Raw genomic sequence first — 63,803 nt, 5'->3', positions numbered from 1 at the left:
TGCGGAGATTATGAGCACAAAATTCTGATCCATTGTCGGAGCGTATTATTTTGACCATGGTATTAAACTGATTACGTACCATGAGAAGAAATCGAGTTAAGTATTGGAACGTTTCAGACTTGGTGGTCATTAAATAAACCCAGACGTTTCTGCTATAATCATCCACAATTGTTAAAAAATATCTTGCACCGATTAGAGAGGTAGTTTGATATGGACCCCAGATATCGCAGTGAATAAGATCAAAGCATGCAGTAGTTTTATTAATGCTAATAGGGAATACAGTACGAGTTTGTTGTGCGCGTAGGCAAATGTCACAAACTGAAGGAGAATGACCCCTATTTTTATTCACTGTAACAAAAGGAAGAAGGCTTAAAAACTGAAATGAAGGGTGACCCAATCGACGGTGCCAAACATCTGCATTCTGTTGAGTGTGAGCCGCACATGCAGTAGAGATGGATTTGTTGTTGGATGAGTCATGCACATAAACACCAGCTTGCAATCTACCCAGTCCAGTCTTGATCCTCGTTATGGGGTCCTGCAATTCACAACCATTGTGAGTAAAAGAAATGATGCAATTTGTATCAGCAAGTAATTGAGCAACTGATATGAGGTTGCATTGTAATTTGGGAACATATAACACATTCTGAAGAGAAATATGAGATGTCAACTTGAGACTGCCACTGTGATTGGAAACAAGTTGATCACCATCAGGTAAACCTATTGTAGTGGGTGGAATAGATGTAACATTGGAGATTAAATGGAGGTTCCCTGTCATGTGTTGAGAAGCGCCACTATCCACCAACCAGGTAGAAGGCAGAGTGTGATTACCAGAAAAGGATGTAGTGTTAGCAGACGGTGTAGTGGAGGAAACAACCATGTTGGCAATTTGCTGTAGAAGCTCAGGACTCAGGTTGGGAATCGAGTTTTGGTTGGACACTACAAGTGTTGCAGCTGCTGTTTGTGATGCAGAAAAATTGAATGGGTTGGGACGCTTGTCATTAGCATTGATATTGACAGCGGAAGAATCTGAATCAGAATCAGCCATTGGGAAAGTGGATCGATACCTTCAAACTGATACCATATAGAAAACTAAGAGGATTTGAATATGTTGTTATATTTAATGAAATGGCTGATAGCCAATATATACACAAGTCGGTTATACAGAATCAAGGAGGATCAACTAGAATAAAGTATACTGTTCAACAAACTATACATGGAATAATAACAAACTATTCTTGCTAAAAACTAGGACTTAGTTGCTAAAGGATAAAATCAAATGTGATCTTCTCCTAACAAAAAGGGCACATTTAAGACAATATTGTTCCTGGTTGAGCGCTTGCCACACATCATTGCCCAATCAACACTGCTTTACACGCGGAGATTCTTAGATTTCTTACCCAGAAAAATTGAAGTGAGTCCTAGACAGTGGGGAAAAAGTGAGACAGAGAAAGGGAGGAAAATATATGGTCATGATGAAAAATCTAATAATAGGAAAAAAACTTTTTTTTTCTTAGTAACGTTTGTTATGGAGATATTACCGTACATAGCTCACAACAGAGCAAAAATGAATTATTATGATAAAAAGAATTTGCGATGTTATGAAAAACTTTTTATCACAACCAATGCATTTTTTGAAAAAAATATATATGAAAAATGTATAGGTTGGACGAAGAGTTTACGTGTTTAAAAGTAGAAAAAACATTTTTCGTGTTTCACGAGACGTGTTTTCTCATGTTCTAATTTTTTAATTTGCGTGTATATCTTTTTTTTAATAAGTGTAAGATTCACCACTAGTTGAATTGCAACATGAAAAAATATTTCTCATGCAACACGAGAATAAGTGTTTAACCCTAAGGTGGTGTTTGGTTGGAAGCTTTTCAGCGGATATCTATCTTTCTCAAGTATGGCTTTTAGAAACACCATGTTTGTTTCAACGTTTTTCACCAAAAACTAATCTATCCAATTTGTCTGGATTTATGAGAAACATAGATATCCGCACTGTTTAGAAATCCAATTTGAAAGTGGGATTTTTCAGAAAACCGATTATCTGGCTTTTAATGCACTGTTTCCTAATTTTCCCAGTAAAGTTTTTTTCCACCAAACAACTTTTTTTTACATTTTTCTACCTATCTCATTTTATCTATCTTTGTAAAGAACCTTAGGATACACCACCCCAAAAGCTAGCTCAAGGGGCGAGAGTGTCCAAGGCCTTATAAAGGCCATATTAGTTTTCCATCTAATCAATGTGGAACTATATATCTCAACACGCCCCCTCACGCAAGAGCCCTTTAGGCTAGAAGCGTGGAAATTGCACAGGCCCATTTTTGGTTTACCTTTTTGTGCTTTTTACTTTTAATTCCACTTTAAAGTGGGGGACGGTGAGGCTCTGATACCATGTTAAGAACCTTGAGGTAAACCAATTTAAAGTGGTTTTATAAGGCCTTGGACACTCTCATTTCTCTATCTATCTCATTTCTCTACTATTCCAAAAAAAATTCCTGAACCAAACGCCGCCTAAGGATGTTTGGTAGAGGGTTTATTTTAAGATACTTAGAAAAGTGAGGTGGGTTTCCAAGAAAATCATGTTTAGAAGCACATTTCAAAAAATTTACCCATAAAAGTGATTTTTTCGGGATTCCGTTTTGTATATAAATTGTGATTGAAAATATCATCGAAGAATATTATGCGACGGATAATATTATGGAAATCCCACACGTTGGGAAAATATTCACCAATTTTTCTGGCAAAAGTAGCCTTAACTTTGCTTTGCTTTGTGAAAACAGATATGGTGCTACTCGAATAGCGCCTCACTCAGCCCCATCGTCACCAACGGCGGACGCACCTTACTGCAAGTGTCTGCACTTGTAGATATAAAGTTGGAAAAAAAAAAAATTTCATATTAGATGGGTGTTTCAAGTCAAGTAAAAAAAATATAAAAAATAGAAAGATTAAAGAAAAAAGATAAAAATATGTTTAACCCAACCAATCCTATAATTAAAAGCTTAAAGTTTAAATCCTAGCTCATTGTTTTGTCACTCTCTTCTTCTTCTTTTTTATAATCTTATTAGCTCCAGATTTTAATAAATATCAACATTCCTTAAATTCTATTTTCATCAAGTGGAGGAGAACCTCACGAGATTTTTTACGTTTTTTTTGTGAAACAAAAGTAGCCAACTTTGAATTAAATAGACATCTACAAAAGTTGGTTTTTGATTGATTAACTCTTATAATTATACTATATTTTATAAATGTCTTCTTTTGGTGTTTATTTTTTTTTAATTATTATTATCTATTATTTCCTTAAAACTTTGGTTAATTCACCAAAATTTTATTTGTAAATGGAATCAAAAATTGAATCATAATTATGATCTTTAAAATAAAAAATAAAAAAATTGTACAGAGATAAAGAAAATATCCTGAGTCCGCCGGTGATCATCACCATACCGTAATCTGCCTTCAACAAGTCGCCGTAGCCGCATGCACCGCCCACCGAGTCACTGGGATCCGCCACAGCGTAGTAAGTGGCATGCGCAGATCATCATCCGAAGACGGAGGATGATGAAGAAGAAGATGGAGGTTGAGAAGTATAGGAGGAGTAGTGAGGTGAATATTGAAGAGAGTATGAAGAGAATGCTTAGTATTAACATAGTTAGTGACATTTCTCAACGAAGAAGAAGAAGAGCATCAACAAGAAGAAACAACTAAAGAAAGCAAATGTTTTATCATTTATTACGAAAAGAAAACGATGGATGATTTATGGTTATGCGCAACCGACAGTGATTATATTCATGTCTGATCTGATCATTAATTTGGAATGGGACCAATTTTCTTTTTGCAACTGGTTTGATTTTTAATTTTGAAAACAGTAGCTTGTTTGAAGAAAACCCAACGAACAGAAATGGTGTTTGAAGAAAAGAGTGAAGGTCGGGTTATTTTTGAAAAAATTATCCAATATTTTCGGTGATATTTGACCATCAATGAAACATATACTCAGTAAACTTGATTAGACAATTCCGGTAATATTTTAGTCTACCAAATAATTTTTTTAGTAACATTCCCGATAAATTTACTTTCTCACTCTATTACTGGAAATCATAATTCTCAAAAAAAATAAAAAAATATTATCATCTACCAAATGCCCCTTAAAAGTATAAGTAGGTGCTCTCTTTTTCAGTTATATGTTACGATCTTTTAGTTTTTATTATTTGTTATTGTTGTTAATTAGTTACTATACTAGTATTTGAATTTGTTTGAATAAGTCTTGGCAGTTTCTAAAGCCTACCAAAGTGGGTAGAGGAAGTTTTAAGTGAGTCCTATTTTTACGCTATTTGGTTTTCATGTGTAATTGTCTATTTAATTAGAGCTTTGCATAAAATATAATGATTGAAATTATTAGTTTGACACGGTATGCAAGAGGTCAGACTTCTTCTATAAAATCATTATTATTATTTTTCCTTTTACTCTAATATCTTTTTTTTGTTTCGCCATACTTGTAAGAAAACCCAAGAGATAACCTTACCATTTTATTTGTTCAGCACTTTCATAATTTAAATTTGGGCCATTAAAGCCCATTTCCATATAGCCCTTTATTTTTGTTTTGAGAGCCATTGAATATCTGACATACAATTCTCTTAAGCCCAACTCAAGCGAGAATGTTAGATTAGAGAATTGATAGTAGATGCGCTAGAAATAGAATATCGATTGTAACATTATGAGATGCATATATGGTTCGGTTTGGCATAAAAATCAAATTGAAGTAATCTACGCACATCCTTCGATACGAGCTTTTTCACCTTTTTGTCCCTTATTAATTAATTAATAATCATTTTGCTCCTGATTCGAAATTATTTATCAATCTGCCCCTCTTAAATCGACTACCTTGCATTTTTAATCGACTAAATGGCCAAAACAGACAAAAAATGGATGTTGGGAGATTTAGTCGACTAAATCTCCCTATTTAGTCGACTAAATCTTCATATTTGACAAAAAAAAAAGGTTAAGTCGGTATGATTTCAATCGATTAAATAGGGAGATTTAGTCGATTCAATCTCCCAACAACCATTTAGTCGATTAAACATGCAAAGTAGTCGATTAAAGAGGGGCAGATTGATAGATAGTTTCGAATCAGGAATAAAATAGTTATTAATTAATTAATGAAAGGCAAAATGGTCAAATAGCCCCTAAATATGTATACGGCTAAAAGTCAAATGAAATATATCAACCGATATTAACTTGATTTGCATAAGGATAATATCTACTATATCAATGCATACATACATAACACATTACTAAGTACATGCCTTAATGCTATATTAGATATCTTGTTTGGATTTAAAAAACTTTAAAAAAGCAAAAATAAAGAAAAGTTATATTTATAACGTATTTTCGTTTAATCGTTAATTTTTGTCAATTAATAATTATTATTTATTATAAATTAATAATTAATTAATAAATCTAATTTAAAATAATAATAATCATTAATTAATAAAAATTAACGGTTAAAATATACTTATAAGAGATTATAAATAAAAAATAAATTATACTTATCATCATCCTCGTGAAAATATAATCCAACGAACGAGTGACAAATACCTTGTCCCTTTCTAGTTTTCATACACATTTTCTCGAGCCCTTTTTCTCCCAGGGGAAGCGTTGGAATCGAGTTTTTAATTATTTAAAGTTATAACATAATTACTTATTTATCTTCAAAAGGCGATTATTAAAAATAATCTTTTTAACAAATAGAATGATCTTATTATTATCATTTTAAATTTATTAAAAGAATCCTAAACAATTCTTTTTTATCTCTCAAGTTTATTTATTTTTTAATTATCATAGTTATTTTATAAGTGAATAAAATTGTAAGAATTTATTTAATAAACACAAATGAAATGAAATAAGTCAAATAACTATCCCTCATGAGAATCCAGAAGCGTTCACCTCAGTTGCTTCATCTCTTTCTCCCACAAGGTGGTCAATGGAGCAGAACAAGAATCAGAACCAAACACAAACTAGCTTAGGCCATTCTCCCTTCACTGAACCAATCCATTGTATAGTAAAACTGGGTATGACTCTCTTTCTCTTTCTCTGTGGTTTTGGTTTTGAACTCTTGTTGATTATTTGCATCATTTATTTATTTTTTATTTTTTCAAAGTTTGTTGCTTTACAATGCTGCTAGCCTCTAGCACCTCCAAGTATGAATTTTGTCATGTATATAAGCATCTGGGTCATTTTGTTTTTGTGGCTCTCTTGAGGAAAATACCCCCAGAAGACTGTGTTCTGTGAAAAAGTTTAACTATGAGGATTTTCAATCTGTGAAAAAAGTTGAATGCTTTTGATGGGATATTCAGGAGGAGCTGCAATTACTTGCAAAAATGAATTAGAGATGATAAATGAGGAGATTCTTCAGAAGGTTTCAGAACAGCTGAGGCAAGCAATGATTTCATCTTCTGAGAAGCCTCCTGGGATGGATTGGAGCAAGAGACCTGGAGATTCTGAAACTTTTTGTAACCCGGAAGAATTTGGAGATCATTCTGTCATGGAATGTAGCCGTTTCATTGTTGTTCATGGAGCAGGTTCCTTGGTTTGGGTTGCTTTTTGTTTTTTTCTTGAAGTATTTGATTAATAAAAATTTTAGTCTATTAATATCATATATACAGAGGAATAAGTGTTGGAGATAATATATGCATAATGTAAGCTGGAGATATTTTTTAAAGAACAAACACCCATTTTGGTCTATATATATGCAACATCATTACATTGGTCTTCCATTTATTAACAACATCAATTCAGTCCTTCAATGATAATTAATGCCATCAGTTTGGTCCTTCAAGGAACAATTTGATGTTCTTTTTAAGGATCAATTTGATGGCAAAAATGTGACATGGAAGGACTACTTTGATGTTACATATGTCTTTTGGAGAATCATTTTGATGTATTTATAAATGGAATACTAATTTGATATCACATGTGCCTTTAGAGGATCATAATGGACATATACTCCTTTTAAATGAATGTCACCCATTCCAGACATCTCCAAGTGTCTGTAATCTATTGTATGTTATCCAAAATAAATTATTTAAATAAAAACTGTTATAGATATAATATTCTCCATTGCCTCGGTGGATGGAGTTAACAATATGTGATTTTTAAAAACTAGATGTTAAATCTTAATGATAACCAACTAGTTCATATTAGGCTCTGTGGTGCTCTCAGGTTCTTTTGGCCATTTCCAAGCTAGCAAATCTGCTGTCCACAAAGGACAACTGAATAAGCCTCTTGTCAAGGGTGGCTTTGTTGCTACCCGAATATCTGTAAGTAATCATTGGCAACTTTATAAGACCTCTCTATAGTTGTAATTGTGGAGTTTGTACAGATTAATGTGACATTTTGACTGTTAAACCAGTGCAGCTGACACCTAGGAGCTAACTGCTTCTCCAAACACAAATTGATGCTAATCAAGCTTATTCCTGAATTTCATGATGAAACAAATTCCGTTGTTTCTAAATTCACTCAATATGCTGATGTTATATCTTTTTTCTTGGGGAGAAATTTTCTTGTCTATTTGTAACCATAATGCTTTCTGAAATGCTTCCCTGTCAAAGTCACTAGTCAAATGCGTAGTCTTGTTCTATTTGTTATATAAGTCTACCAACATTTGTTAAAAAATGAAGCACTGCTCCTCAAAGTTTACCAATCCTGAAAAAGAAGCTTCTGAATCTAATTTGTGCACAGCAGATGTAGTTATTAACTTTGACGGCAAGGACAACGACTGGGATGTCATAAATATAACATCGATTGGTGTCATCTGAAATCTATTGTATTATGAATATGTTTTGGGGATCTATCATTGCAAAATTCTCAAAGTTTAGATTGTACATAGCAGTTATATTTCCTGACTTTAGAGGAGATTTATCAAGAATTTGAGTGGAATATCACAAAAAATGATGATTAGTTGGTGTATTCTTGCTAATTAGTAATTACGATGTTGTGCTTTAAGGGAAAATTTGGGGGCTCTATCAGTGCCATATTTTTATATATTAGAAGTTTGCCAAGTGGTATCATTAGACTGTTCTGATAATGTTAGTTATTTTTACTTTCACTTATATGAGTTTGATTGAGATTCTTATATTCCTTAAATAATATTATGCAGAGCCTCTTTGTTTTTTTTTAAAAAAAAAGATGAAAATTTGCTTTTATACAAATTAGTAAATTACTTTCAGAATGAGGATCTCCTTCATGATTATCATTCCATTTATTTCCATTTTCAGGTAACCTCTCTCAATCTTGAAGTTGTCAGAGCACTAGCTAGAGGTGGTTTCATAGTTATTGCTGTCTATATATGCACAATGATTTCTTTTGTATCAAAGCATTGGGTATTCATCTTTTGTTTCAGGCTTTTCTGCTTTTATTTTAAGTTCTTGATCTAGTTGGTCATTGGTAACACTGAATGTTATCATGGCAACAACATGTTATACTTCTAAGCTTTTTCAGTCATATCGAGATTTGGCTCACATGGTTGTTATCTATTTCCATGGTCCTCTTTTCATGTTTGATCACTATTTTGATTTTTACTAATGTGTCATTCTTGGCTTTATTATTTTGGGGTGGCTCTTTATTGGCTAAGATGACACTCTCCTTACCTTGCTACTTAATGGAATATGGAAGTACAAGCATTCATTTTTTTTTTCTATAGTTGTTAATCTGTGCTATTTAAAAAAAACACCCTTAAGATGAAAAGAAATAAATTTATGAAAGTAAAAAATCAATTTTTTGAAAATTGTGTATGTCTGTGGAACTCTTTTTGGCTATTACATTAATAAAACACCAATAATCCACTAAAACTGAAGATTTTTGCGACTTATCCCTTTTAATCTTTTGAATGAGCTTTTTATCTGTAATTGAAAAGTTTTGTTTAAGCTATGTTCTGCATTGATAATAATTATACTTCCATTAAAACTTAATACTTGCTGCTATCTGTGTCACCCCTTTTTTTGGCTTCTGTTCTTTTAAGTAATCCATTTTAAAAAGATATTTCTTTCTTTGTGCAGAGGGTATTCCTTCAATTGGAATGTCACCTTTCTCATGTGGATGGTTCACCAGTGAGAGACATGTTAGTAAACTCTCTGAATATCTGTCAGATCATATCCGTCATCACAATGAATTTCAGACTTGTTTTGTCTTCCTTTTCAGATAAAGTTACTCTTCTAAGTTCATATTCACTATGTGCAGATATCTTCAGCAGATTTATCTTCGGTTGCTAAGGCCATTGATTCTGGTTTTACACCTGTAAGATTGAATTCCTTAATTTATATCACTATTTTGAAGCTTTTAAATGTTTTTTCTACCACTCTTTTAACCTTTCGTCCTTGTTACGTAAGAATGGTTTTTTATTATTTCTATATCTTTCTGATAGTACTTAAAATGTTAAACGAGCTGAAAATTAGTGAAAGCCTGGTTTATCAAGGATTAAGAGTTCTTCATGGGTGATACATGTAGAGAAAAAGTTGACTAGAATGTTGGATCTGCCACACTATACGTTATAGTCCCATACACAGCCAATTGGGGTACAGGGTTGTTACATCTGAATTGACGTAGTTCCCAACTATACCCTCTTAGACTGAGTACCATTTTTATTTTATTTTTTGCAATGACTAAAGCAAATGCATTGTCATGTACAACTGTAATGAAATAGAAGAAAAAATTTTCTTTCCATCTACATAAAATCTTAATATAAAGTTAGTGTTATAAAATACGCACTTCTATATTTTTTTGGTCTGAACTTTACTATGAAGGTTCCAATTTCTGTAATTGTTTTTCTCTTATTTATTTTTTACTTTGAATAATGTGGGGCTCATTGCAAAATGTCTAGGTTCTGCATGGGGATGCAATACTCGATGAAATTCTGGTAGAGACTCAGTATGCTTAGTTTTATTGTTCATTAATAATGGAAATGACATTTTTTAAGTTAGTGTGTTTTCAGGGATGCACTATTTTGAGTGGAGATGTCATCATAAGTCACCTGGCAACATACTCAAAGCCTAAATATGTCGTTTTCTTGGTATCCTCCATATGTCATGTATACCCATTTTTTATTCTTGAATTGCCTACAAATATAAAGCTCTTTCTGAGCATACTAAATGCCTGTTTGAATCTTCTTATTTTTAGCTTCTCTTCTCCTTATAAGCAGAAGCTAGGTCAAACAGGTTTTGAGAAAAACTCTTATAATGAAAAACTCTCTATTTTATAATAAAGAAAAAAGCCAAAAGCCAAAAGCTTTTAGGAATAGCTTTTTTTAAGCTCTTATCAGCTTTTCTTGAATTGTGTGCTTTTTTTAAGATGAAGAGCCATAGAGATAGAGAGAGTGCTTTTTTTGAAATATGTGCTTTTAAGTAATTTTTAAACAAATTTTTTTATGTAATCACCAAACAGCTTTTACTTTTTTTTAGCTTTAACTTTGAAGTAACTTCTAGTTTAAAAAAGAGATGATCCAAACAGGCTCTAAAATAAATGGTCTTCCAGTGAGTATATAGTTCCCTTTAAGGGATATCATTGATATATTGATAATAACAACCCCAACATCTCAATTTTCTTTTCTGGCCACATGTTTAATATTCCCAATTGCTGAGCTGTTTGGCTAAGGTCTGTTTGTTTTAACTTCCTCTCAATGCAAATCCCTCCTGTTTTGAGAGAGAGAAATTCTTGCTGCAAATAAAAGTGCCTTGAAACTCATGCAGAATGGCGTTTGTAAAGTTAACATTCACTTAGTTGCTAAAGCATTGTATTGGTATGCAAGATAGGTTTACAAAACCACAATTTTGAATTGTCTAGGACCAAAGTACTTGGATCAGCTTATCACAATTTATAAATCTGAGATTTTAGAAGACATTACATGAATGTTTTCCATTAAGCATAGACAAAAGACTGATGTATATGGGGTATATGATCGCCCACCAACAGAACCTGATGCAATACTCTTAAAGGAGATTGGTGAGCACTTGTTGTAAACTTAATCTTCCATATGGCCTATTCTCTTCATGGTTGGTTGTTACATAGCAACTTTTTCAACTATGACAGCTGTTGCTGAAGATGGAAGCTGGTCAGTTGTAAAACCAAAGTTGCAGAACTCAAGTAAGCAGAGTTAGTAAATCATTATTCAGTTTGCTTTCTATTCTATTTTTGGTTACATTTTTTGCAGTGGGATATGCTTTGGAAATATTAGTCCAGTAACTGTTCTATGAGAACTTTTTAAACACTCATAATAGCTTAGCTATTCTGCCTGTTTTTTTCGGGGCTTACAGAGAGATGAAATGACCAAGACAACATTGTTCTGAGTTCAGTATCTGTGCATGTCCAGATTTTTAAAGAGTTTTTATTGGAATGGAGTCTGAATCTAGTATCAATTAGTAGTATCAAAGAATTGAAGATATTTCATTTCACTCATAAACGATAAGTTACCACAATAGGCTGAGTTGGGGCACAAACTTACCTTATATTTTGCCATTTCTCTGACACCATAAATAAACAATTCTGAGAATTTTAGAAGTTTTTATATTGGCATATATTGTTAACTTACTAATATAACGTGCATGCTTCCATTGAATATATGGTTTGAATTTTTCTGGCATGTGTTTTGTATAGTTGATCTAACTCTGGCGGCCCATGATACAACTGGTGGAATGAAAACAAAGATCTCAGAAGCTGCAATTATAGCAAAACTTGGAATTGATGTCTACATTGTAAAAGTAATATTTGTTTGTTATATTTCTTCTGTTTGTGATATATCTTAGAGCTCCTAATGCTGAAACCTCTAGCTTCATTTCAGGCAGCAACAAGCCACTCATTACGTGCCTTAAATGGAGATCTGAGAAGCAGCATCCCTGATGACTGGCTTGGAACAGTCGTTCGATCTTTGAGATAAATCTGCCATAACAAAGTCTTTTGCATAGCTCCCATTCATCCACAGCAAGTAATAATTTTTGGACTCCTCGTGAATGTGAGAGTTAGTTGTACTAACAATTACAGTCATGTGTCTTCCAAAAACAACTCACAAATCCAGTGTCATGTTTTTTTTTATTTTATCGAAGTTATGTTTGGCTACTTTGATATTTTAGTGCTTCCCAGTTTCACTTCTAGAAGTTGTAACTTGTAAGGATGTTTTGTAATTTTCCTTTGGAGCTACTTTTACTTGGGGGTTTTGGTTTAGAAATTAGTTGAAAGAACTTTCTAAAACCCGAAAGGATTCTCCTATGAGAAATAAATAAATAAATAATTCAACTCTACATTTCTCATATCTGCGTTTAAACAAACTGCCTTGGATTGATTCTTATTACCAATATATAATGAATGTGGGAGTTGTGAACTTCTCTGGCTTTGGGGTGAGCAACACTAACTGATAATGTACTTGAACATGAGTTCTAGGGGCTGAAATTCAGGGTTCAAGACTTGCTCGTTGGGCAGGCATTGAGGGCTTGTCGTCCACATATGCTTCTTTTTTAACCAAATACGGGGTGGAGGAAGGAAAATAATGAAACATGCTACACATAACACAATCTAGATCATTCAAAAAATTATATAAATAAAAGAGCATTATTATTCATGGTGGAAACCCAATCCACTCAAATAGTTATTGCCTTCAAGTGCTCAATAAATGAACGCAAAAGAACAACTATAAGACGTGGTTGACACTTCGCCCTTTAATTTATGCCTCACCTGTGTTTTGAAGGAACTAGCATATGATCTTGTCAATTACAAGATAATAGAATTTCAGAAAAACTGAGTACAGAATTCAGTGATCAGATTTTTCTTTTTCCCTGAACAAAGGCATAAATTTCAAATGCAATCAAGAAACATCAAAATGAAGAAAACTATATTAGAAAGATTAAAAGGTGATAAGCGTATAAATAGTCACAAAGGCCAGTGGCTAATATAACTTCTTCACACCATGTAACAGTTGATGGTTTTAGCATTGATCTACCACAACAAAGATATAGGTAATAGAATCTTAAATAAAGTCATCCAATAGTCTCCACCACATCTTGTAAGAAGGGTACAAACTTAGGCTGATTTAGTACACAAATCCACACATAAGAGTGGGGAAAAAATACTAAATATATATATCATTTCAATTCAAACTTTCGCTTTCTTGCTTCAACTGACATGGCTCTATTACTTGGGGCCAATGTCCTTAAGGGCACAAATCTGCTCCTCACCCATGGCAGACATAACAGACACGACCAGATCTTTACCCTCACCAAATCCATCCTTGATCTGCATGACAGAAATCATAATCAGTGCAAGATGGTGCAGATTATAAAAGTTTTAACAGATGATCAACATCATGCCAGTTTCATTACTTTTGTTAAATTGGACATAACAAAGCCACAAGAAAAACGATGTCACCATCGAATATTCATATCCACCACAATGTCATGAAACTATTCAACATTAGAAGCAAAACAATCCCAGAATATGAAGAGAAGGTAACAAACAAACTAACCTGCGAAAGCAGATTATCATCAGTTGGAAGCCTAAGGTCATCCTTAGTACCACCATTATCAGTCAGCAGACTCACCTAATATATTCCATTTAAAATATCACATTAGTCACCTTTAAGTAAAGACGAAGACTGACACTACCCTATGATCAAGGGATAGTGTAACACACATTATTAACTAACTATCAAACTACATTAACCATTTATTTATACATCATTAACTACAAACTCAAAAAACCATGTATCCAACTGCTTTAATCATTTACAGAAAATAATGATAACCGTTTATTCATTCAAAATAACCATACTTTAGATCACATCACTTTTCATAGGTGTAGCTTAAAATCACCCTTAACAAAAAAATAAAATAAAGAAAGAGTGAGGGAGGCAAATGTAATTGTAATCTTACAAATCCATCCTCTGAGATATCAATGAGCTGGTAATCAACGCGATTGACATGAGGGACCTGTTGTAACCACAACAACATAAAAATACTATAAACATGGATGGCCTTATTAATTAAAGAAAAATCCAAATCCAAATACAAAAGACACTTTCATACATCACAGTTATGGGAAGATGGAACAATATCTTCAAGCTTTTTGCCGGTGAAGATGTCAATACCAACAAAGTGACACTTTGCGTGTCCATGCTTTCCAGTTTTAGAAGTTGAAACCTCCACAACCTGTCCAACAAAAAAAAAGCTTCATCTTAGTTTTGCAGAAACAACAAACACTTACACCAACCATAACATCACCCCAAAAAAAATTGGAGAAGCATTTAAAGGGATAGGTTTGACATAAAAATTAATATTGATCAAAGAAAACCTAATGGGGTTTGATTCATCATATCTATTTATCAATTCCTCCGATTTGATTAAAAAAATAAAAAATAAAGAATAATTCATCACAATCCGGAGCAAAACCCATCAAAAAAATCCAAAATTTGAAGGAATTAAATTGTTAATAAAAAAAGAAAAAGAAAAAGAGAAAAGAAACCTTGCAGGGCCTGTTCTTGATGACAATGTAACCATTTTTGCGGATGGTTCCAGCTTGCTGTGGATAAGTCTTGGATGCACCGGCATCAGCCTTCGACTCAAAGTGATGTTCTTCGTCAGACATAGCTCTTCACAAACTCACACACTGTAATGTTCGATATTCCTCGTTTTCTTCAACAAACACACGTTTCACTCACACCTTATAACAACATTTATTTTTCTTTTTATTTTTATTTTCCTCTGATGATAATGATTCAAGTTTTTTTAAAATTCAGTTTTATCTTCGATTGTACTTATCTCTTTAAATTCTGTTTTAAAATTTTTTAAAAAAAAACTTGAATTTGAATTTTCAGTTAATTTTAAACTGATTAAATAATCTGACAAGATATCTTATATAATAATGTAAAAAAAAATTTGTAAATAATATAATTAAAATTTTAATACTAATATTGAGTTTCAAAAATTGTTTCAATTTGATGCACTAAATTTTATTATTTGAAATAATAATGGATTGAGACATTATTAAAATATTTGAACTTTATAAATAACGACGGATGAAGTCAAACTTTATACGTAAACATACCTTGAGTTAGAGGTGTTTATCAACCGATCCAAACCGATTCAAATCGCAGTAACCGAACCGAAAAATCGATAACCGAATAAATCGAAAATTGAAAAACCGAAAATCGATCCAATATATTAATTTTTCTCTACCTACTTGGTCTTTTTCCAATCATAGCCCATAAATTTCTAAACTCAAGACCCATTAATTAAACCCAAGAAAATCTAGTCACATCTCATCAAATGTTTATTGATGCTTTTGTATTTAAAAAAAAATTACAAAGCCAATATATACAAAAGATGTTATTTGTACAATAATCATGAAACAAATTTTAGGATTTTCAAAAAATCGAAAACCGATCCAATCCAAATCGAAAAAAATTGAATTGGATCGGATCGAATTTGAAAAAAAATTCAAACCGAATGGATGAATACATGATCAAACTGAAGGGATCGAATCGGATGATTTTTACTTCCAAAACCGATCCAATCCAAACCGCGAACAATACCCACCTTCCGTGAGCTCAAGTGCTCAATATGTTAACATAAGAAATTTAATAATAAAACAATAATCAACCAATAATAATGCTAAAACAAATTCAAAACTTGAATTTGATAAGAAGAAAAAATGCAAATTAAGATAATACTATTGAAAGAATTTCTAAAAATTACCCAAAGTAATTAAAAAATAATCATTATTTAATTATATTTAAAAATTAAAAACAAATCTAAAGCATGAAATGGTAAACACTTATTCTATTATTATATTGATTAACAGTATGTTTCTGCCAATTAGTACTTTTTGTTTTTTATTAAAATAAATATTTGAATTGATTTATTATTATATAGTAAGAAATTAAATATTTCATACAAATAACTGTAGTTAAATTAAAAATTATCACTATAAAGTGAAAAAAACTCAAAGCCATTTGAAAATAATTACTATATTCATCATTCTTTTTCCATGTCCGTATTAAATTAGTGATGCAAATAAATTCTTGGTCTTAAATTCAATAAATTTTTCATAAATTAATTTTCTTAAAAATTGATTGTACACATATGGTTGTGATTGATGCACACTCGTCTGTTTTTTTTTTAATGTTTAAATGTGTGTATAATTTCGGTAGCATATTAAAGGATTATACCATGTTATGTGATACAAGGTTATCACATTGTATGATGATTTATATGATATATAAAATTCTAAAGAGAATCATATGATAATAATAATAATAAATAAATAAATATAAGCCTTTATGTTCATGTATTTATATAAAACTGTTTCTTTAGTAAAATACACCCTTCCTCTTCATTGCTCCAAATTGGAAAGAAAAAAAGATGGAGTTAAACACGTCTCCTCCTTGCTTTGAAAATTTTAATTTGAACTTGCGTTTTAAGAACGCTACAACCACACCCCACCACGTGGGGCTGCAGGAAACGGGACCCGCATTTCATCTCTCTTCTCTCTGCACACCTCTCTCTCTCTCTTCTGTTTCTTTGCTTAAAAGAAAGAAAAAATGAAAAAGAAAAACCTTGTTACAGAGTTTGAATGAAAATATCAGAATACACATGCTATCATGCATAAATAACTGCACTCTAAATTTTGAAACACATTTACCTACATAGTTTTCTTGAATAAAAACGAATAATTACGACAAGATATTATGAGGCTTATAAATTTATGTGTACACTTTAATGTAATCAAAATTCTCACAAGATAATACTTAAACTTTTGTTTATTATCAATATAAATCCGTTTATTATCATTATGTAATACATTTGTGATAATAACTACGTTATGAGGTCTTTTTTTTCTTCATAATGCTACACTTTCACACAATCACACATTACTTGAAATACACAATTTTTATTTTTTAATTATAACTAATTTCAACTTAAATCAACGCAAGATTCTAGTCCCACTACCTCACTGTACTGAAATTGTAAAGTACTGTGCCAAATATTGTACACCTAGCGTGATTCTTTTTTAGTATTTTTTAAATTTTAATTTTTTAAAAAATTGTTATCCAAACATTTAAAAAATTTCAAAATGACTTTTCTTTTAAAAAAAAACAACTTTTTTAAAAACAAAAGTTCATTCAAATGAGTATTTAATTTAAGGTTTTATTAGTCTCCTTTCACGTAAGATAATTATCTTATGTTATAGAGAGAAAATGGATAAATTTCTCCATTATACAAAAAAAAAGATGAAATACAAAAATCGAAATGAGAGAACATGAGATAAATTATCCTACGTAAAAAGAGAATAATATTTTCTCTTAATTTATACTAATAAAATTAGGAAAATGTACTTCTCATTTTATGTGAGAAGATATTTTTTGTAACAACCAATTAACACTATGTCTTGTGGGTAAGATATAGTTATAAATTTAAAATAGCGTTAATTGATTGCTGTAAAAAAAATGTCTTGAGAAGTTTGAGACCCGTAAAATTATATATATAACACAGTAAATTAAAACTAATTTATACTTAAGAATAGGTTGAAAAAGTTTAACTTTTGCATGCGATGTTCATAAAAAAATTTCATACGTGCATTAAGATTAATTTATCATTTAATAATATGATCGATCTTGATGTGGTAAAGGGATAATAAATACATACATTCACACATGGAAACGTTTCTTTTCAGGTAATATAATTACATAAATGAGTGTGAACAGGCATGGAAAAGTATAAGGAGTATCTTCCCTCAGCTTCAATATGAGCTACTGTCACTTTCTCCCATATTAGATGCCGATTCTCTGCAAACACGATATATAATCATTCTCTTTTTTTCTTACAAACAGTACATGATCATTTATGACATGAATCAGTATTGCAAGAATGTTCAAGTCAAATTTCCCGAATAAAACTAAATAAATATACATCAATGTTATTTATACGCCTAAAATATAAGATTTTATTTGTAGATGAAACATTTTCCGTAAAAGTTAACTATCCCTTTAGCATTGGGTGAACTGTAGTGCACAATAATGTTAATATCATGTCATGCTCGTTCCATAAAGGGAGAATTTCCATGCTTGTTAGAAAAAATAATGAAAACCAGGCATAAACCACTACCACAGCGAAAAAAGAAAAAGAAAAAAACAGCGAGGTTGAGACAAGAATAGCAGAACACAAAAAATTCCTTTTCCAATGGAACGAATAAATAGCAAAGATTAACCACTTGTGTGTCTCTTACCTTCATTGACAAGCATAGCATAAACGCTTAACTTTTCCTACCAGCAGAAATTGATCCAATATCAATGTTGTCCACTTTATGGATGAATACATGAGGAGGCTCTTCTCTGTCCGTAGTAAGGATGCAATAATCAAATGAATAAAATAAAGGTTGAACTCAAAAGCAGAATAATTCCATGTATAGTTCCAGCTAGCAATGTCTAGTTTAGTTTATTGCCTAACTGTTATATGAAGTAATTAGGTCATTTAATATGCAACAAGGAATTGCAGCTAGTAAGGCCTTTCCTGGTCCTAGTGTAATAAGATGAAGGGTTCATATAATTTAAATGAAAATTAAAAAGAACAAAGTTATATTTGAAAATCATTAAGAAGTATGTGCTATGTACTAAATAATTAAGTGACCATAACCGATTTAAACCCTGTTTCTAAAAACATGAGGGCCAAGGGAAGCTATATATCATGAGTAAAAGAAAGGAATAGAAACTTCATGGTTCATGAAAAAAGAAAAATGATAATCCATTCTCATATTCTTGAATATCCTGCATATATAGAAATTTCCACAAAATCGAGCAGGAGATGGGTAGATAATTCAGGTGATACAAAGAGCATGATTCACATTTCACACTAATAGCTCTTTGGCGTTCTCTTTTAATAAAATATTAAATCCAGCAGTTCAAACTTTCAAGTCCTTAATTATATATTGAGTATTGGCCACCTAAGATATGATCTAGGGGAATCTACACATCATAAAAATGTACAAGAAATAATACGAAATTCACTCCTTAATGATTAGGAAGAAAGAAATCGAGAATTGCAATGCCAATAATAATATTGATAAGGGGATACCAGTCACATTTGATACAGAAGAAATGAGTGGAGAACAAATAAGCTAAGAATTACTCACATTTCCTTTGCTTCTTGGTAAGTATAGCTTGATGTTACGGCCAGAAGCTGTCCTAAATGGTTGTATGATAAGGATGCAATACTATTTGAGTATCTGGGCAACTGAAATTGAGAAAAGATGATAGTAAAGAAAAGTAGAAAACTGCAAAACTGATTACAAACATCATAACAATTACGCACAAGTACGAACAAATACCTCAACAAGTCTTTTCCTACTTCCAGCATCCCATATGGTAACATAGCCTTCATTGTCACCGGTGACAAAAGCACCAGACACACTAAACAGAGATTATATTAATCAAGTTCTATAATTTATAATGGCAACTTACAGATAAGAAGGCACATACAGTGGACTGAATGCAATGTCATTCACCGATGCCAAATGATGCCGTCCATCCTTTGATTTTGGATGACACCTGAATGTATATCTGTCAGATTTTGATATAGCAATTGGTTAGAACCTGTGGCTGTCATTAACAAGAATCTGCAAACTTTTCCATCATAACACATTGGGATCCAAATTAAACAATAAATACGTAGATAGATAAATTAGGACATCTATAAGGCAGGTATCTAATTCTAAGGAGATTTTGCAATCGGCCAAGAATTCATGGTGAATGGTAGCTAAAATTGAAAAAATAGAAAATGAAATTGCAAATGTTAGTTTCATTAGTGTTGCACTAACAATTAGACAGTGAATACCACATGTACACTAATGCCCTCGTAATAGGAACCAAGCACCAAAGATTTTCCTGTTGTTGCTTTTATATGTGTTCACAGACTGTCAACTCCAACTAGTTTGGGAAAAAGGTGATATTATTGTTGTTGTTGATTGTAAAGAACCTTGGGATACACCACCCCAAAAGCTAGCTCAAAGGGTGGGAGTGTCCAAGGCCTTATAAAGGCCACATTAGTTGCACATACAACCAATGTGGGACTATATATCTCAACACGCCCCCTCACACAAGAGCCCATTGGGCTTGAAGAGTGGACAATGCAACAGGCCCAGCCTACCTGTGCTAAGAAACGCCACAAGAGAAAGTAGGGGGCGGCGAGGCTCTGATACCATGTAAAGAACCTTGGGATACACCACCCCAAAAGCTAGCTCCAAGGGTGGGAGTGTCCAAGGCCTTATAAAGGCCACATTAGTTGCACATATAACCAATGTGGGACTATATATCTCAACAAACCTTGGGATACACCACCCCAAAAGCTAGCTCAAAGAGTGGGAGTGCCCAAGGCCTTATAAACTCCACATTAGTTGCACATACAACCAATGTGAGACTATATATCTCAACACGCCCCCTCACACGAGAGCCCATTGGGCTTGAAGAGTGGACAATGCAACAGGCCCAGCCTACCTGTGCTAAGAAACGCCACAAGAGAAAGTGGAGGGCGGCAAGGCTCTGATACCATGTAAAGGACTTTGGGATACACCACTCCAAAAGCTAGCTCAAAGGGTGGGAGTGTCCAAGGCCTTATAAACTCCACATTAGTTGCACATACAACTAATGTGGGACTATATATCTCAACATATCCCAAGGTTCTTTACATGGTATCAGAGCCTCACCGTCCCCCGCTTTAAAGTGGAATTAAAATAAAAAAAAAGCACAAAAGGTAAACCAAAAATGGGCCTGTGCAATTTCCACCCTTCTAGCCTAAAAGGCTCTTGCGTGAGGGGGCGTGTTGAGATATATAGTCCTACATTGATTGGATGGGCAACTAATATAGCTTTTATAAGGCCTTGGGCACTCCCACCTTTTGAGCTAGCTTTTGGGGTGGTGTATCCCAAGGTTCTTTACATGGTATCAGAGCCTCACCGTCCCCCGCTTTAAAGTGGAATTAAAAAAAAAAAAAGCACAAAAGGTAAACCAAAAATGGGCCTGTGCAATTTCCACCCTTCTAGCCTAAAAGGCTCTTGCGTGAGGGGGCGTGTTGAGATATATAGTCCCACATTGATTGGATGGGCAACTAATATAGCCTTTATAAGGCCTTGGGCACTCCCACCCTTTGAGCTAGCTTTTGGGGTGGTGTATTCCAAGGTTCTTTACATTGATGATGTGTTCAACAGCCATAACATAAATCTATATGTTATGCACTAGAAAATCATCAACACCAAACCCAAAATCAGCCAGCAAATACATCATATGGCTGTTAAATAAAATCATACATATTTAAATAACTCCAGTTTCACATTCATTGTTAAATTTATCCTAACACAAATGGAATTCCAACAAAGCTATAAAAGTAAAATGAAGGAAAGTAGTACTTGTGGAAGTCAGATTATAAAAATAAAACACCAGGAATGAATCACATCCTTAAAAAATTAGTCTTTTAGCAAGCGAGCGAGCCCTTTTGGGTTACAAAAAAGCATATATGAAATGTTCTTCTAAAACTGACCCTATGTCATTTGAATTGGATGAATAGGAAATCTGCAATGCTACTCGTCCATCAACTGATCCAACTGCAAATCCTGCAAGAACTCAGATTTAAAAATTGCCTGAAGCCCTGAACTCAGATTTCCTATTGTCTAGGAACAGATCATAATTTTAAATCTCATATCTACAAATGGTATAACTAGAAAAACAACACTCAGAAAATATTATCAAGGTGGATCAGAAAGAACAAAGGCAATGCTATTTGTATAGCTTTTAGGAGGTGTACCTAAGTTGACAAAATAAACTAAGTTGGACTTCAAAGTTCATACCTTTTGCATAAGGAATTGAACTGACACACCATAATTGTGCATTGCATGGCTCCTTTGACTGAACTGGTTTGTCAAAGTTACGCAAATCATAAACATGCACAAATGCTCCAATGCCTGCAATAAAATTAAACCCAGAGACGGACATGGAATCCACCTCTGCACCAAGATTTCTCAAGCATGAACAAGCCTTCTCCAAACGGGTGTCCCACAACAATAACTTCTTGTCAAATCCAGATGAGATCAACTGACCTGCAATAACCAGGCCAAGAATAACATGAACTTTTTTTGGAATAATACATCATGGCCATGATAGATCTTTTGTTTGCCCAAAACCAGCATCTCAACATTTTTATTTGTATGAACTTTTAAGAATATTAGAGTGAAACATGATAAGTACTAAGGATATGTACTTTACAATTACAATTGAAAATAAGTCAGCATTACTACAATTAGACCACACTTATGATATGGCAAGTGGAAACATTTTTTTAAAGGGAAAAAAAAACTAGTGCTTTTGAAATACAATTTTACTTTTTATTTCATCTCACACCAGCATAACATCATCTTGGGTTCCCCATCAAGAATTTATTGATCTCTATGTTTAAATATTTCTCTTGAGAAATAGTCAAAACAGGGGAGTTCACAACTAGTAACATCTAACATGCATTAAGTTAACCATTCATGCATGCCTCAACACATATGAAAACAGAAGAAATCATGTAGACGAACAATTCTCTTGTGTGGGTAAAAATGGTGGGAAGGGTGAGGGGAGGATTGCAAATTAGTTGCTAATATGCCATTCAATATCATATCAACAAATGAAAAACGAAAAGTAATAAAAAGATAACAATTATAATAGAAACAAATCGAAAGAGGAACTAAGGTTAGGTCAGTAACTTACATGTTTCATTGGAATATCCAATGCATGTTGCTATATCATCGTGACTACCCACGGTATCAATAATTCCTGAATCCAAATCATACCTATAAAGTTTAGCTAAAGAGGAGTCAAAAACACACCTATAATAATAATAAGGGTCACGATTATTTTACACTAGGGTAAGTTACACTAATGATTTATTAGATATTTAATCCATTAGATGCAAACAAATCAATAGCCAAGATTTGGTATAAAACTTTCTATTCTTACATCTAAAAACAACTTTTTTTACCCAGGGAATCCCCTAACCGACAGCCAAAGACTAATACCCTCGAGGCACCAAAGTGGGTTTTGCCTCTATCTACAAAGTTTTTCTCATACACACGACCAGAAATCAAACACCTGTTAGCATGCTTAAGGTCATGATCATTTTACACCGATAAAAGTTACGCTCTCAGTTTTGTTCATTGATTCTAATAATAATATTAAAAATAATAATAATAAAGACATATCATATGCAAAACTTAGGAAAGTCATATATGGATAACTTAAGAAATGAAAGCATAAAAGCTGTTAACTTAAGAAAGAAAATAAATAAATAAATAAATGAATAAAATAAAACCTTCGGATGAATCCATCAGAAGCAGCGGTGAAAGCAACGGAGTCGTGCTGGAAGCAACAATCGAGAAGAGGTGATTGTGAAGGAGCTTCTAGTCTGAGCAAGGAGGCGTCAACGTCGTATAGCCGAAGACTCTGCCTCAGAAATTCATTCACTCACGTTGCTTATAGAAAATTAAAGGTAAAAATGAGGGGGGAAAGGTAGTTGAAACGAAACTCACATTGTCCCAAGAAGAAATTAGGAGGTTGTTAGAGTGGGGCGCGAATCGGGTTCTCGTAATGGCGTCCCTAATCGGAGTCTCCAGCTGCAATTCCCACCAATCTTCGTTCATTTTTAGGTCAAAGCAAGCGAGTTGCGAACCAGTAATCTCAAAACAAAATTGAAACTTGTGAAGCCACTGAGATTTGAACCTCTAGAAATGAAAATGTGCCCGCGTAACGCAGATAACAATTTATAACCAAATAAATATGTAAATATATCATTACTCGACAACAAGTGGATCCGTGGCGCAATGGTAGCGCGTCTGACTCCAGATCAGAAGGTTGCGTGTTCGATTCACGTCGGGTTCAATTCCCTGTTGAATTTATTTTTTTAAGTTAATCTGAAATCTGATTGAAATTTGGGCTGAGCATTTAACAATAAAATTATTGTAGTAGAATCATTTTACTTATTGCATACATTTAAAAATTATATAATGTTCTTTATTATAATATAATTATTATAGTGGAATACTTTATTTACTGCATACTTTTATAAAAATATACATATTTATATATATAGCACTAACCATAAAAGTATGCATTAATAATATTTATTATTTTAAAGAAACAATAATTTATTTATAAAAATATCAAATTATTGTATATTGCATAACATTCACTTAGGGAGCGTTTGGTACAGGAGAAATTTTACTTGTGTATGCTTGAATTAAATGTCTTGCATTTATTGAAAAAATGCAAAAAATTCAAAAGGGTTTTACTTCTTGCAAACTTTAATAAATACTTTTTGCATATTATTTCATGATTATTATATTGGGTTCGCTTTTTCTGCAGTTACTGCAGATAAGTTATCTGCAGTAAGCCAAAACGTCATCGTTTTGGGATTGAAATCATGGTATTTTTGTAATTTTAATTTATTTCAGGATTATAATAGTCTTTATATTTATAATTTTTAAGATTCCAATACCAAAACGACGTCGTTTTGGGAATAAATGCAGATAATTTATCTGCATTAACTGCAGAAACATTTTTCCCTATTATATTTCATGAAAATGATATTTTGCACTGTGCATTTCATGCATTTGACAACAACTATATTTACATGTATTTAACTTTTTTTATTTTTTTTTCCGGCCTATGCTAAAGAACCAAATTCTGTATATTGCAGTGGGCTTTCTGAGTGTAAATATCAGAATTAGAGATATGATTACCTTTTGAAGTTTGCATTACAATAGAAACACAATCCATCAGAAAGGGAAGTAATTACATTACATCCAGTTTAAGCTATATAACACATCCAAAATGCAGAGAAGTACAGATTTCTGAACACCAGCACCTATTCTTAAAGAAATTATATGCTACCATATCCATTCGACATGTGGTTATGATCCACGGTTACAATTTAAATGCAATCAGATAAAGAGAATAGATTATCTCGTCTTTACTAATCCAATAGCTCTTTTTCATAGGCCAACAGAGAAGAGTATTTTTGGTACCACCGTCACACTGAATATGCGACGGTCATATTTGAAATATGTGTATTTTCGACAATACATAATGTAAATATTAAAATTACTTTTTTCTCTAAACTCCACGTTAGCAATTTCTAAGAGGGGGGGAAGTACCTTTAATATTTACCCGGAATACATATATTAAATTTTTCCCCAACTAACTAGTAACTAGTAACTACCAGCTCCATCAATAATAATGATTCAGATACTGTAACAAAAAAAAAAAAAAAAAATTCATATACTCAAGAAACAAAAACCTATCATAACTGTTAAGAACAGACAGCATACCACATTTTGTTCAACGGAACATCAAATCAAACTAACAGAGTAACAGATAAAGGTGGTACAAAATTTCTCATCAAAATCTAGAGTCACCCTAATGTAAGCTTCAATTTTCAAATATATACAGCGCAGCAAATTGGCTTCACTGGTAAGAGCTTCAAACACAAACTTTTGACAAAGAAATCAAGATTCAAGACCTTTCATCCGGAACAAAGAAATTAAATCTAACATCAACAGAACCAGAACTGTCTCCAGTGTCCTTATACTCAACATTAGTTATTGTCCCAATTTCATCCACATCTTGATATTCTGGCTTAACCCGCCTTACAGGCACTGTGACAGAGTAAATAGTTCCAAGATCTGTATCAGCAGAGACACTCAGCTGAACTTTATCCTGTGATTCTATTTCCACAAAATCTGATAGAGCACGCACAACGTTGCTAACAATTTTTCGCTTTGCCTCATCACTAACTGCACATCGATCAGAGAACAAAATCATCTTCAGGCGTTGCTTGGCAATCCTAGCATTGGAGCTGTTTCTAGATACGGCTGACGGAAAAATTATCTTCCAAGCCAAATTTAAACGCTCAAAGAAGCTCATATTAACCGCATCAAGGAGAAAGTTCTCGGCTTCTTGGCTAACTGACTTTGCCGAAAATTTAGGATCCCCAAGGACTCCAGAAACAAGCTTGCCATAGCCACGCGTATTGCATCGTAAAATTGTCAGACTCGGACATTTTGGGGAGAATTCAGAAATGCTAGATGCCCCATTCAAGAAACACTGAAGGTCTACCTATTAGACAGTAAAATTAATAAATTAATGAGAACTGAGAAGGCATTTTCAATGCGTTCTAAATGTTGTTATGATCTGTAACATATACAGGTAAACTTGAGCATTTATCAACAATGCAACATTTAAGAAGCTAAACCACAAGTATCTAAATAAAAATATCTCAACAATAAAATATAGAACATCCATTGAACCTTCGCCCCACCCCTTTTACAGAAAAATCAGAAAGGAAAAATGCAGTATGGCGTACTCTTTAAGCATATGATCTTCCTAACTAAAATGGCGAAAAACTGAATATATTTTCTCTAATTTCTACAAGACAAATAACCTGTCAACTATATATTATGAATATTTCCAATGAAATGAAATAAGGTGGAAAAACAGTTATGCCCTCCTTTGATAATTTGGTCTAGAGGGCCATGAAACAGAATTACAACTCACGAATGCAGGTTATCTGATACAATCCAGATACAGAATACAATTTTACTGAATAACCTCTCTGTATATTAATATTTCTCAACGAACAATGGAACTTAAAAACAGAAATGCATCACATGGTTCTCCATAGTACTGCTATGGATCAGCGTTTACAGTAATGAAATAACAACAGCAAGTAAGAGCCTTCGAGATGCTCTGAATCTCCTAAGGAATTAACCCTACAATGACCCCTTGGTGCTTTCTTCTTTTCCATGCCTTCCTACTAATACTCACTCTAACTAACTTGCCATGCGTATATTTTCATTCCTTTCTAACAAACCATCTGACTCAGCACTAACCAACTGATTGGTTTCATGCCAACGTTTCTTGCCCTTATCTCTCACATAAACCTTGTTCAATTGGGCTTTACGTAATTGGGCCCTATCAATACTCCCCCCCACAACAAGCACCTTGTCCTCAAGGTGCAGATGAGGGAATTGAGAATCCAAAGTAACAAAATCCTCCCAAGAATTCTCAAAGTCCGGTAAGCCGTGCCACTTGACCAGGACCTGCACTTTACCTTGAGGGTCTCTGCGCCAATCCACTACGTCATCTGGCTGCACTTGTAGCTCCCATTCAGGTGACAATACGTCAGGTAATGGGTACGCATTTAGCACCACCGGATTAGCTTTTTTAAGTAAGGACACGTGAAAAACTGGGTGGACTTTATGCCCAGCAGGTAACTCCAAATGGTAGGCAGTCACACCAATTTTCTCCACAATTGTAAACGGCCCATAGTAACGGGGACTCAACTTTTCATTGACCCGAGAAGCCAGAGTCTTCAATCTATATGGCTGAATCCTCAAGTAAACCGATTCCCCAACCTCAAATTGGACATCCCTTCGATGATGATTGGCCTGCAGCTTCATACGGTTTTGTGCTTTTGCCAAGTTCACTTTCAATTCATCCAGAATAACCTCCCTTTCGGCCAGCAAGTTGGATACTGCATCAACCTTCACAAAGCTGCTCCCCACCTTAACAGTTGAGGGGGATCAATACCGTACAAAGCCTTGAATGGGGTCATCCCCGTCAATTCCTTGTATGTGGTATTATACCAATACTCAGCCCAATGCAACCACCTTGGCCAATTTTTCGGTTTTGGGCTGCAAAAGCAACAGAGGTAAGTCTAATCCTAGGTTCACCACCTCGGTTTGCCCATTGGATTGTGGGTGATATGTTGTACTGTAATGCAACTTAGTTCCAACAGCCTTGAACAAAGCTGCCCAGAATTTGCTCAAAAAGACCCTATCTCTATCTGACACCACCACCAAAGGGAACCCATGTAAACGCACAATCTCCTTAACAAACAATTCAGCCACCTCTTGTGCTGAATACGGATGAGACAGAGCCATAAAATGGGCGTACTTTGTAAGCCGGTCAACCACCACAAAAATCGTGTCCACCCCAAACGCTCTAGGTAATCCTCCAATGAAGTCCATAGACACCTCCGACCACACTTGTGTTGGGATGGGCAGGGGTTGCAATAACCCCGTGGGTGACAGATTCTGCACCTTATTGTGTTGGCAAACAGCACAAGCAGTAACATAGTCTTGAACTGTTTTCCTCATGCCCTCCCAATACACCATTCCCAGCATTTTTTTTATAAGTTCTAGAAAATCCAGAATGACCCCCTACATTGGAATCGTGAAATTCATGTAGAATTAGAGGGATGAAACGAGATACCTTAGACAAGACCAGTCGATCTTTGTAGAAGAGTCTGCCTCCCTCTAGTTTGAACCCCTCGTGTGCTCCCGGATTTAATGATAACTCCTGTACCATCTTGCGTAACTTCTGGTCTCTGTTTACTTCTTCATCAACCTCTTCCAATTCGGGTAGCTGCACCTGAGAAATCATGGAATACTGCATAGTCCGAGAAAGGGCATCCGCCACCACATTTTCTTTCCCCGGTTGGTACTGGATCTCAAAGTCATACCCCAGCAATTTAGAAGCCCAACGCTGTTGCTCCTCACCTAACACCCGTTGATCTAGTAAAAATCTGAGACTCTTTTGATCAGTCTTGACAATAAAATGTCTCCTGAGTAAATACGGTCGCCATTTCCTTACTGCAAATACAATGGCCATTAATTCTTTCTCATACACCGATTTATGTAAGGCTCCTCTAGAAAATCCTTGACTGATAGAGGCCAAAGGACGACCTTCCTGCATCAGCACGGCACCCATACCCTTGCCTGAAGCATCAGTGACCACTGTAAATGTTTTAGAAAAATCAGGTAATGCCAACACTGGCACACTGACCATAGCCTGTTTTAGCCTCTGAAACGCCTCCGTGGCTGTTTGGTCTCACTTGAATGCTTCTTTTTTCAACAAATTTGTTAAAGGCTGAGCTATCTTCCCATAATCTTGCACAAACTTGCGGTAATACCCGGTGAGGCCCAGGAATCCCCTCAATTCCTTCACTGTTCTAGGAATCTGCCAATTAACCATAGCCTGTATTTTGCTTGGATCTGCACTAACCCCATCCGCGGTAATAAAATGGCCTAAATATTCAATTTTGTTTTGCCCCAGCCTACATTTTTTTTTGTTAACAAATAACTTGTTCCTTCGCAAAGCTGAGAACACCTGCTTCAAATGCTCAATGTGCTCCCCTGGACCCTTACTGTAAATGAGAATGTCATCAAAGAAAACTAAAGTAAATTTCCTTAGGAATGGCTTCAGTACCTCGTTCATAAGAGCGTTGAACGTGGACAGAGCGTTGGTGAGTCCGAAAGGCATAACTAAGTATTCGTAATGCCCTTCTTGGGTGCGGAAGGCTGTCTTCGGAATGTCCTCTTCCACCATTTGAATCTGATGATACCCAGATTTTAAGTCCAGCTTGCTAAACACCGTGGCACCTCCAAGTTCATCCAACAATTCCTCCACCACTGGGATCGGGAATTTATCAGGGACTGTCATTTTGTTTAATCCCCTGTAATCCACACATAACCTCCAACTGCCATCCTTCTTTTTCACCAAAATAACCGGACTGGAATATAGGCTAAAACTGGTTCTAATAAAACCGTCACTCATCAATTCCCCTACCAACTTCTCAATCTCATTTTTTTGTTAATAAGGATAGCGGTAAGGACGACTATTAGGTACCTGGCTGCCTAGTTTAAGGGTGATGGAGTGGTCCCCGGCCCGCGTGGGAGGCATTCCCTTAGGCCTTGCAAAAATATCATCGAACTCCTCCATTAATTCCGCAAGCTCAGTCCACCCTTTGGGATACAAATCCTCCTCATTCCTCCTTTCTGATTCTACTGTTTCTTTGTCTACGTAGTACCCTTGACCTGACTGTAGCAGTGCCTTGGACATAGACTTTAGAGAAGAAATGGTTCTGGACAAAGAGGGTTCCCCCTTGATAAAAACTTCAGCACCCTGGGAACCATAACGGAGGGTCATCTCGCGGAAGTTAGCTCGAATATCCCCAAGCTCCTTCAACCAATCCAGTCCTAACACCAAGTCAACCCCACCCAGGTCAAAAAGATACAGATCCTGCATAATGGAGTTATTTTGGACCAGTATCTTCACCTTTCTACACACCCCGCTGCATGTAACCTTGTGTCCATCCCCTACTACCACTCGAAATACAGGCGTCGGCTCCACCGTTAGCCCAAGCCGTTGGGCCACCTCGGTCTTCACAAAGTTACTGGACGCTCCGCAATCGATAAGCACCTCCAGTCGCTTACCTTCTACCGTTCCCCAAACCTTCATCGACTGGTTGGATGTGAGACCCATCATGCTCTGTAATGTCAGCTGCAACAACCTTTCTTCTTCCTCGCGAAGTCTTTCTAGCTCAGCATCCCCTTCGTCCATCAGCTCATGCTGCGTCTTCGTCTCCGTCACCCAAAATCAGGAGATGCAGTCTTTTTGTTACACACTTGTGTTCTGGGTTCCATTTCTCTTCGCATCGAAAGCATAGCCCCTTGTTGCGTCGATCTGTTGCCTCTGCGTTGGAAAGACGTCGAAAGTTACTCCCTTGGCTCTCCCCCTTCTGGTTTGTAGCCGAGCTCCACTGTGTCGTCGCTCCAGTCGCTCCTCGATTTAGGTCATTCGAATTGGGGATTTCAGTTGGACTTCCCCTATTCGATCTCGTCAACACATTTTTAATTCCACCCCCTTTTAGATATGTGGGCTGGTTAAACGTTCTTTGCAGCCCAATATGGTTTTTGAGCCCAAAATAACCTACACCCTCTTCGGTCCAGGCCAAGTTGCGCTGGTCAATCTTCTGGGCCAACTTAATCATGGACGCTAAGCCCAGCCCAGGAGTCATTAACACCTCTTGTCTTAGACTCGATTTCAACCCGCTAAGCCATGCACCCTTCAACACTTCTTCATCCGCGTAGCGCATGGTGCCCACCACCGCTTCAAACTCCACCTTGAACTCTGTCACCGATCCGGTCTGTTTCAACGCGTACAGTGGCCCATACGGATTATCTAACAACTCCGGCTGAAACCTACACAACACTTCGCGTCGGAAATGTACCCATGTGGTCGTGGATTTGTCAAGTTCCCACCAACGATACCAGTTTAAGGCTTCACCTTCGAGCACCAACATCACCGCAGGAACCTTTTCCTCTTCCCCAATGTCATTCACTTGAAAATATCCCTCCACCTTACTCAACCACGCGTACGCATTTTCCCCTGTGAAGATTGGGATATCTAATTTTTTTACTCTTGGTTCCATGTAATTCATCCCACGGTGGCCTCCATGAGACCCTTCGAAGCTATTTCTTCTTCTGTGACGGCCATATCCGCCGTCTTCTGACCGGAGCTGCTCCAATCCAGCCCCAAGTTCCCTTAATTGGCGGATGATCCCCGCTTGATTGGCATCACTAGCATCCAGTCTGCGCATGAGCTCTTCCTGAGCTTGCTCACCACGAACGATCCTCTCCTCCATTCCTTCCATGCTTCTGGTTCTTGTCATACCCAAACTCCCAGGTGGAGCTTTGATACCAAATTGATACAATCCAGATACAGAATACAATTTTACTGAATAACCTCTCTGTATATTAATATTTCTCAACGAACAATGGAACTTAAAAATAGAAATGCATCACATGGTTCTCCATAGTACTGCTATGGATCAGCGTTTACAGTAATGAAATAACAAAAGCAAGTAAGAGCCTTCGTGATGCTCTGAATCTCCTAAGGAATTAACCCTACAATGACCCCTTGGTGCTTTCTTCTTTTCCATGCCTTCCTACTAATACTCACTCTAACTAACTTGCCACGCGTATATTTTCATTCCTTTCTAACAAACCATCTGACTCAGCACTAACCAACTGATTGGTTTCATGCCAACGTTTCCTGCCCTTATCTCTCACATAAACCTTGTTCAATTGGGCTTTACGTAATTGGGCCCTATCATTATCATATATATGAGCTTAGTCAAATAAGATCTCTAATTACATTCAATCAACCATGAAGAGAGATGGAAAACACACAACTCAACAATCCTCTCTTTCCCTTGTGATACAGAATACAATTTTACTGAATAACCTCTCTGTATATTAATATTTCTCAACGAACAATGGAACTTAAAAATAGAAATGCATCACATGGTTCTCCATAGTACTGCTATGGATCAGCGTTTACAGTAATGAAATAACAAAAGCAAGTAAGAGCCTTCGTGATGCTCTGAATCTCCTAAGGAATTAACCCTACAATGACCCCTTGGTGCTTTCTTCTTTTCCATGCCTTCCTACTAATACTCACTCTAACTAACTTGCCACGCGTATATTTTCATTCCTTTCTAACAAACCATCTGACTCAGCACTAACCAACTGATTGGTTTCATGCCAACGTTTCCTGCCCTTATCTCTCACATAAACCTTGTTCAATTGGGCTTTACGTAATTGGGCCCTATCATTATCATATATATGAGCTTAGTCAAATAAGATCTCTAATTACATTCAATCAACCATGAAGAGAGATGGAAAACACACAACTCAACAATCCTCTCTTTCCCTTGTTTTTGTCACTTAAATATATGATAATTTACATGAACTTTCGCCTGAAAAGCACTGATGCGAACCTTGAGAGAACCTAACCCCAAAAGCTAGCTCCTAAGGTAGAAAAGGCCAAAATCCATATAAACCCTACAGTAGAATCTTATGTTTTTTCGATATGGGACTCAAGTCTCGTACCTTACAATTGGATTGTAACAAGCAACTATAACATATCACAATGGAATTCCAGAATTTAATAAAATTATATATTCCTAATCAAATTAAAACCCTAATCAAACTCCAGAATCCTCGAAAGCCCTGGTTTGCATGACATTGGAGTAACTGGGGTTTCAATCAAACGTGATAAAATTCCCAGTAAGAATATATGCATCCTCTGAGGAAGTATAAGAAGCGTAAAATAAGAACTAAATAGATAGGTGAGAGAAAACGAAACCTTTGGGGAAGGGAAAGAGCAGGTTCGAAATGGGTGTGAGTGTGAGTGAGCACGATGGAGACGAAGAGTTGCTGAGACACTTAGATCGCCGGAAATCGCCATTGTTAACGGCTTTTGATTTTGCTCCTCGTAACGGAACTTTAGTTCAGCGCGCAGTGCTCACAGTCACAATCTCCTATTTGGCTGCAATAACACCTCCCAAGACGTTGTCGTCTCATCCTTCTTTCTTCTCTTGTTTTTTTTTCAAAAAAATAGATATATTGTTTGAAAAATATAAAAATCGTGTTATATGAAGGAAAAATCGGTTAGGGTATAGATTAGAGAAGAAGGATATTATGACAACTAAGTTGTGTTACTACTAAGTGACTACCAATCAATCTTACCGTTAGATCAATTATATTGATCCAGCAGTTATATTTATTTCCATCTTTGTATGGTCATGATTTTCCAAATTTAATACTTTATATTTATTTTCACCTTTGTATGGTTATGATTTCCTATATTTAATGTTTTCACTTTAAATATGAGGAATCATGACCATACAAAGATGGAAATAAATATAACCGTTGGATCAACATAATTGATCTAACGGTGAGATTGATTGGTAGTCACTTGGTAGTAACACAACTTGGTTGTCACAATATCCTTCCCCTAGATTATAATATTAAAAAAAAAAATTCTGTTACGTTAGCTGATAGCTTTTGAAAAAAAAAGAAAAAAAAAATATTATAAATATATATTACTCTAGTACATAATTATATTTTTGGTAAAATTAAATTTGTTTCCTGCAACATAACTGATTGAAACCCCGTATTATTTATATTTTTTATTTTTATTTAATTGCTTAGAAAAATGAAAAAAAAATATTTTTTACAATTCTTAGTTCCCTATTCAAATGTTAAGATTATTACTTAAATCTAAGCAATTTACTTCACAACAATATCATCAATTAAATTGATATGAAAAATAAAGAGGATCAAAATATACCTCTTTGATTATTTAGAGTTTCAATTTTTGTGGGCTTTATGCAATATTTTTAAACTCTTCCTCTCACTTATAAATATTGGTCTAAATACAAGAGAGAGCTCATAGACATTAAAAACGAATACACATCCTTTTATAAATTTTTTCTATCATAGAGTTAGGTTTTTTGCATGGATAAACCATAGGTATTCTTCACAAGAGGCAGTTTTGTTCAGGGAGGGTCTAGGATTAAGGCTTTAAACTTCTCCCAAATATGATACTTGGGAGGATCGAACACATATTCTCATCCTCACCTACTTTGCTCTCATGCTCTAATTGAGCTACCATCATTTGGTATTATAAAGTTAGTTTTAGATGTGTGTTGTAGTGGGTAGTTACTCAGGTGGTGGATAATTTCTCAAGATATAGATGATGTGGATCACTTTATTTTGACTAAACCTTTGGTGGCCAACCAAAGATAAACTAAAATTCAAATATCATCCTACTTTGTCCCCATATCCCATCATAAAACTATAGTGAGAAGCAAAATGCATAAATCATGGAGTTATGTCCTCTAAAAATGAGTATTATTTTCAACGTATCACAATGTATTATCCCTCGAGCATATTATATAATAAATAAACCTAATATTTATTCTTATTCTATAATTTATTGATATTTCTCAAAAATAAATAAATAAATAAATAATGCGTACACAAAATTGAAAGAAAATGTCACAATTGAATTTTTGTTAGAATATAAAAGAGGGTAGAGATTGATTTTAATTCATTGAGTGAATAGTATAAACACTACATCTTGGGAAGAAAGAAGACTAAAACGAAGCTTCACGGAACATAAGCTGGATAAATCGGTAGCACAACAAATCAACTAGAATGACCATCAACAAAGGAAGGAACGATTGGGATGGATATTATCCTAAAACAACATTGATGCTACTGGGATAAAAACCAATGGCTATGGAATAATCCACGGACTAGGCAACAATTGATATAAATGCTCCCCCTCCCAAAAAGAAATGAAAGACAAGTCAAATCAGACTTGACGAACACCACAAATAAATGTGGGAAGAAAATCATATTGCCAAATACAAGCCATACAAAGGTAAAAATAAAACCAAATAAAACACCATATAGAGAACTAAATCCAACTTTAGAACGAGAGAGCGACAACATAAGCTATAGCAATAGCTAACGTAACAAAATGCCTTGGTGACACAAAATAGCAAACATCTTGTTTGCATCATGGAGAGCTCCAAAAAGAAATGCATAAAAATCCATGGAAGAAAGTCAAAACAACAAGTAGACATGATAAAAAAAACAGAGGAAAACAAAAATCAAAGAAAGCATAAGGAGAAAGAGAGATAGCCTAACCATCAACTCCAAAACCTAATTTTTTTTCTCATTATCGAAAAGTACTTCACTTTCCGGCTAGAAAACAAAAAGACTACATTGGTCCAAGTCCAAATAGTGGATAGAATCATTTAGCTTCATCGACAATAGTTATCTAGTTGGCAAACCCCAAAAAAAGGGCACATAAATCACCACACTCCCCCACATTTCAACCATGACATAGAACAAACAGAAACTCTAGATTCTCGTAATAGCAAGTGGACCAAGAAACCAAGGACGCAAATGCTTGGGGGTTATAGTTGCTAAGAGGGTACAAAACAAACCCGAACGCCCCGAAGAAGGCGATGAAGGGAAGGATAACAAAGTAAAAGAGAGCTTGCTTAGACAATACATTAGCCCCGATGATGGAGGATGAGGAGGTAAAAGAGAGATAGGCGATGGTCACAGATATAAGTTCCTAAAACCCAAAAATCACAACGAAAATGAGTTATGGAAAATACAGAAAAAATAGAAGAAAAGGAGAAGCGACCATAGAAAAAAATTGATGAAGGAAACAAAGGAGAAAAAAAGTGATGGCAGCGGAACCTCCATTCATGGAGGATAAAAAGTTTGTGCTTATGTCATGTTAGAAGGTAAAAGAGAGTAAAGATTTATTTTAACTCATTGAGTGAAATGATACAAGAGAGAATATAAGTGAGTGGGGGTTGTAACAACTCTACAACTCACCCTAATATAAAATAACAAACATATCGAAATAAAATAAAATATTATTTATATCTCTTTATAACAAACATACAGGTTATTTATGTATTCGAATATAATTTATTTAAAATTGTGACTTTTAAAATTTCAAATATTTAAAATAAGAACTATGTATAAAAAAGTTAAAAATTAATTTTAAAAAATCATATAAAATTCTATTAAAAAAGATTTGTTTATGTGTTTATATTCATAATACTAGATAATTTGCTTCAAATATCAAATAAAATAATGTTATTTTATTAAACTATTGATCTAGTATACATACGCTGGGATATGATTTTATTTTTATTTTTATGTAATCCTTTTATCTTATCCATCTTTATTATATCCCATCCTAAAATTCTCCGTTGAAGTAACCAAACCCTTATCTTTGCAGGTTGAGAGAGAATTTAGTTTCGGGTTTTGGCCCACTTTGATGGCTTTTAATTTAGCCCAAGAATGAAAAAAAAACAAACATACCAAGAAGCAAACTGTGCGTTTTGTGCAATTACTGTTTCTGCTTGCCTCCGCCAACAGTGTCCAACGTACGTCAGGGTTAGCACTTATTAGCACTAGCAGAGTTCCTTCCAGTTTAACTCGGTTTCTTAAGATACTGCGTCGTTTCGTCCTACATTCGACTCACTACTCCCAACGATCGACACGGTTCTGTTCCCTGATATTGTGTTCCACACAGTTTCTCTTTTTAGGGTTTGGTAATTAATCGGTATTTTTCTACGAAACCGATTTGGTTTTATTCGCTGCTTTTCATATGAATGAATGAATGAATGATAATTAATTGTTTGCTAAATATTATTTTACAGTTTCAAATAAAAAGTTGTTGGAAGAGCCCATTCATTCTGCATTTAAATGGATAGTAAATCCTCCGGTTCCTCTACTAACTTAGTAGACCAATTAGTGGTGAGTGGTTGCTCTTGTACATCTATGTTGTCAATGTATACAATGCTGAACTGCGTATTGTATTACTTTTTTTTTTTAATGCTAATTAAAATATATGTGAATGGTTGTATAGTGTCCTGGAGATGTTGTTCTTGACCTTTCTACCATGACAAACCAGACAATTAAGCTTGGAGGTGGTCTATGCCAGGTGGGTCTCTAGATTTTCTCAAAAAATTACACTTTTTTATTTTATTTTGTTTATTTGTTTGTTTGTTTTTGTAGTTTGGCACAATATTATAATGGATGCACACACACAGAGGCACTCATTCTTATCAATGTCTTATTTTGGGATGTCTTGTGTAGTTTCACAAGATGGACAACAGCAATCCATTTACCTTGCAATCAATTGATATTTTTTCCCTCTGATATATATTGTTTGTAAATTGGAACTAATAGTTGATTTTGGATTTCTTCCTAATTTTTTTTTTTTTTTTTATAGATTTTTAGGCCTGGGAACAACTTCTTTGTCTATTATTATTTCCCCTTTCATCATCACATTGCAATAACACACAGTGGCGGAGTTAGCCATGAAAAGTTTCATTATTTGAGGGGGCCATGCTTGTGAACCAAAAAATAATTTTAAAAAATATGTGTAAGAACAATTGAGTTTGAAAAAAAATAAAATTGATGGGGGCGAAAGTGCTCCTCAATCAACAAAAGGCGCTGCCCCTGATAACAAATTATGAAAACAAGTAGTATTTGGTGTAAGGAATTGTCTTCAATGCAAGTTGCATGATAGGTTGCCTAAAATCCTCACACTTGAATGAAAATTTTGGACTGAATAGGATGTCCTTGAACAAAGAGGATTGACTTGAATAAAGTTTCACTGTACGTTTTGCTCATTTTGTTCAATTCTATAAATAACATATTCTTGTGTGCATCAATTTTCTAGGACGGTGATGTGATTTCTGTGATGAAGGCTGGCAGGCTAAGGTTCTCAAAGCCTAATAAATATTGGGTTGAAGGTTCTCAAAAAAGGGTTAGTATGATACTGTGGTTGTGTTTTATGTATCAATGCGTTAAGGCATGGCTTTGACTGATATGATGATGCTGTTTTTTCAGTGTTATTGGTTCAATTCCTTGCTGCGATTGTCATATGTTTCTTTTTCGTTGTTATTTGCATTTACTGTCAAATTGCTTTTAATATATGCCTTAAAATCAAACGTGTTTCTCTTACATGGATTCCTAAATCATTTTTAGTAGAAGGTTCTAATATGTTTTCTGATCTACAAGAGGGATAAGCCATAAGATGGTGGGAATAATATCCTGAAATCAGTAGTTTCAATTTTAAATGTAATGTCATGTCATGTGTAAGTGTCAATATTTGATTGTCATTACATTTGGAAGACAATATTGTTGATAAAATTTGTGGAGAACCTTTTACCATGTTTGCTTTGGGTCTCTTTTATGCCCTCTTGAATGAGCTAAGTTTTCACTGGCAGCTGCAAAATCAGGTTAAAGCGGAATGTTCTTTTTTTCTTTTTAATTCTCACTCATTAACGCACTTTGTACATGTTAGTATGTCAATATATGGGGATTAAGTTCTTGCTTTTAAGATGAATAGCAGTTTGCATTCTACCAGAAAACTATCTCTATCTCCTAATGCATATGAATTTTAATTTTTTTTCAGCATTCAATTATATTACACAATTTCCCCTCAGAACAAAAAATGCTATCTTTTTTTCTTCAAAATTCCGATTATGTTGTTTTGTGCAGTATGTGCCCCATGCAGAGGATTCCGTACTTGGAATAGTTGTAGACTCCAGATCAGATGTAAGGAGATTCTCTATTTTTGTTGTTTAAGCTTTCAGTTCTGCTCCAGTTTCTTGTTGACTGCAAGTTTTATGTAGGCTCTATTAAATATTTGATGTAAAATGAGCAAGTAGTTTCAGGATTTTAGTTTTGAAATTAGAGATTTTGACTTTTGATTATTTGTTATTTACGGATTTTATCCTATGTTAGATTATCTTATTTTGTTATAGAATAGGATTATCTTAGTAGGGTTTTTGGTTTTTTCTGGGTCTATAAATAGACCATCGTTGTAAACATTTGATACATTTCCGCATAATTATACAAAATGGAGATTTCATTTTCCTCAAAGAGTATTGGAAACCCTAGTAAGAGGAATACTCTGTCCTAGAGGAGTACTTTAGGCGTATTGTTTTACATCAGCATTTATTAACTCTCTTAAGTCCTTAGTGAGGACTAAGAAGAGATAATTAACAATGGCATGGTGGTATCACCCTTCCTCAAAACTATTGGTTTTGACCTGCAAGATACAAGCAAATTATGGTAATTGAGGGTGGTTAATGTAAATTTGAGATATTTAAAATAAATGAAATGCTTGGTTCTATGTCAACTCTTGTACTTTTTTATTTACTTGAAAATATTTGATCCTTACTTAGCTTTGAGTTTCTTCTATGGTTTTATTAAAAATTTAAATTTATCACTGTACAGAACTTTCTTGTGGACATAAAAGGACCAGCTATAGCATTTTTGCCAGTGCTTGCATTCGAAGGAGGAACTAGAAGAAATATACCCAAGTTTGAGGTGTGCATAAATTATGTTTGTATGCTAAACTATCTTTAGCTTACGTGTGTGCGCACAGATGCGAATCTGTTCCCTTTCTCCCTCTTTCGATTTGGCTGGCAGACTAGCATTTGCTTGTCATTCCTCTCTTGGTGTTAAATGATGTTTAGTCTATCTGGTCTATCATGTTTCTCTAGGTTGTTTTCTTTTGCCTAATGCTTCACCTTGCAGGTAGGTACTTTGCTTTATGTGCGGGTTGTAAAAGCAAACCCTGGAATGAATCCTGAGCTGTCATGCACTGATGGTAGGTGTCCTATTCTGTGAATTCAAAGTTTTTTTTGTCGGTGCCTCTTAATTATGGATTTTTCTTGTTGGTTAAATTTAATTTGCTTCCTGTTTCATTTTTGCAGACTTAACTGACTTTTATTTTGTTTTGTGTTTGTTTAGCTAGTGGGAAAGCAGCAGAATTTGGTGCTCTAAAAGATGGCTATATGTTTGAGTGTACAACTGGTCTCTCAAGGATGTATGGAATTTAACTTTTGCTGTCCATGCATAATGTTATCAGATCTTGACTTGAGAGATTGTGTGTTGTTTGTAGGCTTCTCAGCTCACCCACATGTCCAGTACTTGATGCTTTCGGGAAGAAACTGTCCTTTGAGATAGCAGTTGGCTTAAATGGTCGTGTTTGGGTATGCAGGCATTCTCTTTCCAGTGTGCCATATTATGTTTTCTTTGTTTCTTGTCTCATTTGAAGCATATATGCTTGACCATCATTTTTGTCTTGGCTTGGGAAATTTTCATTCTACTAATTTCAGCTTTCCTTTTCAAATTGTTGTTTCGTCTAGGTCAATGCGTCATCTCCATCTTCAACTATCATCCTAGCTAATGCAATTATGAACTCAGAGACATTGAGTGGTGCTCAGCAGAGAATAATGGTTGAAAAGCTGCTGAAGAGTATCCATTGACAAAGTTAGTCAGGCGTGTATGATTTTAACCCTTCTTGCTTTGATTGCCTATTCTTAGTTCATAGTCCCTTGTGATTTCATTACATATTACTTGTTTTCAATGTCTTCTTATGCCACTTCCAACTCATGAAGTGCATAGTTTCTTATATGCTACCAAATACCACCAATGCTTCTGATTTACTAAAAATAAATAAATATCAATGCATCTGCAGGGCGAGACTCTCTACAAGCCTACAACCAAAAGCTAAGTGCATGAGGGATTTTCATCACCTTCGCTGTTTAATTCGAGTTACATGGAAAAAAGAATTGAGAAGTGCTTCGTTAATAGGAATTTAATTGTCCGGTTATATTTTTCTTTGTCTCGACAAGATATCTAAGAGAAAGTTAATCTTTTTCCTTGTTATTTATATTTTTCATTTGTACAAGTCTTATATACTCTATTCTTTTAGTGAAGCTGTTCCGGCCTGCTTTTATAAACTGTTTGTTAGATTTAGGATATGTAAAGTGATCTTAGGTAGCAAGCATATTAAATCAAATGTGATATTTTGTACAGCTTAATTAAATTCTGAACAGAACCATAAGTAAATTATGCAGACATTTGTGGTTTTGCTATAGGAGAAAGATGCTGGAACAAATTATGTGATTGATGTGCACAATCTTGATCATTTAAAAAATGTCACGTTGGGAATAAGTTGTTACCTAATGGGTTGATTGCAAGTGAAGAGTGGTGTATTAGTTTGGGCTCTTATTATCAAATGATGACATGACTTTCTTTATTAATTGATTCCGATTTTTATTTTTTGTTTTTTTCTAGCTCCTTAAATATACAAACTTCTATTCATTTGGTTACGGTGGAAATAAGGTTGTAGTGGCAAACAAATGTGAAGAGGGTGTGTGGTAGTATGAAATTTATTATTAATTCATTCCAAATTTTCTTTCTTTTTTTAACGCTGGCTCCTTGAAAATACCAACTTCTATTCATTTGGTAACTCATCTTAACTTTTATAATCAATGAATAAGTTTCAATAATTACTTTTCTGTAAGGGGTTTGCATTTGTCATTTAACATGACACAATAAACTTTCCTACACACACAACATTTTGTGGGGTCCACACTTTTAGAAGAAAAAAAAAATAAAAGAAATTATGGCACGTAAAACGAATCTCTATAACATTACACAATTATTTTTTTTACAACATAACTCTTATAAAACCCTTTCTTTAAACAAGGGTAAGTCTATAGAGGGGAGAGTTAAACAAGGGTAAGTCTATAGAGGGGAGAGGACCTCTATGTAAGGTTATTATACTTGGAAGTAAATGTTCTAAATTTTCTTTCATCAGCTTTCTGTACAACAACGAAATCACCCATCAATCAATCATTAAATTATGGATACCATTCAAAGATGTATATATGACATCACTAAGCACATAGATCAACTGAGAATTGTTTCACCTTAACCAATAATTTTGAATTTGAGTTCTGGATATGAGCTTTACAGCCTTTGTAAGCTTGTTCGAATAAAATTCTGATTAATCCAGCCCATTAGTGGCTAAATACGATGAGTTATGAAAAAAAAAAAGAACGTATTTATGGGGTAATGTTGAAATGGTTTTTCCAAATATAATCCAAGCGTAGTAGAAGTGGCAAAGTGGGCTGCCCGCCCCGCCAAAAGCTTGTTAAAAAGCAGACTGGCCCGCCCTGCCATTGAAGGTGGGTTAGATATCTAAGCCCGCCCCGTCCTGTTTGGGCAGGTGGGGCGGGCTGCCCGCCAAGCCCGTCACATTTTACACTAAAAATTAAAAAAAAAAAAATCAACCCGGGCAAGCTTGGCGGGCAGCGAGTTTAGAAAACTCAGCCCGCCCCGTCTCGTTTGGCGGGCGGGGCGGGCTCGGCCCATTTTGCCAACTCTAAAGCGTAGAAATGAGTGTATCCTGGGAATTCGTTGCTAAGGTGATCAACAACCAAATTGGACTGTTTTGCACACTTTCTCCAGGTTGCTTATGCTGCCTTAAAGAATTGTGTTTTTTTTTTTAATAAACCACAAATATTTTTCACGTGAAATAATCCCGTTCGGAACAGATTCATGATTAAGATTTCAAACTCCATGATATTGGGGAGGACACATTCACCTACTCAGCTCCAATGAAACCCGGGCCCATAATTCAGCAATGTTATTAATATTCCAAGTGTCAATTATTTGAACTTGAAATGATAATGAAAGCTGAAGTTTAATATTGTAACATTAATATAAAACATAAGTTGAAAGTATCACTTATTTAATTCGCAAAGAACTATATACAACAAAAATAGACTAGAAAAAGCAATTTGGATACAGATAATTAACAGTATATTGCTCCTTTAAGACAAAACAAAGCAATTTGGGTTGAAGTATCCTCCTGGCATATGCTATCATTAATGAGTGTTCCCTTATTATGCCTTTATTTATCTTTCTTTTCCGGGGACTCAGAAAAATAAAAATAAAAAACTACAACTGGTGCAGTTCAGATTCAGTGGTAACATAACTATACATATATTTTTAATATGGTTTCGTTTTTTTTAAGTTACTTTAGATAATTTTGTGTAATGTTCATTAAAATGATGTCATTTTAAGACAAAAATCATGGTTGTTTGTAATTTTAATTCATTTCAGGGTTATAATTGTCTTTATCATTCTAATTTTTTAATTTTTTAACCTCAAAACAACGTCGTTTCGGTGAACATTAGATAAAGTTGTCTAAAGTAATATTATTTTTTTCCCCTTTTAATATTTTATGTAAAAAGATTATTTTAAGGGTGAAATTCCTTACAATTTTTTTTTTGGTAAGCCATTTTTTTTTAAACCGTAGAGAACTTCTATTGTGTACTACAAATATTAACAAATTTTTATTGCAATAACAATTTTTTTCCTTGTTATAGATTCAAACTTTTTATTATAGTTTGAAGATGGGAAAATAAATTGAGCACTTCCTAATAATAATATCAAGAAATATTTAGTAATTCATAATTGTTTTTTAAAAAAGTTATAGCGAAGTTTCGACAAAAAAATAAAATAATGTTGGGCGAAACTTAGCTATAATTTTTTCAAAAATATTACGAGTTACTAAATATTTAAAATTTAAACAAACACAATTATATACAAAATACTATAAAAAGTAAGTTATTGAAAATCTAAAATTAAAGTGATAAGAGATGAAAGAAACAAAATATTAAAATAAAAAATGAAATAAATAACTATTATCAACGATTAAGAACCTTTTATATGAAGTAGTCTTAAACGAAAAAATATTTCTGCAGTTAATGCAGATAAGTTATCTGTATTTATTTTCAAAATGGTGTCATTTTAAAATTGAAAGATTAGAAAATTATAATTATAAAGACTATATTAACCCTGAAAAAAAATTAAAATTACAATAACATCATGATTTTCACCCAAATCGACGTCATATTGAACTTAATGCAGATAACTTATATGCAGTAACTGATGAAAAAGCGAACCCATAAAGTTACATATAAAAAGATACATTTCCAAATTTAAAATTGGTAAAATCATTTCTGCAGCCGCTTTACGTACAACAACAATAGGTATATGGTTATGATTCCCCACATTTAATATTTTCATCCTTTATATGGTTATGATTTCTCGCATTTAATGCTTTCAAGTATGTAAATGGCAAATATTTGATTGCTGCACGTACAGCAGCTGCAAGAATGTAAATTCCTTCCAAATAAGTAAATTATAATTTCTTTTGGATACTTCTTTACGTAAGCTTGAGTAATGTGTCACATGTATATAAAAAAAAAATCAATAATTTTTTTTAATGAAAATATTAATGTTTTGAGAATAAATAAGGGTTTTATAATTCTCATTTAACATGAGAATTACAATTTTCCTATACACTATTCGATTTCTGTGCTGGGTCTTACTAGGGCTGGCAATATGGGCCAGCCCGCTCCGGCCCGCCACTAGCCCGCCCAAAATGGGCTGGCCCGCCCCGGCCCGTTTTGACAAAATGGGTTGAATTGAGTAACCCGGCCCGTTTTATGAGTGGGCTGGCGGGCTACGGGCCAGCCCGCCTAAAATAAAAAAATAAAATAAAAAAATTAAATTCTGCATAAAATCACATAAAAAAATCTGCATAAAAGCATACAAAAATCTGCATAAAATCCTAATATGCTTATAAAACCAAGAATATCAGTGTTTAATAATCTGCATATAAATATGCATCTTTCAATCCAAAAATAATAATAAAAAAATAAAATCATATCAGGATAAAATAGAGTAATAAAACAAGTAACAAAGTGTTGTATGAGCAGTCCACAACAATTCAAAAAAGCCACTTACATGCAGAGAAATCTAAGATACGGAGCTACATAACAATTGGGTAACCTAAAAAAAAAAAAAAAAAGGACTTGGCGGGCTGACCCATATGGGCTGGCGGGTTTGGCGGGCTGGTGGGTTGAAAAACTCAACCCAGCCCGCCCCATTTGACAGGCGGGGCGGGCCAGCCCGGCGGGCTCAGCCCATTTTGCCGGCCCTAGGTCTTACATATAATTTTTTTTAACACATGGGTCCCACATGTTTTTTATCTCTATAACATGAGATTTCTATTCTCCTTGGACATGAGAATTATAAAACCCAATAAATAATTACATAATTGTTCAATAACGTTAAAAAAACAAGCAAATTAATCAATAATATGTTAATTTTCAATTAGTTAGGATTATAAATACTTTAATCCTGACATATATGTCGTATGTTACGAAAAGAAAAGCAAAATGAAGGAGGAGAGAGAAACATAGAAATGGACTGAGAAACACAAACACAACTCAAAGCAATAGCAATTAACACAATCAGAAGAAGAAGAAAATCCTCTTCTTCTCACTCAGCGAATGGGTGGAAGATGGAGAACCGTGTCCCTTTTCTATAACAGCATAGCTTCTTCTTCATCTTCTTCTTATTCTTCCAAACCCATCATCAAATCCCACTTTCCTTCACTTTTCTCCATCAACCATTTTCTCTCTTTCGCTGCTGCATCTTCTGCAATCCCGTGCAATCTCGACCCGGATTACCATAATCTGGATCTCCCTCATGGGTCCGGAGCCCCGGAACAAGACCCGAGCGTGAAAATCCCCGTCAAAGCCTACTTCCTTTCCACCAGGTACCCCGCCAACAACTGATTCAAGTTACTGAATTTCTGTTTTCACTTTGATTATCACGTGTATTGCACAAATGGGTCGTTCTTAGAATCTTTTCTCTCTGCTGTTACTTGTCACTTCAGTTACTGTTCTATACAAGACAATGTTATGAGAGAATGAAAATTTGTACATTTATTTTAATCTTAGATTTGGAATTTGGAGTTATTATTATTATTGTTATTAATTTTCATTTTGATGCGTAAAATTTGCAGCTTTATTATTTGTATGCATGGTTTTTAGATTTTTGAAAGTTTTCATGGCTTTTGTGTTTCTCTTTGTCCTATGCTTTAGGATTGTTACTTATGACTTGTAATTTTGTTGCGTTTATGATATTAGATTTGGAATTTGGAGTATTTTTTATTCATTTCAGTGTATAAAAGTGGTAACTTTAATGCTTGTGTATAATTTATAGGTTTTGAAGTCTTCTTGCCTTTTGTGTTCCTTTTATAATGTTGCATTATGTTTTCCATGCTTTTTGGGTTTGAATTGAATTGAACCCCTTTCCTCTTACATGTCTTTTTGTTGTCCTGTTCTCGTTCTCTATGATTTGGCTGTCTCAGATTCATAATTTTGGCAGTATAAATTTGAAGGGCATTCAGGCTGACAATCTGAGAAACATTGTTCCTCCATCTTCCCGCTCATCATCAAACTATGTTGCTCTCCGGTTCTGTGACTTGAATTCAGACACTATTGTAAGATTTTTTTTCCCCCCAAGAACCTTTTGTTTTTGTATATAGGAAGTCACAACCCTCATAGTAGTTCTTAAGTATCCCTACTCTGTCCATCGTTTTCTGCAATATCCGGTTTATTAGAATACAACACCTCATACCACCATGCGCACTTTCCAACACTGGATTGGGGTTATGATGGCGGATTTTTAATAGGCTGGTATCACTGAATTTGTATGCGCATTTGAAGGTCAAGTGTAAGATAAGAGGAAGTTCAGGTTCAATATTCTGTTATTTTCTAATTTCTCTTTTTTGTTTTGGAGTAGAAGGGTAGTTACTGAGCTGCATCCTAGATGGCAATGCTTTTATTATTGATAATAAGTAAAGGAATACAATCTTATGTATCAAAAGGGAAAATAACACTCCTTGGTTAAAAGCAGGATTCTTGTGTTGCATTGTTACAAAATCCGTTGAAATAGATAACTTGTACAATATAACAATATGATTGGTTTTAACGAACATTAAACAACTTGAGGTATTTGATTCAGGGACCTGGGTATCATGTGAAAGCAAGCAGCTGTCGTTACATGGTTGTATACCAGTATGGATCTGCTGTTTTGTTTAATATTGAGGATAATGAAGTGGAAAGTTACCTGGAACTAGTTAAGAGGCATGCATCTGGTTTACTACCAGAGATGAGGAAAGACGGTAAATTTCTTCAGAGAAACTAATTAATCATATAGTTCTTAATCATATTGCGCATCTTTGACATGTTCTATGTGATTAGATTATGCAATAAAGGAGAAGCCACTATTAGTTGAGGACATGCAAGGAGGTCCGGACTACATAGTTCTGAAATCTTTGGACACTGATGGTATCCGTATAATTGGAAGTGTACTGGGACAAAGCATAGCTCTGGATTATTTTGTCTCACAGGTTGAAATGTGTCAAATGGCATCTTATTTCCAATCTTTGGTGGCCATTTGTTATCCGAAAGAAAAAAGACTACCCTTAAAATCAAGCCATTGGAAATTTGACATTCGTTTTCTCTTATTATCAGGTTGATGGTTTAGTTGAAGAGTTTGCAGGCATAAATCGTGGAATGGAGAAAACTGGAACTTTCACTATGGATAAGAAGAAGCTGCTTCAGCTTGTTGGGAAGGCTAACTCAAATTTGGCTGATGTGATCCTTAAAGTTGGTCTCTTTGAGAGGTATTATCACCCCTGTTTTAGGCATTAGAAAAACATGCATCTGCTATGTTGAAATTTTAGGACTATAGTATCCCTAAATATTTCAATTTTTTGTTTTTTAGACTCATTTCATACAAAACAATAGTAAGCAAATCCAGTTTATGAACTTCTTGTCAGTGTTGTCATTAATGATTTATTGTTGATTAATCAGATCAGAAATTGCTTGGAGGGATGCAAAGTATGCTGAAATACATGAGTATCTCAGGGAGGAGTATGAAGTTGCACAACGCTTTGGAAACCTGGATTTCAAATTGAAATTCGTAGAGGTATTTCTGCCCTTTATATACCCAGTTTTCCCCTCTAAGTCTCAGTGATTTCATCTAAATATTGCATTTGAAAAACTTGTTTGAATCCGAACCCATCTGAACCCAATAATATGCTTAAATATTGTGCACAATTCTTCAGCTAGATGCGCATCATTTTTTTATTACATATTTATCTTCGTTGTGTATTTGAGTTTGGTTTTTATCTTCAAATGATACTGCTGTATTAAGTACTTAGTTTTGTCATGTATTTAATAAGCAACAACTATTATAGGGACAGGAGAAAATGTAAAGAAGAACATCCTTGGACAACTATTTATAATTTGGCAATACAAAAATTGAAAAAAAAAAAGAACTATTTTATTCTGGATAATGTTGTTTAATTAAGGCTTATTATGTCGATTTGGTTGTTTGCAGCACAATATTCATTTTCTCCAAGAAGTTCTCCAGAACAGGAAGTCAGATTTTTTGGAGTGGTGCATTATTGGCCTATTGACTATTGAAAATGTTATATCCTTTTATGAAATTCTTCGAGCTTCAAATACAGTTTCTTTATAAGTAGAAAGAGAGGTTGAAGCTAGATTAATTTGTTGTAGCAACAATTTTTAAATTTTTTTATCTAATCAAAATTTTTCCCCTCATTCCTGCACTTGCAAGCCGAGTAGTCTTGTGCATTGGAATTTGCTCTTTTAATCAAAATTTTGGCCTTTGTATCAATAAAATCCACATATTGATTGAGCTCTATGAAATTTATTCGAAATCTGGAAACTTCTATACGAGCCATATGTCTAATAATCCAAATAAAAAAAATAAGTTATATTTTGGATACAGGAGCATCTAGTTTCAGCACTGTTGGAACCCAAACTTTGGTTCATAGTACTAAACTTTTACACCTATGATGGTAAAGTAAAACCAAGTTTGTTATTATAAAGGGAAATATTACTCTCCTTTTACATAAGATTACTTCTCTCCTACTCTCTCACTTCGATTTCCGCACCTCACTTTTTTCTTTTTTTTCTTTTTTCTTGTAATGGTGGGACCCACCTATTTTATCTCTACAACATAAGATACTTATCTTATGTTGAAGGAGAATAATAAAACCCTATTATAAAATATCAGGAACTTAGAATTTTGCTTTGTTTCTCCATATCAACCCTCTATTTGAGTCATATCCATGCAGTATGTGCATCTGAAAGTTTTATCATTTAACAATTGTTAGTTTGCTATATGCGGCAGCCAACTTTTACTACTGCACATCCGATGACATCTGAGTAAAACTAAACCTCAATTCTTAATCCCCTGTTCATCAAACACAAACAGTGCCTCTGAATTCAAAAGAAACTTTAAAGCCTGTTTGATTGTGTTCTGATTTTTTTGTTCTTAAAACTGTTTTGAAAAATAGTTATAGAAACAGTTGTTTTCTATATTTTTTTCTTTTTGAAAGTTAAAAACCAAAACAGAAAACAAAAACAATTCAGACATGTTTTCTAAATTTGATTCTAAAAACAAAAAAACAATTATAGTTTTCAAAACATTTTTTACAAAACATGTGCTACCAAACGAGTTTTTTAGTTTTTTTATTCTGAAAACTAAAAAACTGTTTTTAAAAACAATAATCAAACAGAGCCTTAATATGTAAAAGAAATGGGAAACAAAGAAACATAGCTTCAACTTGTGTTTAGAGTTCCCGTTTGAGCTTGGCAAAATAACTTGCGTTCAATGAGACAACAACGAATGGCCAGAAGCGCATTACATCCAGTATTTCTAGATAATATAAAGAGGAGGATGCAAACTCCATTACCTCTGTGTAAACAATTCCAAAAATCTAGACTACCTATTCCATAGTAATGGTAATGAGAATAATAACCAATATTGTAAACTCAGAATTCTGATACTCTAACAGCATCCCTAGGTGTATCGTAAGCATCCTTTGGCCTTGACTTCTTTACACCAGCAGTAACCCATAACTTATCAGATTTGTAACCCTCAACTGCCACAGTTGTCACCTTAACCCATACAAGAACCTTTGTTTTCATTCCATCTATTGCTGAAAGTTTTCCCCTTGTAAGAACCCCTTTGACTCGGGTTGCATACCTCATCACAGAGGAGTCCTTGAAGCTGACCTCACATGCAGATGGCAAGTAGACAATCAGCTTTCCCTTGGTTTCATCAAACTCATGACAGATTATATTCTGGGGAAACAACCCTGGTGGTAAATTGTACTCTCGGAGGAGATCTGGTAGGCTTTTCAGTGGCTTGCCTGAGGGAAAAGCATTGAAAGAAAAGAAGAAAAGAGGGAGGGGAATGAAACAGTGTGATTATTAGTTGATGTGGTGGTTTATAAATTGGTCAGCATACCTAAATAGATGTTAGACTAATGCCATAAAAGATAGCTACTACAACAGCGTACCTAACAGTGAAAATTAGAATATGGATGAGTCCACAATGTTAAAACTTGTATGGATATCACTAGTTGTTGACAAAATTTACATCATTGAAATAATAAACGTCTTGAGTTGTTATTTTCATGTTGACTGTACCAACAACTTGCCACATCCATTTAACTCATTGAATTGTAGAATGAGCATTAGAAATTTAGGATATTTAAATTTAAAAAAAAAAAAAACTCAGTTAACACAATGAATATTATAGTATGAAACATAAAACATGAAGAAAAACGCAGGTTAGAGAAGAGGAAACTCAGAGGGTGCATGACAAAAAGAAAACTTTAACTTAAGAGTGAGATTTTCTCACCAGTATTATGATCTCAGGATACAGGAGAAAGTGTGTCAGTAAAAGGGCAAAATGTGAAGGAGGTGCCACATGGAAAACTTATTATGGCCAGTTAGCTAAAATGCGATGAACACAATAAGTAGATTGCCATTATGCTAACTGATTGATTCAATGTTGTGCATTTTGCTCGTAGTTTATCATGATGCTATGTAACAGTCTGTTAAAACTATGAAAGCAATTCCAGGTCCCAAATAAGCATCTGGTGTTGAAAGTCCATTTTGTAAGCATGCATAAACTCACTTTAACGTTAAGGGTCAAAGACTCAAAACGCATTCATACCTTTTAGTTTGTTGAAAATCCATTTTGCCTTTTCTTCAACGGTATTTGAGAAAGTCTGCAAAATATCACCCTTTTTTCAGCAAAAACAAGGCAGTAGCATCAAACTCCACAGTAAATCTCAAAGCTAAACACCAAACAGGGTTGCTCAATTGAATATAGTTTTTTCTAGTCGTACTAAACTTATATCCAGCTTTATGCTTTGACAAAAGCAATTTGCAAAATCTTACTGATCTGAAGCTGATGCCCAACTTGGTATTGAATGTAAATAACTCTCCACAACATAATTCATGTTTATCCTTTTCATCAATGCATCTTCTTGATTGATGTAAAATTCAAAGATTAGCCTTACACATCATTCAAATACGTGCACAATTAATGACAAAGCTACATATGTCATGTTGTTATCCGTCAGCAAGACTTCAAGCAGTAAATAAGTACCAATTTTAAAAATTCTAGTGAAGGCACTTTCCTGGACCAAATAAATGTTCTGCATTGTGTAAAATTTGTTGTTCCTCCGATTTAACAAACTATGTCTTTTCATTATCTGGAAGAATCAGGATGAAAACTAAAACGCTCTAAGAAAGAGGCAACTGACAATCATTCTCCTTCATTCCCCATGTCTAACTTATATCCTTTCAAATGTTACCCCCTTCCCTCTCCTTCGACCAAAGAGTACAAGAAAATGCATAAATCTGATGACAGTCATGACCCAAATCCCAGAAAATTTCTCAAGATGAAGTAAAAATGAAAAGCATGCCCCATTCTACACAGACGACCCAAGACACGATTTTTAAGCTAGAAACAAGGAAAGTCAAAGTCTTGCCAATTGCATCACTCATTCATGGGAAATAAATCACCCTAAAATGAAGAAACATCAATATGCAAGATATCCATGACAATCACTGAAACAAGCTTTTCACAAAAATAAGCTTCTATTCAAATTTAGGGCCTTGTTATCAGAAAAAGAAGAAGCAAACAACCCAGTTCATGGTGGTTCCAAATAAAGCCCTCTTTCAGATCTCTCAAACTCCAAATGGTAACTTACTTACCATGATTACAAATGATTAGAAGCAAAGGATTTCACTCACAACCCAGTAAGCCACAATGAAGAAGAAGAACAAGCAATGCAATACAAACCCAGAAAGCAAATACTCACAGAGATGTCTTCAGAGATATTAGAAAACTCCTCCTTGGCCTTTTTGGTAATCCATGAACCCCCCAATCCCACCTTCAAGCTGCTAACTTTTGTGAGAGCTTTCTCCATTTTGTTGTGTCCCTTCCCTTCCCTTCCCTTCCCTTTTGGGAGGTGCTGCAATGCAATGAGATAAGAATCTATGGAAGCACACAACAACACACACGAAAGAAAAGGGGAAGGGAAAGGGAGTGATACTGTTATGTGGGTAAGTGAAAGTGATGATAAAGGCTTCACCTTTGCATCAAATGTCAAGCTGGCAACGGGAAACAGACAAAGTACGGTGATTCACACTGTATAAAGGAGCGTTTCACTCACACCTTTCTCGGTGAAGTACAAAAATACATTTTTAATTCTTTTTTTTAAAAAAAATGGAGGGTAGAAGGTCCTTTTTTGTCGTTGAAATTTGTTGAGGAAGCCTAGGTAGAATGAATGGACGATCATGGTTTTTTCTTTGTCAAAAACAAAAGATTGTAAAGTTGTTTTTTTAAATAATTTTTGGTTAACTTATACGTGAACGGAGATTAAATTATGGGTTATATTTATCTCATTTTACATTAGATAGATAATTTTTTTACACACACAAAAAAAGGGTGGTCCCATCACTTTTTTTTTCTCTCCTCTTACTTGTGGGTTTCACATATAATTTTATTTCTACAACATGAGATAATAACTTTCTTATAACATAAGAAAAGTATTTCCCTTCAATTATTATTACCCAACTTGTTGAAACTTATCAAGTACATTTATGAGTTAATTATATATTGTTATTTATTTGCTGATTCTTTTTTCTATAAGATATTAGAAGAAAAGAAAAATATTTATCATTTTAAATGACATAAAATTATGTTATTTTAAGAGAGATAAACACAAAATAATTTTTTTATTTAAAATTTAAATTAAAAAAAAATCACCCACTTTCTTTCTCCATGATTTTCATTTTTTTATTTAAAATGACAAATATCAAACCCTTAAAAGAAATATATATTTTTTTGTTTTTAATCTTGTACCGAAATTAAAAGATCCTCTCTCTATCTAAGGAAAAGGAGTTTGCTATGGATGATTGGGTGGGTACGAGTTAAATTAGGATAAAAAAAATATTCCCTTCAAACTTTTATGACGTGCTACTTCTTTCTCAAAAGTTTTCACAAAAGAAGATCTTGTTTTGAATTTCTCTTTTCACCTCCGAAATACCAAGGTGAATAGAAGATGGATGCTGGTTGGCTTTGAATGGTGTTGGTGTGTGTGTGTTATGAAACTTTTTTACAAGTGTTGACGGTGGCAGTTGGGGAAGGGAATTCTTAACTTGTAAGTTACTCCAACATTCAAGTTAATAAGAGTGCAGAAAGTATAATACTTATGATTAAATGTCTTTGATCAAGATTCTCTCCTTTAAGTGGAAAATATGAAAATGCAGTTATAGTTTTCTTTAGGAAATGATGTAGTGTCTTTACAATAATCCTATTGCTAAAAAAAATCTTATTTTTGAATTATTTAAAAAAAACAAAAAAGTAACCTAATATTGAAGCTAATGTGAGATAATAAAAATGTGCCGATACACATGGTGGGGTCAGAAAATTGTATTTTCCAGCTCAAAAGACAAACAATGAAGACCATAGCACTGTCATAAATAAATGATTTTATTTTCATTCCGATCGAAGCTTTCAATTATAGAGAAGAAAATGGTGATAACCCACAGATCCCACCACGTTCCCATTGTTTTCTCAAGCTGTGTTTGCTGACTTCTTTGGCTTTTTGCTAGAGAACAATATATCACTCATTTAAAGCTTTTTTCTTTTTCACATGATTAAAACATTATTCCTTTTCTACCCAAAAAAACTAAAAAAATTAAAAAAATTATTGCCTAGCATAGTTTCAAGTTCCAACCCACATTGCTTAAAACATGCGTATCAGTCATGTCACTGTTTGCTGACTGACACCACCAATATCTAAGAAACCTGGTAGCATGCCTTCATTTTTGGAGTTCCGCCCTCCGAATGTAGGGAACGATGCCAACAACCAACAGTAAATCAAACACAAAGATATTATTAAAGAAAACTTGGACTATCTTTATTGGGCCAAACTACTTACCCTTTCTCAATTTTATATTGGTCACTATAATAATAAACTTAAAAATAAGATTAAATTATTAATTAATAAACATTCGTTGAATGTTTCACCTTATATAACTCACCATTCGATATAAGACAATTGCACCAGCACCTTCTATTCTTACCCCACCCCAATAAAGTAACTTCAGTATTTAATGAGATATGTTTTCATGCATTTTCCCTTCTAAAAAATGACTTTACACATATTAGCTCTTGAAATAAATTTCATAAATATATATATACCAAACAGTAATTGATCGAGATAAAATCCCTATGAACAAGGTAATATTCCTGAAAATAAGCAAAGTTATCAAAATCTTTAAAAATAACATAATTATTCCCAAAACAACATAAACAAAAATTATCTAAATAAATCCCAAATATATTACTATTAATATATAAACTATGCCATAAGGATAGTCTAGAAAATACACGGATAAACATCCCAGATTATTGTCCTCCACTTGAGAAGAAGAACTACACTTCCAGTTCCTGGGAACTGGTTTGTAACAAGTATTCTCTGCTTAATCAAGCCTTCTCAGCAAGTATTCTACTTGCACTTCTTTAGTGAGAGGCATAATCCAATCTTCATACAGATTTGCAATCAAGCTTGGCTTGATTTTGTATACAGGATCAGCTACATCATCAGTCTCATTGATCTTTATCACCTGGCCATATGCTCTTGCTTTCATTTCTACTCTCTTCTTGACTGATGCCTCCACTCTTTCATATGTCAACAGCTCCAGCAATCGTTTCCTGTCCTGTGAGGTCCAGAATGTTGAAGTGTCAGAAAATCAAGTAACATTGACCATATACCTTAGAATCACAAGGGAAAACAATATAAGTCATGCAAGAGTTTACTTTCTCTTTAATGGCAGCCTCATATACAGAAGGAGCTTCTCGAAACTTTGCCTCAGCAACAAATTTGCCATAGTGGATTCTCTTTGAGAGAGCCTGCAACAGTGTTTCAAGTGTTATAACAAAAACATATATGGTATTTGGACTAAACAACTGTCACGTGATTATGAGATATCAAATATCCTGAGAGTCAAGAATGAGAATTGAATCAATTATTGAGTGTTTATCATACAAGAAAGGACCATTCACTTTATGCTCTTACACTCTGAGCAGAAGACAGGGGAGTGTTGAGAAATACTAAATAGTACTATATAATTAGGATAGTCTTATTGGTTAAGTAAGAAGTTGCTGATAGACATGTAGTGCACGCAAAGTAAAAGGTATAAATAGTCCTCTAGTAGTCAAAGTTTTAATATAACTGTAGAAATAAGGTCATCATTTTGTATCCACACCATCTAGAGCCTGTTAAATGAAATTTATTGTAACACATCACACTTAGATTTTTAATAGTATTGTTGAAAAAAGATAACAATGTTCGATAACACACAAGAAGCTTAATTTGTACCTGCAAGCAAAGAGTGTCACAAACTGCTGCTGATCCAAGGTTTCCATCATCTCCTTCTTTTACCAATCTTGGGAGGAGATCCTTAAAATACATATTCCAAATCTTATTGTTTATATTGATTGAATCGGCAGAGTGATGCAGAACCTAGTTACATATCCAAGGGAAAATGGAAGCCGGATTAGTCAAAATCCAATCAGCAATACAATGCAAAAACTGAAATCAGAAACGTTTTTTCTTTTTTTAACATTTGAAGCTAATCAATTGAGTTAATGAAGCAAGAAGAAGGCGTTCAGACTTAATAAGAGAAATATTAAATATTCTAATGAACTTAAGAATTAAGATAGGCTAGAAGAAGGAAATTTAAATGCTTGCCAGTCACATGAAAGAAAACAGAATTACAAAACCTGCGGATACTGCAAGGGTGGAAGCATTGGCTCAGGTAGGTATGCAGGGAAGAAAGCATGCTCATCTGGACTCATGTATCTTCCAACCTAATTTCAAAGGAATCTAAACTATTAGATCATGAATCTAAACTATTCCATAAATTCACAGCCTCGGAATTTGTAATAACCTGTGCATGCAGCTTTTCTGTTTGCCAGACCAAGTACTCAACCAAAGACCCTTTAAACTCATCCATGAGGAATGCATCATTATCATATGTGCCTGCATTATAAGAGTATTGAGCTCTCTCCAAAAGACTGAATATTATGCTATCCTCCTGCCTGATTAAAGAGTGTCTGATCTCTTCCAAAGTCAAGATCCTACTCTCATCCACCCTCTTTTTACCTGAATTTCTGTTCAAAATAAGAAACTGTCAAAAGTTTAAACAAAAGCCTGCAAAAGCCATTAATAATTAATTTACTACTATCATGAGGTGTATGGTACAAGGAAGGGGAGGATCATCATAAAAGAACTGACACATATATATCAATGACAAATAAAACTAAATTTATTTATAGATTAAAAAAAAAAATGGACAATTGTTTTGCCTACATGATCATTGATTTTGCAGAAACAAAATAGAAACCGTCGGAAAAAAAATGAAGGGTTGAAGGGAAATTAAAAGGAAGGGTGTGATGTACCTCAGTGGAAAGAGAGGAGGAGGAGGAGGAGGAGAAGAGGAAGGAGTACAAGCTTGAACTTGAAGAGGACGGCACCTCATTATGGGAAAAGGTGAATGAAGAAAGTTGTGGTGGCTGCGGAGAAAAATGGTGGCTTGAGAAGGAAAATGGAAAATGGGTCTGCAGAGTTTGGAACCATGATGCAACTTCAACACTGACTCCATTGCTTTTTGCGAAGGTGACAATGACTGTGACAACTAAAGAAAACGGCTCTGCAAATGACTTTGGAACAGAGCAAATGCTTGCTCACTTCCTCTCTTTATATAAATTTTATGTAAATTATATAGGGAAAAAATATTTTCTGTATCAACTTTATATAAGTTTGTCTATATCTATCCATTTATAACTGTGTTCTTCGGGGAGAACATAATTATAATATTAAAGTTGTTTTTTTCTCTCTCCATGTCAGCAGGCAGGTTCTGAAAAGTAAATGAGGAGAAAAAAAAAGAGAGTAACTTTTAATGTGAGTGAAAGAGAAATTGGGTGAGTTTTTTTTTAATTTAAATTGTACATAAAAATACTAGTTTTACACTCTCAATCTTAGTAGTTAATCATAGTTATATCTAACAGTTTTGATTTATTATGTATATGAAATGTTAGATGTAAGCAAATCAATGATGAAAGTTTGATATAAGACTTCTTATTCTTACATTCGTATATATATATATATATATATATAAATTTTTTCGTTTATTAAATTTATATATTTTTTGTAAATTTAATTAATAATATGAATATATAATAATGTTATTAAATTATTTATTACAAAAAAATTGATATAAATTTTGGATTGAATCATTTTAATGCTTGTCATAAATCGGTATATCGATCACCACATGATGTAACCAGTATTTAAAAAAATATTATTATAGTTCAAAAAATTTAACGTTTTAGTTTGATTATCTTCACCCTAATTAAGAATACTAAAAAAGGAAAACGTTAGATGCGTAGAAGACTCCAATACCCCTTATGAGATTGGTGCACAGTACTTGGAATATGGATAGTGAGGGAGATGGTGACGATGATCGATGATGAATGTCAAATTCTTAATGGTAGTTCGTCTAATAATGATGTTGATATTGATCGTGTTCCCCACGATTTCATAACCATTGTTTGTATCGCTTCTTCATTGCATCTGATGAAGTTACTAGTAAACATCCACAAGAAGTGAAATTTTAGTTTATTAATTACACGAGTTAATTGACATTATTTGTTCATTTTGTAAATGCAACTTATATCAAATGTATATATATATAGGGTAAATTTAATTTGGAATGAATGTAGACAATAGACATATATTAATTGGGTCTACCCTAATCAAAAGATGAATATTCCCGATCGATAAGGACATGAAGGGCTTTTAAGTATATAAGAGATGAATTATTTTTTAAGCAAGAACTCAATAAAAAGTAAATTGTGCATATGCCAATAAAGTATTATTGTAAGAAAGTACATTTACAACTTTTGTGGTTGAAAATAGGTCAATAAAATTGTACGTGAAATGGCCAAATCATATAAAGGGTTGCTTGTTGGGGGTGATGGCATTATTATTGCTGAATGTAAATAAGTGAGTCATTACTAGATGAGGTGGTTGTCACAGTTGTATGGACTTTTATTTTTTTCAAGATCACAAACACCTTCATTCTTATTTTATACGCTCAAGCATACTAGGTACAACGATATTTTATTTAAACACTTATATTGATTAATTGTGCATTATTGATTTAAAAATTCAATTTATTTTATTTTGGTGGAAAAATATTTCATTTTTTGATAATGTTAATATTTATATTATACTTTTTTGTGTTAGGGACCGTTATACTACACCAGCCATGATAGATCCAAAGGAACGTTATTAATAAAATGTGGAGGAAAATGCGGCGGAGAACCCGGGAAGGTTTCATATCGATCACTATTTAGTAAAAGAGTAGTGAGTTCAATTCCTGAGAATAATAGTTAATTATTTAGTCAACAATAGTTAATAATATTATAAAAAAACACTAACATTACGTCAGACATGATGGATCCAAAGGAACGTTATTAATAAAATGTGGAGGAAAATGCGGCGGAGAACCCGAGAAGGTTTCATATCACTATTTGGTAAAAGAGTAGTGAGTTCAATTCCTGAAAATAATAGTTAATTATTTAGTCAACAATAGTTAATAATATTATAAAAAACACTAACATTACGTCATACATGATGGATCCAAAGGAATGTTATTAATAAAATGTGGAGGAAAATGCGACGGAGAACCAGGGAAGGTTTCATATCACTATTTAGTAAAAGAGTAGTGAGTTCAATTCCTGAGAATAATAGTTAATTATTTAGTCAACAATAGTTAATAATATTATAAAAAAAACACTAACATTACGTCAGACATGTTGGATCCAAAGGAACGTTATTATTAAAATGTGGAGGAAAATGCGGCAGAGAACCCGGGAAGGTTTCATATCACTATTTAGTAAAAGAGTAGTGAGTTCAATTCCTGAGAATAATAGTTAATTATTTAGTCAACAACAGTTAATAATATTATAAAAAACACTAACATTACGTCAGACATGATGGATCCAAAGGAATGTTATTAATAAAATGTGAAGGAAAATGCGGCGGAGAACCCGGGAAGGTTTCATATCACTATTTAGTAAAAGAGTAGTGAGTTCAATTCCTGAGAATAATAGTTAATTATTTAGTCAACAATAGTTAATAATATTATAAAAAACACTAACATTACGTCAGACATGATGGATCCAAAGGAACATGATTAATAAAATATGGAGTAAAATGCGGCGGAGAACCCGGGAAGGTTTCATATCACTATTTAGTAAAAGAGTAGTGAGTTCAATTTCTTTTTTTGGAGTTACTCAACCCTAATTATCTCTTTGAGACGAGTTGGCTCCCTCCGGTATCCCCACGAGCTTCGACTTATTTAGTCAACAATAGTTAATAATATTATAAAAAAACACTAACATTACGTCAGACATGATGGATCCAAAGGAGCATGATTAATAAAATATGGAGTAAAATGCGGCAGAGAACACGTGGGAGATTTCATATCACTATTTAGTAAAAGGGTAGTGAATTCAATTCCTGAGAATAATAGTTAATTATTTACTCAACAATAGTTAATAATACTTAATAAAATTATTTAAAAAAATACTAACATTACGTCAGCCATGATGGATCCAAGGGAACATGATTAATAAAATGTGGAGTAAAATGCGGCGGAGAACCCGAGGGAGATTTCATATCCCTATTTAGTAAAAATGTAGTGAATTCAAGTCCTAAGAATAATAGTTAATTATCTACTCAACAATAGTTAATAATATTTAATAAAATTATAAAAAAAACACTCACATTACGTCAGCTATGATGGATCCAAAGGAACATGATTAATAAAATGTGGAGGAAAATGCGACGAATAACCCATGAGAGATTTCATATCGCTATATAGTAAAAGGGTAGTGAGTTCAATTACTGAGAATAATAGTTAATTATTTAGTCATCAATAGTTAACAATATTTAATAAAATTATAAAAAAACACTAAAATACCAAGGAGTTGTTGATCTAGTGGCTTTATAATTAGATCCTAAGATTTGACATGCCTAAAAGGGTAGTAAGTTCAATTCTTGAGAATCGCAACTCCTTGGAAGACTAGAGAGACTCAAATCTGAAACCAAATTAGTTGAGTCCATTAGAAATTCAAACACCAGTTGATATATGAAAATAAATAAATTAAAAAAGTAATATAAATTATTAAGTAACAACTTAAACATTAATTAGTAACTAATTAACTAACAAAACTCTAAAAGTTAAGTAAATAATAAATTAGCCAATAATTACTAAATTGATAATGAATAATAATTAAAATTCCTAACCAACAAAATAAACATTAATGACTAAGTTGTTCATTATCAATACTTAATAAAAATATTGAAATACTTATAATCCCCAAATATTTGATTTCTCCCTCCCTCTATATATTATATATAAATTTTACACATACACACACACATATATATATATGAACAAGATCATTTGACACCTCATATGAGAATCGTTGATTTTGTTTTGATCTAGCAATTAGCATGTGACACCGTTGATTAGTATTGATCTAAATGCTCTCAAATGAGATGTCAAACAACTTTTTATTTGATACCGGTGTCAAAGGATATTATCCTATATATATATTTGTTTATTAAAATTATATATTTTTCTAAATTTAATTAGTAATATGAATAAATAATGTTAATGAATTATTTATTTAAAAAATTGATATAAATTTTGAGAAATGTCTGGATTGAATCATTTTAATGCTTATCATAAATCGATACATCGATCCATGTGATCTATCGATGTAACTGCTATTCAAAAAAATATTATTATAGTTGGAAAATTTTAACACTTTAGTTTGACTGTCTTCACTTTGATTAAAAACAATAAAAAAGGAAAACATTCTAGATGCACCGAAGAATTCAATACTCTTTACAAGATTGGTACACATAAATTTCATGGAATGTGGGTAGTGGGTACTGGTTATGATAGATTTGATAGAAAGGAGGGAATGACGTGTATTTTTCGTTGGGGCCCTTTTGGATGGTTTTTTTATAGCCTAAAGCTAGTTTTTTTAAAGAAAAAAATGTACTTATACTACAAAGTTCGTTTGGATATCTGCTTCAAAAAAAACATAAGCCACAAAAAAAAGCCAAAAACTTGATTTTTTTTAAGCTAAAAATTTTAGCTTCTAAAAAAATTAAAACTCAAAAGCCAAATATTTTTTAAAATATCTAAATAGCTTTAGCTTTTGTAAAAAGCACTTCTAAAATAAGTAAGATATAAAAAACACTTTTTTCATTAGCCCATCCAAACGAGCCAATAGTGTATTCATATTGATCTGTTAGTAGTTCATAAATATGTCCCATGAAGGGTGAAGTATATCAATTTAAGGGTGCTTATAATGGCAATGGTAGAGACCAAAGCACTGCAGAGGCTTCCCATGGTGTTGCATATCAAAGGAGGGAGTGTGTGTGAGTGACCAAGGTGACTCCACATTTGTGTAAAGTAACAGCTCTTGAGTTGCATAGAGAAAAAAATGCCCTTTCTAAGTGATATGGGGTATTTAGAGAAGGGATGCATCTGTGAAGCGTGGGGAGATAAAAGGGTTTGTCGCTAGAGCTATCTTACCCAGTCAAACCTAGTCTTTATGACTAAGCATGCTGCCTTACTATTAGTGTATAGTGGGCAGCAGTGCATGGGAAAGAAGGAGAATCCTATGTGATGAAGAAGCCCTCTAGGAGGTTCTAGGTGTGGGGATGTGTAGGGCCTGAAAGGGCTTTCCAGAACATGTGTGACCCTCATCGTCTAAAGCGGCACAATTCATCGTTCAGATAAATTTTGAGAAGATGATGACGATACTTAAAATATGGATTATGAGGAGGATTGTGAAAATGATGATGAATGTCAAATTCTTGATGGCAGTTTGTGTAATACTGACATATGGGTGATCTTGATTTTGATGATGTCCACATGATTTCATAATCATTGTTTGTATGCTTCTCCAGTTGCATCTTATGGAGTTGTTAGTAAACATTCATAATAAGTGGAATTTTAGTTTATTAATTACCTGATTTAATTGACATTATTTGTTCATTTTGTAAATGCATCTTAGACATGTATTGATGGCGACTACCCTAATCAAGGGAGGAATATTCTTGATGAGTACACGAAGGGCTTTAAGCAGATAAGAGATGAATTATTTATTGAGCAAGAGTTCAAGAAAAAGTAAGTTGTGCATATACCAATAAAGTATTATTGTATGAAAGTATATTTCACAATTTTTGTGGTTGAAAGTAGGTCAACTAAATTGTACATGAAATACCTAAATCATGTAAATGGTTGCTTGTGGAGGTTGATGGCATTATTATTGATGAATGTAAATAGGTGGGTTATTTCCAAGAGGTTGTGCATTTATCACATTTGTTTGAACTTTTATCTTTTCCAAGATCACAAACACCTTGATTCTTATTTTATATGCTTAGGCATGCTAGGTACGATGATATTTTAATTCATGCACTTATACTGGTTAATTGTGCATTATTGATTTAAATTTTTATTTTATTTTATTTTGGTGGAAAAATAATTTTTTTTAATACTGTTAATATTTATATTATACTTTTCTGTGTTAGGGACCGGTAAGGATGTTCACGGTCTGGATTGGATTGGTTTTGGATGCAAAAATTATCTGATCCAATTCCTTCGTTTTAATCATGTAATCATCCATTCAGTTTCGATTTTTTTTCATATATGATCCAACCCAATTTTATTCAGTTTGGATCGATTTTTTTTTTAATCCTAAAATTTCAGTCATACAAATCACTAGCTATATCAAGATGAACAACCTTAGGGACCGGTACACTACGTCAGCCATAATGGATCCAAAGGAACATGATTAATAAAATGTGGAGGAGAACCCAGGAGAGGTTTCATGCCGCTAATTAGTAAATTATATTAATAAAGATAGCAATAGTTAATGATATTTAATAAAATTATAAAATAACACTAACATACTAGAGAGTTGTTGGTCCAGTGGTGTCATGACCGTAGGACTTGACCCGCCTAAAAAGGTAATGGGTTCGATTTTTAAGAAACACAACTCCTTGACAGGGTGGAGAAGCTTAAACCCAAAATCGGATTAGTAGTACATATCCATATGAATTTCGGACACCGATTGATATCTAAAAAATGAATTAATAAAGTGAAATAAATTATTAAGTAACAGCTAAAACATTAATTGGTAATTGTTAATTAATAAAACTCTAAAAAATAAGTAACTAATAAATTAGCCAATAATTACAAAATTGACAGTGAACAATAATTCAATTTCCTAACCAACAAAATAAACATTAATTGCTAGATTTCTGACTATCAATACTTAAATAA

General features: G+C 33.8%; 8 protein-coding genes and 1 non-coding gene across 15 annotated transcripts; 4 read left to right on the top strand and 5 right to left on the bottom strand.

Annotated features, from left to right (window-relative positions):
• The first annotated feature begins 5,901 nt into the window (after positions 1–5,901).
• On the top strand, positions 5,902–12,243 carry LOC133312499 (isopentenyl phosphate kinase). 4 transcript variants are annotated; one of them, XM_061513707.1, is made up of 12 exons: positions 5,902–6,065; positions 6,351–6,575; positions 7,216–7,313; positions 8,271–8,313; positions 9,051–9,112; positions 9,232–9,288; positions 9,872–9,907; positions 9,983–10,060; positions 10,923–10,989; positions 11,077–11,130; positions 11,641–11,744; positions 11,825–12,243. In XM_061513707.1, the coding sequence occupies exons 1-12, from the start codon at positions 5,978–5,980 to the stop codon at positions 11,918–11,920; spliced, it is 1,008 nt and encodes a 335-aa protein (XP_061369691.1). In that variant the 5' UTR covers positions 5,902–5,977; the 3' UTR covers positions 11,921–12,243. The 4 variants fall into 4 exon arrangements, with proteins under 4 accessions (XP_061369691.1, XP_061369690.1, XP_061369689.1 ...); XM_061513706.1 differs by having other exon boundaries at positions 11,077–11,139; XM_061513705.1 differs by having other exon boundaries at positions 9,968–10,060.
• Positions 12,244–12,851: 608 nt separating this feature from the next.
• Positions 12,852–14,691, bottom strand: LOC133312519 (eukaryotic translation initiation factor 5A-2). Of its 2 annotated transcripts, none has more exons than XM_061513733.1 (5): positions 14,494–14,691; positions 14,058–14,180; positions 13,905–13,961; positions 13,487–13,573; positions 12,852–13,269 (listed from the first exon to the last, which is right to left on the bottom strand). In XM_061513733.1, exons 1-5 carry the CDS (start codon positions 14,614–14,616, stop codon positions 13,168–13,170), a joined length of 492 nt encoding a protein of 163 aa, XP_061369717.1. In that variant the 5' UTR covers positions 14,617–14,691; the 3' UTR covers positions 12,852–13,167. The 2 variants fall into 2 exon arrangements, with proteins under 2 accessions (XP_061369717.1, XP_061369716.1); XM_061513732.1 differs by having other exon boundaries at positions 13,499–13,573; positions 14,494–14,684.
• A 3,554-nt stretch (positions 14,692–18,245) lies between these two features.
• LOC133312517 (mitotic checkpoint protein BUB3.3) lies at positions 18,246–23,694 on the bottom strand. The gene is made up of 9 exons (XM_061513729.1): positions 23,584–23,694; positions 23,367–23,497; positions 22,766–22,848; positions 21,865–22,113; positions 21,558–21,630; positions 19,505–19,585; positions 19,354–19,435; positions 19,159–19,259; positions 18,246–18,361 (listed from the first exon to the last, which is right to left on the bottom strand). Exons 1-9 carry the CDS (start codon positions 23,692–23,694, stop codon positions 18,283–18,285), a joined length of 990 nt encoding a protein of 329 aa, XP_061369713.1. The 3' UTR covers positions 18,246–18,282.
• A 166-nt stretch (positions 23,695–23,860) lies between these two features.
• On the top strand, positions 23,861–23,932 carry TRNAW-CCA (transfer RNA tryptophan (anticodon CCA)). Its single transcript has one exon. It is a non-coding gene; the product is annotated as a tRNA-Trp (tRNA).
• A 1,381-nt stretch (positions 23,933–25,313) lies between these two features.
• On the bottom strand, positions 25,314–33,253 carry LOC133312502 (cell division topological specificity factor homolog, chloroplastic). The gene is made up of 2 exons (XM_061513710.1): positions 33,044–33,253; positions 25,314–26,167 (listed from the first exon to the last, which is right to left on the bottom strand). Exons 1-2 carry the CDS (start codon positions 33,143–33,145, stop codon positions 25,565–25,567), a joined length of 705 nt encoding a protein of 234 aa, XP_061369694.1. The 5' UTR covers positions 33,146–33,253; the 3' UTR covers positions 25,314–25,564.
• Positions 33,254–36,621: 3,368 nt separating this feature from the next.
• Positions 36,622–41,103, top strand: LOC133312503 (uncharacterized). Of its 3 annotated transcripts, none has more exons than XM_061513714.1 (11): positions 36,622–36,841; positions 36,939–37,035; positions 37,148–37,222; positions 37,967–38,053; positions 38,791–38,847; positions 39,532–39,624; positions 39,835–39,907; positions 40,051–40,126; positions 40,202–40,292; positions 40,449–40,572; positions 40,781–41,103. In XM_061513714.1, the coding sequence occupies exons 2-10, from the start codon at positions 36,985–36,987 to the stop codon at positions 40,566–40,568; spliced, it is 723 nt and encodes a 240-aa protein (XP_061369698.1). In that variant the 5' UTR covers positions 36,622–36,841; positions 36,939–36,984; the 3' UTR covers positions 40,569–40,572; positions 40,781–41,103. The 3 variants fall into 3 exon arrangements, with proteins under 3 accessions (XP_061369698.1, XP_061369696.1, XP_061369695.1); XM_061513712.1 differs by having other exon boundaries at positions 36,622–36,830; positions 40,449–40,585; positions 40,781–41,098; XM_061513711.1 differs by having other exon boundaries at positions 40,449–40,585; positions 40,781–41,098.
• Positions 41,104–45,345: 4,242 nt separating this feature from the next.
• Positions 45,346–48,588, top strand: LOC133312508 (protein RETARDED ROOT GROWTH, mitochondrial). Its single transcript, XM_061513720.1, has 7 exons — positions 45,346–45,727; positions 46,342–46,456; positions 46,981–47,140; positions 47,220–47,368; positions 47,493–47,644; positions 47,835–47,949; positions 48,364–48,588. Exons 1-7 carry the CDS (start codon positions 45,459–45,461, stop codon positions 48,502–48,504), a joined length of 1,101 nt encoding a protein of 366 aa, XP_061369704.1. The 5' UTR covers positions 45,346–45,458; the 3' UTR covers positions 48,505–48,588.
• A 1,049-nt stretch (positions 48,589–49,637) lies between these two features.
• On the bottom strand, positions 49,638–52,404 carry LOC133312506 (uncharacterized protein At5g01610). Its single transcript, XM_061513717.1, has 3 exons — positions 52,175–52,404; positions 51,019–51,073; positions 49,638–50,206 (listed from the first exon to the last, which is right to left on the bottom strand). The coding sequence occupies exons 1-3, from the start codon at positions 52,280–52,282 to the stop codon at positions 49,827–49,829; spliced, it is 543 nt and encodes a 180-aa protein (XP_061369701.1). The 5' UTR covers positions 52,283–52,404; the 3' UTR covers positions 49,638–49,826.
• Positions 52,405–54,709: 2,305 nt separating this feature from the next.
• Positions 54,710–57,050, bottom strand: LOC133312509 (chorismate mutase 3, chloroplastic). The gene is made up of 6 exons (XM_061513722.1): positions 56,827–57,050; positions 56,316–56,538; positions 56,149–56,235; positions 55,745–55,888; positions 55,183–55,275; positions 54,710–55,082 (listed from the first exon to the last, which is right to left on the bottom strand). Exons 1-6 carry the CDS (start codon positions 57,027–57,029, stop codon positions 54,846–54,848), a joined length of 987 nt encoding a protein of 328 aa, XP_061369706.1. The 5' UTR covers positions 57,030–57,050; the 3' UTR covers positions 54,710–54,845.
• Between the last annotated feature and the right edge of the window lie 6,753 nt (positions 57,051–63,803).

The sequence above is a fragment of the Gastrolobium bilobum genome, unplaced genomic scaffold (assembly GCF_033153095.1).
Source record: "Gastrolobium bilobum isolate Gb01-03AN ecotype WA unplaced genomic scaffold, APGP_CSIRO_Gbil_v1 utg5873, whole genome shotgun sequence".
NCBI lineage: Eukaryota > Viridiplantae > Streptophyta > Magnoliopsida > Fabales > Fabaceae > Gastrolobium > Gastrolobium bilobum.
Note: the sequence above shows the minus strand (reverse complement) of the source record. Positions and strands in the feature narration are given on the sequence as shown.

Excerpts from the sequence above, each read along its gene's own strand:
- LOC133312499 (XM_061513703.1), top strand. The coding sequence starts at position 5,978 with ATGGAGCAGAACAAGAATCAGAACCAAACACAAACTAGCTTAGGCCAT. Across the intron at positions 7,314-8,270 it reads TTGTTGCTACCCGAATATCT|GTAACCTCTCTCAATCTTGA; the intron begins GTAAGTAATCAT and ends TTCCATTTTCAG. Across the intron at positions 11,745-11,824 it reads TTGATGTCTACATTGTAAAA|GCAGCAACAAGCCACTCATT; the intron begins GTAATATTTGTT and ends GCTTCATTTCAG.
- LOC133312519 (XM_061513733.1), bottom strand. The coding sequence starts at position 14,616 with ATGTCTGACGAAGAACATCACTTTGAGTCGAAGGCTGATGCCGGTGCA. Across the intron at positions 13,574-13,904 it reads ATATCTCAGAGGATGGATTT|GTGAGTCTGCTGACTGATAA; the intron begins GTAAGATTACAA and ends GGAATATATTAG. Across the intron at positions 13,270-13,486 it reads TTTCGCAGGTTAGTTTGTTT|ATCAAGGATGGATTTGGTGA; the intron begins GTTACCTTCTCT and ends TCTGTCATGCAG.
- LOC133312517 (XM_061513729.1), bottom strand. The coding sequence starts at position 23,694 with ATGAACGAAGATTGGTGGGAATTGCAGCTGGAGACTCCGATTAGGGAC. Across the intron at positions 22,849-23,366 it reads TCTGATGGATTCATCCGAAG|GTATGATTTGGATTCAGGAA; the intron begins GTTTTATTTTAT and ends TAAACTTTATAG. Across the intron at positions 18,362-19,158 it reads TACCAAGAAGCAAAGGAAAT|AGAAGAGCCTCCTCATGTAT; the intron begins GTGAGTAATTCT and ends TACTACGGACAG.
- LOC133312502 (XM_061513710.1), bottom strand. The coding sequence starts at position 33,145 with ATGGCGATTTCCGGCGATCTAAGTGTCTCAGCAACTCTTCGTCTCCAT. Across the intron at positions 26,168-33,043 it reads GCTCTTTCCCTTCCCCAAAG|GTAGACCTTCAGTGTTTCTT; the intron begins GTTTCGTTTTCT and ends ACTGTCTAATAG.
- LOC133312503 (XM_061513714.1), top strand. The coding sequence starts at position 36,985 with ATGGATAGTAAATCCTCCGGTTCCTCTACTAACTTAGTAGACCAATTA. Across the intron at positions 37,036-37,147 it reads ACTTAGTAGACCAATTAGTG|TGTCCTGGAGATGTTGTTCT; the intron begins GTGAGTGGTTGC and ends ATGGTTGTATAG. Across the intron at positions 37,223-37,966 it reads TTGGAGGTGGTCTATGCCAG|GACGGTGATGTGATTTCTGT; the intron begins GTGGGTCTCTAG and ends TCAATTTTCTAG.
- LOC133312508 (XM_061513720.1), top strand. The coding sequence starts at position 45,459 with ATGGGTGGAAGATGGAGAACCGTGTCCCTTTTCTATAACAGCATAGCT. Across the intron at positions 47,141-47,219 it reads ACCAGAGATGAGGAAAGACG|ATTATGCAATAAAGGAGAAG; the intron begins GTAAATTTCTTC and ends CTATGTGATTAG. Across the intron at positions 47,950-48,363 it reads TCAAATTGAAATTCGTAGAG|CACAATATTCATTTTCTCCA; the intron begins GTATTTCTGCCC and ends GGTTGTTTGCAG.
- LOC133312506 (XM_061513717.1), bottom strand. The coding sequence starts at position 52,282 with ATGGAGAAAGCTCTCACAAAAGTTAGCAGCTTGAAGGTGGGATTGGGG. Across the intron at positions 51,074-52,174 it reads ATATCTCTGAAGACATCTCT|ACTTTCTCAAATACCGTTGA; the intron begins GTGAGTATTTGC and ends GATATTTTGCAG. Across the intron at positions 50,207-51,018 it reads GATTTTCAACAAACTAAAAG|GCAAGCCACTGAAAAGCCTA; the intron begins GTATGAATGCGT and ends CTTTTCCCTCAG.
- LOC133312509 (XM_061513722.1), bottom strand. The coding sequence starts at position 57,029 with ATGGAGTCAGTGTTGAAGTTGCATCATGGTTCCAAACTCTGCAGACCC. Across the intron at positions 56,236-56,315 it reads CAGAAAAGCTGCATGCACAG|GTTGGAAGATACATGAGTCC; the intron begins GTTATTACAAAT and ends CTTTGAAATTAG. Across the intron at positions 55,083-55,182 it reads AGGCTGCCATTAAAGAGAAA|GACAGGAAACGATTGCTGGA; the intron begins GTAAACTCTTGC and ends TGGACCTCACAG.